Raw genomic sequence first — 72,089 nt, forward strand, 5'->3', positions numbered from 1 at the left:
ATGGGAAATATGCCTATCTCATATATTGTTAAGTTAACAGTAAATTCATTATGCATGGGAAAGCAATGAAATAAAGCATGTTAAAAACCCCTATTATGAAGGTTTACATGATTTATATTTAACACATATTATCGACACTGCATGCGAATTCATGACACTCAATATTAACCTGGCAGTTTACTTAGGATGGAACATTATGGCATAGTGCCCACATCCCCTATATAGAATGCCATCAGGCGAAGCACATAATGTATCTCGAGTTGCCAAGAATTATGAAAATTGCCAGAATAAATGCAGGTGAAATGCTGAGGTTCGCCACCCACGGATGGGAAATCATACCTAGTAGGGCTGATGGAAAACACAGATAGGAAAACTAATGACAATTAGCAGCAATAACTGGTGCAAAGTGGTAAAACCACCCCGGGTTCCCAGTGATATAATATAGGATCTGTAAGGATTCACTCAAAAGAACAGAAGCCTGCCACACTCCTATTATCTTTTAGTTTATAAAAAACAGTGCAGATCCTCCCCTGTATTCATCCCATTAGGGATCCTTGTGTCTAAAAGTAATATATATTTACTTTCCAGTTGCCTCAATGTTTTCTCTCTGTTACCCCCCCCTGATGTTTTTGGGCACTGCATCAATGATAAAATATTTAAGGTCATTTAAATTCTTCTTGTGGACCAATTCAAAGTGGCACGCCACTGGATAATTTTCATCTGAGTTGACAATCGCCCTAAGGTGTTGGAGGATACGGTTGAAAGCCTGCAATTTTGTGTTCTCAATGTACTTGAGCACACAAGTACATTGGAGCACATAGACCACAATATCAGTGCGGCAAGTAAAATGACCCCTAATCTGAATGGGTTCAGGATCAAATGCAGAGTGGTATTCCTTGGTATTCATACCAAACTTGCATGCTCTGCAAGAGATACATTTAAAAAATCAAAATTTGTCTGATAACCAGTTTTTCTTTATTACCACCTCAGGGCTCGATTTAACCAGGGCATCCCTCATAGAGGGTGCTCTTCTGAAAACAATGGATGGTTCATCTGGCAACAGAGGAGCCAAACTGATATCGGTCTTTAATAGCGGCCAATGTTTCTTCAGGATCCCCCTCACCTTTCTCTCTTCACCATCAAAAGTAGTGATAAGACTGATCCTGTCATTGGATTCCTCTATTGGATTTGACAACTTGTGGGTGGAATTCACATTTACAGTAGTGAAATACTCCTCTCTATTGAAGCCGTTAGCCTTAACTTTTGCCTCCTCTAATAGCGAGGCACTGTAGCCTCGCGCTCAAAATCTCATAAATGCTTCATTCTGGCAGCTGTCCAAATCCGACTCAGAACTGCAGATCCTACGCATCCGCAGAAATTCCCCGTAGGGGATACTTCTGACGAGATGACCAGGATGCGAACTCCTAGCGTGCAGAATCGAATTGCCTGCTGTGGGTTTTCTATGCAGTCGGGTCTGCAATTTCCCATCAAAGATATACATTTCTACAACTAAGAACTGGATCTGGGTGGTACTGATTTGGGAGGTGAATCTCAAATTAAGTTGGTTGTCATTGATTTTATCGACAAACCTAGTAGCGGATTCTACCGAACCCCTCCAAACCATACAAATGTCATCAATGAATCGCCAGAAATGCGCTATGGTATTGGGGAATAATTTGGCGAGTGAGCTCATGAGGACATGCTCCTCCCACCACCCTACATGTAAACATGCATAGGTGGGGGAAAAACATGCCCCCATAGCCACTCCTCTCAACTGCTGGTAAATCTCCCTGTTAAACAAAAAATAGTTATTGTTCAAACAAAGTTCCAACATTCTGAGCAGCATAATGCTATGTTGACTAAAAGCAATGCTCCGTTTCCCAAAAAAATATTTAACGGCATTCAGTCCATCCACATGTGCAATGCTGGTATAAAGTGAGTTTATATCTAAAGCTATAAGTACAAACTCACTTTCCCATTCAATACCATTAATTTTGGAGAGGAAATGTCCAGTATCCTTGATAAACGATTGTAGGGCTTCCACATACTCATGTAGAAAATGATCTACATATCTCGAAGTAGATTCCAATAAGCTACCCTGGGCTGAGATGATCGGTCGCCCTGGTACAGGTGAAATCTGCTTATGGATTTTGGGAATAAGGTTGAAAAAAAGGTGTGATCGGGAAGTCATTTTTTAGAAAAGCATGTTCCTGTTTGCTTAACAACCCGTCACGCTTCCACTGATTTAATTCCTTGTGTATGGTGTCCTTAAGGCACTTGATATTATTGAAACTGCCTTTCCTGTAGCACGTCGTGTCTCTCAAATGATTATCCGCTTCTTCCATATAAAGCGTCCGAGGCCAGAAGACAGTATTGCCCCCCTTATCGGCTTTGTTTATTATCAGGTTAGAGTTACTTCTCAGTTTTTTTCATCAGATTTCTGTATAGTTTTTTCATATATCTGATTCGTTTGCTTCTCCGTGTGATTGTATATTGTAGTTCTTTCAAATCCTCCACCACAATATCACCAAAAGCATCTATACTATCCTTAGGCATCATAGGATAAAAAGTTGAAGGCGGTTTGAATTTCGTGGCACAAGGTCGGTTTGTTGCAATACCCATGTTTGATAGATTTTGTTGGGTGGTGCCTATTTCAAACTCTTCGTCAAGAGCCAACTCCTGAGCAACTCTTAAAGCTTTAGCATCTGATATCTGGAACACACTGGAGGGTTGAGAGTTACCAATAATATCAGATGCCCGAACCTAAGCATTAGTTAATTTAAAATGCTTTTTAAGCTTAAACTTGCAGATAAACTTAAACACATACCACTCTGAAGTCGCTGCTGCCACTGTGCGAGCGCAAGCTTTTTCCAGTCTCATTTTAAAACAACCTGATTATGTTTGTAGCGTGACAAGATTTTTAACCTGCCATTGCTTGTTTGCACAATTGTATTTTTTGCACAGAGGACGACAGCGAGTTAGGCTGCTCCTCCTATTTTTAGACTTTCATTGTGTTTCTTGTCTCGCGCTGCTTACTGGCTCATATTCACGAGGAAGTCAGCGAGTTAGGCTGCTCCTCTGATTCATCAGTTACTCTGATCGCCGAATCCCGAGCTTTGTTCCACCACGGCTGGGTGCCGATTGAGTGGAGAGCTCATGGGGAGGTAGGCTGACCAATCAGGGACATTACAGCAAGCCGGAGGGCGGAGACAGGTGACCGCGCCTCCCGCTACCCTTATTTTTTCTATTTATTGGCATGTGCTGGTGGGGGCGCAGCGGGCGGGCGCAGCGGGCGCGCCGAATGCGCGCCGAAGTCGCGCATAAGTCAAGCCCGTCTGCGCCCGTCCGCGCCTGGACCGTGCCCAGTGCCGGTCCGGCTGCCCTTTCTCCCTTAGACATCTTGAGTCCCCTGTCTTATCGTCGCGACACCCTGATCTCCTTGAACCCTGGCTCTCATGTGGATCTGCAGAGGTGTTCGCTGAGCTCCGACACTATATGGGACTGCAAGGTCTGTAATTTCCACCTCCCCTCATGCCTATCTCATTCTTCTCCCAAGAACCAGAGTGAGCATCCTATCAAGGCAGCTCTCATAAACGCCCGTTCTATGGTGAAACATGCAGAGAATGTATTCGAGCTCATTACAGACAATATCCTAGACATTCTGTTCATCACAGAAACGTGGCTAAGCGATTCATGTGCCCCTGTGGTTGCGCTAGCAGTCCCAAGTGGATATCGCCTGGCTAGAGCCGATCGCTCCTCAGGTAGAGGGGGCGGCACTGCTGTTATATTTAGAGAAACATGGGCTTTCTCCTGTGATAAATCGGTGAGTGTGCTGGATGGTGAAGCCCTTGATTTCTCCTTTACTCTCTCTCCCCATTTTACTCTGGGAGGGACCTTGATCTACAGACCGCCGGGGCCGATAGGCTCCTTCCTGAACTCCTTGGGAGACACCTTAACGGACCGTGCATTACGGTTCCCAAAGTTTCTCCTTTTAGGAGATTTTAACATTCATTTAGACTCCATTAGTTCCCCGGACACACTGGGTCTTCAAGACCTGTTGGCCATAACGCACCTAACTCAGTGGGTCTCTAAGCCGACGCACTCACTGGGACACGTGTTGGACTTGGTTTGTTCCAACTTTGCTTTGGTTCTCAAAGATCCCCAGCCTGTTACCTGGTCCGACCATGCTGTGATTATTTTCTCTTGGTTTGTAACACTGTCATCTCACCACCCTCCTACCCAGTCAGGCCCTTTAGCACGAAAAATTAATATTCCTGGACTGGTGGAAGCCCTCACGCACTCCCAAATTGACCGGTCCACCAACCTAGAGAGCCAAGTGGATCTTTTCAACAGCTGGGTCAGTCGGGGGGTTGAGACTGCTTCCAAACCGGCTCGGAACACTTCCCAACGCGGGCTACCTTCCCAACCCTGGTACACGCCAGCATTAAAAGAACTAAAAAGGTCTTGTAAAAAATTTGAACGACTCTGGCGGGTTGCATACTCCCCGCAAACTAAAGCAGACCTTCGTGTAGCCCAAAGAGAGTACTACACAGCAGTCAAGACTGCGAAAGGTGCTTATTTTGCGGCTAGGATCCTAAAAGCAGATAACAATGATAAGGAAATCTTTGCCATAGTTCAAAGTTTTCTTTCACCTATAGCGGAGCATAAAAAGATCCCGGTTTCTGCCGACTGGTGTGAGGAGCTCTCTTCCTTCTTTATTAACAAAATCAGGCTTATTGAGGAGGGATTAGCTATGAGCACTGCTGCCTCACACCCCCCGGAGCTGGCTCCTGGCACCCCTGCTAGTAGCTGCCTTACCAAATTCACTATGGTGGATCAATTGGACATCCTAACGCTTCTAAAATCTTTAAAATCAGGCTCCCCCTCGGATCCTTGCCCTGCAAGAGTTCTGGCGGGAGTAGCAGACTGTGTAGGCTCTGAGGTCACTACTCTGATCAATTGGTCTTTACAATCAGCAGTGGTACCTAAGCAGTGGAAGCAAGCCAAACTCCTGCCTCTCCTGAAGAAGCCTTCGGCAGACCCCGCCACTGCAGCCAACTACCGCCCCATCTCCCTGCTCCCGGCACTGGCGAAGGTCTGCGAAAAGGTTGTCTTTCGGCAGCTGAACGCCTTTGTGGAGGAGTCTGGTGCGCTACATCCAGCCCAGTCGGGCTTTAGGTCATCCTTCAGCACTGAGACAGCTTTGGTGGAGGTGGTGGAAGCCATTAGGGAGTGCACGGACAAGGGTGGCAGAGCGGCGCTAATTTTATTGGACCTCTCTGCCGCCTTTGATACGGTTCCTCACCAACTCCTCCTGGCCCGCCTCACTGAGATAGGCATCACTGGGGCTGTGTGGTCCTGGCTGGAATCCTTTCTGGACTCCCGCTATCAGCAAGTCTGGATGCCCCCGTACTCCTCCTCGGCCAGGCTTGTTCAGACCGGGGTCCCACAGGGCTCTACTTTGAGCCCACTTCTTTTTAACATCTACATGACCCCGCTGATCTACCTGGCCGAGGAGTTGGGTGCAAAAATTATGGCCTACGCCGATGACACCCAGCTCCTGTTTACATGGGGCAACTCGACATTAGAAACTGATGTCGCACAAAAATGCCTGGCAGCCGTTTTCACCTGGTTAGCTCATGCAAAACTCAAATGCAATGAGGGAAAATCAGAGATTTTACTATATGGTCAATTCCCAAGCCAATTCACTGAATTAATTTGGCCACCTGATTTTCCCCGTCCCCTTTCTGAAGGTGGCCCAGCTAAGAACTTGGGCATATGGTTTAACGCAGATCTGAGGTTCGCAGAGCAGATCAAGCGATTGACGGGTGCCTGCTTCGGGACCCTCAGATCTCTGAGTAGATTCTTTCCTCTCTTACCCCAGCCAGCTAAAGAAACGGTCGCTAGGGCCCTTATATTGTCCCGCTTGGACTATGCCAACACTTTGTATCTGGGTTCCCCTTCCTTTCTGGTTAATAAACTTCAGCTTATCCAGAATGCTGCCGCAAGACTCCTGCTGGGTATCTCTAGACGAAACAGCATAAGACATCAATTGGCTACTCTTCACTGGCTGCCGGTGGCTCAAAGAGTCCAATTCAAGGCCCTGGTACTCACGCATCGAGCCCTTCATGATACTGGTCCTGCCTACCTCAGGAAAAGAGTGACTTTTCATGTCCCAAGCCGCCACCTAAGGTCGGCTTCCCAACGAAGGATGGTAGTTCCCCGCTTCCGGCGAACCAGACTGGGCGGTCAATCCTTTTCGGTCAAAGCCGCTGCCCTCTGGAACTCCCTCCCTTTCACTCTCAGGGACACCAGAGAACTTGGTTGCTTTAAGAAGCTCCTTAAAACCCATCTTTTTAACATAGCCTATTAAAAATTGCTTGTTCGGCTGTTCAGCTCTCGATTTCTCTGTGGTTATGTTTCGCGCCAGGATACTCTTGAGTAATTGTGCGCGCAATAAATATCCTTATAACATAACATCAACACGTGTTTGAACATAATTGAAAGAGCTTTTAGGACAATACGATAGACCTAAAGAGAGTAATTGCAACTCAGCCTTTGTGAGAGTAGTATCTGATAGATTTATCACTGTATTTTCATCAGAATTATTTGGTACCAGATCTGTAGCTGTAATAGACATATTCTCATTGTCATTGTAATTTGCAGGTTGGAGAGCAGAGGACGCAGCTGTTACCACTTCTTTCCCCTGCCTCTCTTTGATGACCCTCTGCCTCCTGAGTTTCCTCCTTGCACTACGCTTTTTGTTATCTGCTCTTCGTTTATTTTCTGTCCTCTACGAGAAAACCCAGCTCCTCTGAGGGGGTATACTTCGTGGGTATTGTACCTTGATTCAAAATACCTGCAGCTCCATCATCCGAGTCACAGCTGCTTGCCACCGAACTCAACTCCGTCTCGGATAATTCTGCACTTTGATTGTCTTTGGAAGTATGGACAATGTTTTTAGGTGCTAAGGCTTGCCGCTTTGCATTATCAAATTTGCGAGCGAACGTGAATATTCTTCCCGTTTCATAGTCATTTTTATTGTGCGCAAATTTGTATTGCTTCCTGGTGCTGATAGTTTCTTGATGTTTGACCAGCCTTATATCTATTTCCTCTCTATACTTCTTTACAAAGTCCTTATTATCTTCCTCGTCCAACTCTTTATTCAACTGTTCAATTTCTTTTAAAATTTCATTACGGTCGATTTCAGCATATTTTATCAAAAGACAGATCATATTCATAGAAGCATCCAGGTTCCCAGAAGCCCATTCTTTAAGCATCAGGGGATTGGGGTTCTCAAAAGATGGTGCAATAAGAACCCTCAACCCCCTTGGAACACAACCTACTTCTTTATACTTTTCCAGTGAGCGTTTTTCCCACCATTTGGTAGTTTCGGTTCTCAGCAACTTCTCCAATTTTTTCAATTTGCTTTTCAAATCCATGGCTACATCACCAGGCTTCGCAGTGTCAATTCTCATTTTAAGTGTCGGTAAATTAACAAACATGGCGTCAGCCAAAGCTTCCCGGTTCCTTAAAGTCTCTGTTGGCGTCGACATTGTCTAGGGGCAATAAAACCAATTCCTCCACCAAGAATTACAATAGTGAGATTGCTTGGTTGAACTTCGTAGCACTTAATCCTTTCTCCCGCTTAATGGTGAAAATGCCTAACTGACGGCAAACAAACTTTCGCCGGCTTACCCCAAACGACAATCGAGCGGTACCTCTCCGGCGTCCTCAGACTCCTCCGAAATCCCAGCACCGATGCCTCTGAGTACTCCGGCAGAAAGATTAGTGTTGTACCAGTGCGAGGGGCTGTCTGCTCAATTACTCCTTCCGGGTCAATTGTACAATTGCTTCGGCGTTCGACCGCATAGCTCGGCAGCCCAAAATGAAAGGAGGGTCTGTAAAGGCGGCAACGGCCGTGCACCGCCCAAATGCAATACGTTCCAAACTCCTGCCACTCGGATCTGGATTCCGACACAGAAAATCAGGTACAGACCACACAACAGCGCTATAGATGATTGCAGAGGTGGTTTATTGGCCCCTTGTCTCCAGCATGACGCGTTTTGGCTACGTCACAGTAGCCTTGATCACATGACATTAGGAACCAATAACTGTGATTTAAATACTGTGCACAATCAAATGGATAGGCGTTAACAATCAATAGATATCGAAAACATACTTTTTAAAATGTTCAATCCAAGGATAAATCCAATTTGTCAAAAACACGGTAAATATAAGGTTACACATAAGGTATATGAAAGGCATCTTAATTTTGATATAAAGCCCTGCAGTGTCAACCTCACATGGATAGTATATTAAAACTGAAGCTTTACTGTTTAAAAAAGAATCTACGTACACAACGATCACATCAGTGTATAAACAACCCATACATATTAAAAAAGTGCTAGTGCAACAATCTATATTAAAGTGCAAAACGTGCAAAAGTGCAATTTGAGAGTACAACTGTAACTTAGAGATGGGAAATATGCCTATCTCATATATTGTTAAGTTAACAGTAAATTCATTATGCATAGGAAAGCAATGAAATAAAGCATGTTAAAAACCCCTATTATGAAGGTTTACATGATTTATATTTAACACATATTATCGACACTGCATGCGAATTCATGACACTCAATATTAACCTGGCAGTTTACTTAGGATGGAACATTGAGGGGAAAAGCTCAACCGCGTTGTGTGCCGCTTGATTTTTGGACACCCCTAGGAGCTTGATATATATATATATATATATATATATATATATATATAGAGAGAGAGAGAGAGTTGTGTAGAGAGAGTGATGTAGTGTGTAGAGAGAGTGATGTAGTATGTAGAGAGAGTGAGATAGGGGGAGGGGGGAGGTGTGTATATATAGATAAATAGAGTGAGAGAGAGGTGTGTATAGATATATATTGTTGAGAGAGGAGAGGTAGAAAGAGAGAGAGAGAGAGATAGAGATTTGTATAGAGAGAGAGTGGTGTGTAGAGAGAGTGAGAGGTGTGTAGAGAGATAGAGTTGTGTATATAGAGTGAGTTGTATATATATAGATATATAGATAGATAGATAGATAGATAGATAGATAGAGGTGTGTAGAGAGAGAGGTGTGTAGAGAGAGAGGTGTGTAGAGAGGTTTGTAGAGATTGAGAGAGTCGTTTTGAGAGTGAGAGAGAGAGAGATGTGTAGATCGAGTGAGAGGTGTGTGCATATAGCGATATAGAGAGGGAGAGAGAGAGAGGTGTGTATAGAAGGAATGATGAGAGATGTGTCTAGAGAGAGTGAGTGTGGTGTGTATTTTTAAATATCTATATATATATATATATATATATATATATATATATATATATATATACATATACGCTCCGTGGGGTGACCAAAAGTAAGCAGCACACTGCACGCATCCGCTTTTCCCCGTAAAAGCGTCTTTAATAGTATGAGCAACCCTCTTTTCAGTCTATTACAGCAGGAAACCGCAGCCTGACGCGTTTCGTTTTACACTTCCTCAGAGGCTGTTGCGGTTCAGAGAAGCATGGGCGTGTCCAAATCTCCCTATTTATGCCGTGTATCAGCTGCTCTATGTCAGAGTTCCGTTGGGATTTCTGGGAGATGTAGTTCATTTGAATCCATAGATGGATGCTTCTTGAATATTTTTGCATAATCAAAGGCTCGGGATGAGCCCCCTGGAAACAAGATCGCTCTCAATTCTAGGATGCATGCTCCACCTGGGTAGGCTCCGTGTATCAGAGCTCCGTGGCCCTCCGTGGATACGAGGTGGTGCCAGCTCGGCGACTGGACCGTCGCCTTGAATATACGCTCCGTGGGGTGACCAAAAGTAAGCAGCACACTGCACGCATCCGCTTTTCCCCGTAAAAGCGTCTTTAATAGTATGAGCAACCCTCTTTTCAGTCTATTACAGCAGGAAACCGCAGCCTGACGCGTTTCGTTTTACACTTCCTCAGAGGCTGTTGCGGTTCAGAGAAGCATGGGCGTGTCCAAATCTCCCTATTTATGCCGTGTATCAGCTGCTCTATGTCAGAGTTCCGTTGGTATTTCTGGGAGATGTAGTTCATTTGAATCCATAGATGGATGCTACTTGAATATTTTTGCATAATCAAAGGCTCGGGATGAGCCCCCTGGAAACAAGATCGCTCTCAATCCTAGGATGCATGCTCCACCTGGGTAGGCTCCGTGTATCAGAGCTCCGTGGCCCTCCGTGGATACGAGGTGGTGCCAGCTCGGCGACTGGACCGTCGCCTTGAATATACGCTCTGTGGGGTGACCAAAAGTAAGCAGCACACTGCACGCATCCGCTTTTCCCCGTAAAAGCGTCTTTAATAGTATGAGCAACCCTCTTTTCAGTCTATTACAGCAGGAAACCGCAGCCTGACGCGTTTCGTTTTACACTTCCTCAGAGGCTGTTGCGGTTCAGAGAAGCATGGGCGTGTCCAAATCTCCCTATTTATGCCGTGTATCAGCTGCTCTATGTCAGAGTTCCGTTGGGATTTCTGGGAGATGTAGGTGTGTATATAGAGAGATGGAAAGAGGTGTGTGCTGAGCGACTGAAAGAAATGAGAGAGATAGAGGTGTGTATATATATAGAGAGAAAGAGATGTGTTGAGAGATAGAGAGATGTGTATAGAGAAAGATGTGTGTAGAGTTAGAAGAATAGAGAGTGAATGGATAGTTGTAACTTACTTCAGAAATGGTCCCGCACACTGTCATAAGAGTTTTTTTCAATGTTGCATGCTTAATCTCTTTGATCAGTGAAGCTGGTGGTGCTGGCGGTTGTAATATTTTTTCAGCTTCTTTGACTAACAAATCTGACAATGGCATAGCTGGAAATTTAGTGACTTTGGTTTGTTTTGTTATGAGTATTGATTTGTTTTTGATAAGGAAATTGCGAATGAGTAGTTTACAGTTGTCTTTGGTTTGATGGTATAATTCTTCTTGATAGCAAGTTGCTTTAATTGTTCCAGTTGCATCTGCTAAAGCTAAATGATATAGTACTTTGTTTTCATGTTTAACATTTTTGTAGTTTGTTTTACCTGAACATTTGATGACGTTGACTCTTGTTGGTTTTTGATAAGATTTGTTTTCGTCTGCAGTATTGTTTGTGATTTCTTGAATAGTCAGCATCTGAAATGAAAGAAATGTTAATGCAATGCTAAATAGAAACCCATAAAGCTTTATGATCTCTATAATAGCATTCTAACGTACCATAGTTTTGCAATATTTCATTTGTGTATATGTGATCTAATATCTTTTGGTAGTTAGTTGTGTAACTGTTTATGATTTGTTTGCATTATAATTGTGTTTCAAAAAAAGTAATAAGTTCTGTAGTGTTTGAATTTGTTTGTGCTAACTTTATATTAAAATCTCCCATAATGATATATTTGTAGTTTGGGTAAAAGCTAGTTATGTTTCTGATTGATTGTAATAGCGAAAGCATTAATTTATTTGGTGGTTTGTATACTATAATAATAATGTGATCTGTATTATTAATATGTAATGAAAAATTTAGAATGTCAATCCCTTCTTGTGTTTTATAAATAGGTAGAATAAAAAAATCCTTTTTGTAGTAAAGTATCATCCCATGGTTTGTGTTATGTGTATGGAATTTATCAAAGATAATGTGATGATATTGTTGTATTGTAAAATCGTGTTCTGTTGCCTTTCTTGTAGTGTTTATCTCTGTTAAACAAATAATGTCTGCCTTCAACATGTTTTTATCAGATAACATTGATGTAAAATGTTTCTGAAGTGAGCGTATATTGTGTGCGATGATATTAAAATGTGCACTGTATGTTTCTAATTGTGGAATCGATATTTCTAGTGGCTTATGTGTTCTTAATCTTTGCATTTCCTCGTTAACTTTTGGATGTACTAGAATTTTTTCCTCATTAAAGTATTGAATATATATGTTTTCTATAGATTTTGCTCTGCTTAAAGCTACATAATGTAAATGATGAATTTTACTGTTATTTGAGTGTATATAAAGTGGTTCTATAGTTTCACCTTGTGTCCTATGTATAGTTCGTGCCGATGCTTGGCGTAAAGGAAATTGTTTTCATATAATAGTTATACATTTCCTTGTAAATTGAAAATGTCTTGCTATAGGATGTATTGGTATCCATGTATTTAAAATTTGTGAATGATATAAGTGTTTATATTCCTGGTGTGTTGTTTTGCCAACACTTGGATTATCAAATGTTACCCAACCAATATATGGTGTATTGTTAATTATTTCCACTAATTGTACTAAACCTGAAGCTCCATTTGTTAATCCATCATTAACATTCACATTGCAAGTTAAATCATACCGTAGTTGTAAAGCTATGTGTAATGTGTGCACAAGTCCAATTGTTTTAGTTGGATCTTTTGGCAATTGTTTTAGTATAGTTTTCTTTACGTTTTCAGACACATCTGAACTAACGGTATCGTTAGCTATTGTTATGTAAACGGGATATTGCTCGCTATGTTGTTCCAAAACCTTTCTGTAAATCTCATTAACTTCTACATTAGTTGACATAATATAAGGTATTATTTTTGAAAGACTGTCACTAGGTGGTATTTCTCTTTGCTTAATGTTTAAAATATCTTCCTGTGTATGTTTCCCCTCTCTTAATCTGTTTAGCAATTCAGCAAATTGTAGATCATTTTTTTGGCGCATAATTTTTGTTAGTTCAAATAGTTTGAATAGTTGTTGCCATAAATTAGTACTTAAAAAGGGCCATACAACAGGCTAGCCTCTTCAAAAATATATCTGTCAAAAACAGGTTTTAATTGGTAAAAGTCCCCAATAACTAAAATAGAAATTCCTAGAAGGTTCATTTGATGCTTTTATTTCTTGTAGCCCGTTATGGATAAAAGTGAACATATTCCTTCCTACCATAGAAATGTCATCTATAATAACCACTTTAACATGCATCATTTCAATTTGAAGAGCAGTTCTATGTTCATGAGTTAGTGGCTTATAATTTAAAGTTTGTGACACAGGTATTTTCAAAGTACTATGCAATATTTTCCCATTAATATTATGTGCTGCTTTGCCTGTTGAAGCTGTAAGCAATATATGAATATTATCTGAATTTTCACCTGCCGTAGTATTATAATATCGTACTAATGTTTGATATAGTGCAGTTATTAGAAAACTTTTACCAACACCTGCCCCTCCTGTGCAAAAAGGTATAGCATGGAGTGTTTTTAGTTTTTAACCAGTGCAAATGATGGTAAACATAATTTAATTGCTCCTCGGTTAGATTTTGTATAATATTCTGGTAGAAAGCTGCAGAAAGGGAGAAATATCGAAAGACTGTATTTTTGCCTACAAGCAAAACACACATAATACATTAGGTAAGAGAGAGTGAAATAAGGGCCACGGGTAAACAGACTTTAATTTTGTGCGCCGCTCTGCCCCTTACAGTGCCTGCCAGCTGCTGCTGTTAAAAAAGTCCAAATACTTGAGATGGGCAAATGCTGCTGCTTCGCGGTGCTGTAGATAAAGGGGTCTGGTATTAAGAAATTTCAACAGGAGCTCAACTGATGTTTTCAAGTCTGTGCTTCTGGTACAGTTTTTGGGGGATTATAGAGAGGCCATACTTGTTTGCTTACCTTTTCCTCGAATAGAGTGCCCATATTTTGAAAAAATTGAAGTTCTCTTGTTTGCGTAGGGACGTGTGCGTGTGCAAGCCAACCCCTGTGCTGCGCGCGTGCTTCATACTACTTACGGATGCGCTCCTGCAGAGGAGGAGCACAAAAAGCGCGCCCTTCGGTTTCCATTGGGGAAGAGGCTTACCAAACGCAAGGCTTCTTTAGTTTTTTGCCAATGCTTGTTTGAATAGCATTGGCACAGTTTGGGCTTTGGGTATATGATGTATATCCACGGCCCTGACCTAGCCGAAAGGCAGAGGGCTCTGTGAAACTTTAGTAAATTCAAGTCATTTGAGAGGTAACTGGATTCAGAAGTGACTTACTTTGTGTATTAAGGGTGCTTTAAAGATGCGTATTTAGCTCCTGTGTACGTCTGTGGTCGTTTTGGGTTTTGAACCTTCGTCTTGACTCTAGAGATAAACCTACAATTTTTTTTAACCTTTTTACATTGTCTCGATATTCATACACGGATGCAGTGTGTGAGGGTGCAATGTCTGAGGGCGCACTGTGTGAGGGGGCTGTTTAATGAGGTCGCAGTGTAATGCGAGAGAAGTATACTTATATACTGGATATAACAAACCGGGTACCTAAATGTAATGTGGAAACCAGAATATATAAACAGACACAGCATTAACTTTAAAGTGCCTCACAATCTCTGAAAAACAGGATTAGTGCAAATGCGTTTTGAGACTGCACCATTGACGTGAGGTTTTGTTCCTTGGTAAAAAAAGTAAACAGCATTTATATTTAAACGGCACCAACTCACATTGTCCGAATATAAACAGGATACTGCTGAAGCTTTTTGGGACCGCATTGTTCATGTGATGTTTGTGGCTCGGTAAAACCTTCTAAGTATTTAGTTATGCAGCACAAGCTCCATGGTGCAAACACAGCAACTGTTGCGTGCCAAAGGCGAGACCTATTGGCTATGCCAATGCTTGGTGTGGTTGTGTGTTTAGTTGTGTGTGTGGTTGTGTGCATGGTTGTGTGTGTGGTTGTTTGTGTGTGTGGTTGTGTGTGTGTGTGTGTGTAGTTGTGCGTGTGTGTGGTTGTGTGTGTTTGTATTTGTGGTTTTGTGTGTGTGGTGTTGTGGTTGTGCTTGTGTGTGTGGTTGTGTGTGTTTGGTTGTGTGTGTACTTTAAAAGCGGATTAGGCTAAGCCACACACGTGCATTGTGAGCGAAGTTGACATCAAAAGTAAAATGAACGCGAGAGCTAAATGTAACAGATTTTTTTCCCTTCAAACAACATGCCCTACCCAAGTGTACGGATTCTGTGCGTTTACTTAGACACGTTAACACAAAAATAATGTTATGAAAAGCTGCTGCATAATAAGAGCAAAATGTGCTCTGCCATCACAAATTAAAGTCTCGGAAAGCAGCTGTAACCAGCGCTGTTAATTCGGCTGTTGGTAACCCACAAACATTGGACCAATATTAGTAGCTTCAAATAAAAGCAGAATAAATTAATGAAAATACGCTACCTTTGTTTAAAAAATTGCTTGCACGTTGCTTTTGAAACGCTGTTAATATAATGTTTCAGTGTAAAAAGGCAGCCTGAAAGTCTGCTAAAGTGTAAGTTTCTGTGAAATTCTAATTCCGAAAGGAAACCAGGCCAGGCAAATTAGGCATCAACAAGCCGAGCCAAAAAGATTGTAATCTATTTTCTGCAGCATCTGTAGGATGCTAATCAATGACAGCAGGATGCTAAAGTTGTTAAGCGGATTAGCATAAACCACACACGTGCATAGGGAGGGAAGTTAACTTTGAAAGTAAAACAAGACGACACATATCTTCTTTACAAAGTAAAGGAGGCTCTCCCTATGCAGGCAAAAAACAATATAATTCTGTTTTTAGGTTGAGTTTACTCGAACCTATTACTGCTGAACTAAAGTCTCTCAAACCAGCCGGATTTCCGACAATGCGTGTTAATTGTTCATCCGTGACTTCTCGAGTTCGCGCTTGGCCCGTTCCCTCCCACTCGCTCGCATCCCGCCCCCCCCCCCCCCCCCCCCCCCCCCCCAGGCTCACGCTTCTCCAGCAAGCCGAGAGCATCACTTCAAAGGAATGCGCCCCCCCGCAATGCCGAGAGCATTTTTAGGTCTCGCCTGTCGATGCGCATGCGCATCGAGCAAGCGAGACTATGGGGGCTTATCCACTCTTTATCCAACTTGCAAGGAATCGTGGCGATTCCTTGCAGTGCCCGTGACTTTTAAGCTCAATGCGCATGCGCATTGAGCTTAAAAGCGCGTGCACATGCCCCCAGCCGCCTGCCTTGCCTACTCTCCCGCCCCCTCACTTCTTGATTGCACGGCCGCTAGGCCGTGCCTCCCCTACTCTCCTCCCCTCGCCGTCTGTTCCCGCACTCCTCCCACACCCCCGCCATTTTAGTGATCCTCGTCCGTACAAGATCACTGGGTCTCTTCCTGCCTCGTCTCCCACCAATTCACTCTTCTCATCACCCTATTTTCCTTTACTTTTTCCGTGACCTGCATGTATAGCACACATTTATTTACCTTAATGTGTAGCTTTCTTATTCTACCTGCTCTTGCCTCGTGTCCGAGGACAAGTAAAAGTGATCCCTGTCGATACCCCCCCCCCCCCCTTCCCATGACTACAATGATGGTTGGGGGTTGAAACTTTCACCGTTGCCACTTCCTACCTGTATACGTCGCTCCGACACGGGCCCATTAACGCTGGCCATTTATTTGTAGTACCCGACCTGGCAGCACGTCTTGTGGTAAACAAAAATGATTATGGGTTATGCCTATGCCTGCCAGAGTAGCCCTCCAAGTGGTCGAGCGGATTGTCGCGAATTGATTACGTCACGTGCCGACATGGCCGCCCCCAGCTCGACTCTCATTCTTATTTTCTGATGTAGTAGTTTACACACGTACGTTATGCTGGAAAATACGCATGATGTCACACGTTTGCTGTTTGGGGAGCTGTAAGAGATATCAAATGGCACCTGCGTGCTGAATGTTTACTTTGCATACCATGGAAACCGCCGAACCTTGACCCTGTCTGTCGCCATTTTAAAAACTATGTTGATGTTCCATTTTGTCCAGATATGATCTGTGTTATCAGACCGACTGTGCTGTTTTGAGTAATCAAAGGTATGTACTTTTACTGACATAGGATTTAAAAAACCTCGTTTAGAGAATTCAAGTCGGTGTAAAGTGTTGTCCATGTTTATACCCCCTGGTTGTTGGGTTCTCGTCGACTAGTTTTAAAAGTGGCAAACTTTTGAATACCTTTCCATTCACTTTCAGTATTGGCTTTAGTTTAACGGCTTTCAGGAGGTTCTGAAGAGCACGTTAGTTAGGCTGCTGAAACTTTATTTGACCATAGGAAATCCTCCCGTTTTGTTTTTTTCAGTCGCATGTACTATGCGAGTGACTTTAACGTAGCACATTTTGTACGATGTTTTTTTTTTATTGCGGCAGAGCTCCTGACGGATTTAATTGCGCTTACAGTTTTGACGAAAATCATATGCGGCATCTCAGGAACATCATACTAAACTGATGGGGACTCGGTGATTTAGTTATTCGCGTAAATCATGGTACAGAAATCCGCGCGCTGTTTGCCTGGGGGTGGGTGGGTGAGCCTGGCAGCAGTGACGGGTCCTGGTGTAAGTTTCACAGCGTTCTTTCCTTTCCGGGTGTCCGACAACACACAGTATAGGGCTCGACTGCCTATTTATTACTGAGCCGGGCACTCTGGTAACAACCCCCCCTCCCCAATCATCCGTCTAGGACAGGGTCTTCAGAGCGCATTAAACTCTCTCGCCCCTCTTTCATATTTACATGTCTGCCCGCTCCCCTCACAGTGAGACCAGTAGCAGAAAAGGGCAGGAGGGGGGCAGTATATATTTTTTAAGATTGTGTGTGTATTTCCACATAACTCTTCTCTTTACACAGTTGAGTAGCAGTGAGCTTTACAGATGATTTGTGAAATGGTAATTGTGTGGCTCTGGTAGTTGTGAACAGAGGTTTTTACCAGCTCCAGAGCCGAAAGTGGGTTTGCACCGTGTGAATGTTCTGCTGGACTCCTCTGAGAGCATGACACAAGAGCTCTGCGAGGTGGTGCGTGGTCATACATTTGTGAACGTCCGTTTATTAGTATACTAATAGTACATGTTTTAATTGGGGACATGTTTGCACACCGGCATGACATCAATGTGTTTATGCCTCACTGGTGCAATGTATGAAGCACACGGAAAGATGATAATAGGAGCGAGCTTACTAGTAAACTCCGATTCATGCATTTATTACCAGTGTTTTACCACTTCCTGTGCTCTAACTCTCCTTTAACACCTTTCGCAACTATCGGCATGAATCCATTATCGGCACAGCGTAAAGCATGTGTGCAGGTCCGCAGAGAGGGATATTATTTATTACCATGGGGGGGGGGGGGGGGGGGGTCGTGATCAACTCGTGCCCTCTTCCGAATCAACGTTAAGCTGCACTAGTTTATATAGCGGACATTTTTCCACTGTCCTACATCCACCACCCCCTCACACCCCCTAACCCTCACCCTCACCACCTCACACACCCTCACTCACCCTCACACACCCTCAAACACCCTCAAACACCCTCACACACCCACACCCTCACCCTCACACACCCTCACACACCCACACCCTCACCCTCACACACCCTCACACACCCACTCACCCTCTCACACCTGCTGCACTCTCCTGCTCTCTAGAGATGTGGCCTAACGACCAGAGCTGCCATCTATGTCACGTAAATACAAAACATGTTGCATTCAAAATGCTATAGGTGTCACATTCGCGAAAGTTATAACTATTGGCGTTGTAAATGACAAAGCTATCAATTTAGCTATTTGGAAAACCAACAAATAAATAAAATATTTGTCATTTACAAGACCAATAGCTCCAACTTTTCTAATGCGAGACCTATTGCATTTCCAATGCTTGTTTATCTCTTCCTCTGCATCGCTGGCTCACTCTGCCTCGGTCTTGCTCGCCCCTCCCCCTCCACAAAGCGTGTCTCTCGGCCGCTGCCTCTCTGTCTTGCTCGTTAGTGATGATGTTTTCTTTTCATTGTGATTTGCGTCTATTTCACCCCAGGACATACCCCAACATACTCAGTATGCTTAAATTATGTTTAAAAACACATTTGCCAATAATTGGAATTTGTGTTGCAGGGTGCTGTATCTTGATTACAGAATCTCGCTTGCAGTTTTTTTAAGCCAAACTCGCCCAAAGTAATTGGAGTGCTGTACTTCAGCACATGTTGCATTACACAAGGTCCCATTCTCTCTTTTTTGTTTTTAAAGCACTGGGAGTTTAAGTGCTTTGCCCAGAATTACGGACTATTGAGCCGATGCCGAGACTTGCTATAATGTATTCAGATCTCCTTTTAAAAATGGAACGCGTTCGATCTGCAGTGGCTACTGTCGTTGGCGAAATATGAACTGTCAAAATTCACATTTGCTTTCACGCTAATCCAGCTATGATTGCTTGAGTTTCTATTAAAGAAGTGGATTCTATCGCTTTGAGACTGCTAGATTTATTTGCATATTTGTCCTGCCCGTTTGCACACTGTCATTTATTCGTATTAATTTGAGATGTTACTATGCGCGCTGCTCCTATATACGCCCAGTGTGAGTTAAAGTACACTCATAAGTGTTATTTGTGCCTGAGTGATGCTTTCTTGTTATTATAGCCCCTTGCCTGCTGTGTTGTACATTAATTGGCTCACAGAGGGGAGCAAATGCGAAGTCACCTTGAGTTTCCCTCACCCCTCTTTGTGCAGGAGCGCATGAAGGAGGGACAGGCAGAGTGTTTATTTTAATTATTATTTCACACAAGAACAACTTTTTATTGTGTTTTTTTTCGGATCCACAGAGTGATGCCGTTGACGAAAAAGGCAATGTTGGGATTAAATATTTCTCTGAATTGTTGCATTTTCTAAACGAAGAAAGGGGAGGTGTTCTGCGCGAAGTTAAACATCTATGTAAATGAAATCCAAAAATGTGTAGACGAACATAAGCATTTCTCGCTTATTTTTTTAAAAAAAATTATGTTACTGTGTTTTTATCCATCCTTCGAAAGGCATTGGGTTATTTATCTAATGGTTTTAATTAGTGCGACCATTAGTCATTCAGAGAAATCTGCTCTTTTAACACGGCAATGAATTACTTCACAATAACTCTTAACACAAACAACGGAGTAGCCTCAATAAATAACACTGCGATATGAAGCCTTAATAAATTCGAAATGAAATTAATGCATTCTCTTTCCCTAAACATCGTGTTTTGCCTTGAAATAGGCAGCGCTGTATTTGTACTTGAGTTCGGCACTTCACCAAGCGTGTTCCTGTTGAAAGTGCTCCAGGGGCATTCCGGTCAGTGTAATAAATCAACAACAGTGAGTTTCTGAACCCTGGGGTGGATTCACAAGACTTCTCAGAAAGTCATGGTCTTGCTAGTTTTTGTCCTGAGAGCTCTGCTCCCAACAAAAAAGTGTGAATCTACAAAAACAGCAAATTTGACCACGTTTCCCCTGCCCCGCTAACCCTCCATTAGCTTCCCACTTTCCCAATTCAAAACCGCCTGCATTACCCCTCAGGGCGCTTTACTCCTGTTCACCCCAACATCTTAACGAGAAAGTGAAAATCTCTGGGGCAATAGGGTTCCAGAAATGCCCAATCCCTGCTCCCAGACTCGGCCCCCCCCCTCCCCTTCAGCCGAGAACGGTACATGAGACAATCTTCCTCTGCTAAAGCCACAAGAATTTGGAGCGCTCCCTCCGCCTAATCACCTTTAAAAAGGACTCATATTTGACACACCTTTCTCAACCATACTTAAGTACTCTCTCCACCAGGATCTAAACTACCTCGTTATGTGACTCCTACCATCTAAATCGTGCTTAATCTGTGTACGACCTTTGACCAACTGCTGCAATTGTTTCGTGGTAACTCCTGCTCACAGCTACCGATGGTAAATGCTGTATTTTAATTGCTGTAACTGGAACTCGCTGTAACCCATGTATCCTGCTAGTCTTGTAAAGTGTTCTGATGCCTTTGGGTCATTTCCGCGCTATATAAAATTATCAGAATAAAAAATAGATGGCAAGTCTTTAGAGTAACCTTTCTTTTGTGCCCAGTCTAGGTGAATTTGTGTCTTTTGGGGTGCTGTGTTAAACTTGTTTTAAAAGTAGGCGTGCAGGTGCCCAAAGCTCATGTCAGGAGCCGCGGCTGGTGCAATAAAAAGGTCAGCACACCTAATACCAAGGATGCCGAGCCTTAAAACCCCTGAGGTTTATTAAACTACTACTACACACTTCCTGCCCCTTTGTCTCCCTTGTACATATTCTGGCTTTCTCCTTTGTGAGGGTTCTGTCAATTTCTTCTGCCTTTCTCCTTTGTGTGTGTTCCCGCTCTTTCTCTTGGATAATGTCAGAGTGCGGATGGTCCCCACCAGCATCTTATTGCCGTGGCGCGCCTTTATTTTCATTGCAACTTACTCCTTTCAGTCTTTATTTTTTGTGATAAGGCTACCAGAATATCGAATTGCCTCAATAGCTAGTCAGCCCCTGCACACACGAAGCTTTACTGTCGCCTACGATGAAGATTACAGAACGCATGTTGAAAGGGTGTCACAGCATTTGCTTATTTCAGTACTTGACAACAAATCCTAAAGCCTGAAAGTGAAAGCAAGTGGCTTTGGCACATCAGCTCTCACACAGAACTCGCGCATGCTGACTACGCACATTTTTGATTGCCTGTGTGAAAACACAGATAAGAAGCTTGAGAAGGGCTCGTGGTTTATTGTATCTGGCCGGTGGCAGGAGAACCTACGGCTGTAAATCCTTTGCAGTTTTATTGTCTCCAAGCATCGGGTCATGACTCAACAGCCTTGATGTGCATTTGCTGTAAAGCACTGAACCTTACGAGGCAGGGTTGGTTTCTGAGATTCCTAGTCACCGGGCAATCACCACGTGCTCTTTGGGGACAGGGGGTTTCTAACATGTTAATCAAGCCTTGAACATGCCCTGCCCGCTTCTCATAAGGTAGTCACAAAGCAGGGTCTCTCACATGCACTGGGTTCACTTTATCTGCAGGAAAGGATACAGTGGCTTGTGAAAGTTATGCTTAGGATTTACTGGTGAGCAGAGTTTTTTAATATGTAAAATAATCCAGCTCACAAAGTGATAAACACTATTGGTTCGAATCGATGGGACAGCTAGGTTTGCTCTGCCAAACCACTGCAATTTCCCTTACTGAAAACATCAACAGCTGCTATTGTTTTCAAATGCGCTCAAAAGGTCTAAAATCGCCCTCACTCTGTCTATCGCCCTCACTCTATCTAGCTATCTATCCGTCGCCCTCACTCTATCTATCGCACTCACTCTATCTAGCTATCTATCCGTCGCCCTCACTCTATCTATCGCACTCACTATCTGTCGCCCTCACTCTATCTATTGCCTTCACTCTATCCATCGCCCTCACTCTGTCTATCGCCCTTACTCTATCTAGCTATCTATCTATCACCCTCACTCTATCTATCTATCACCCTCACTCTGTCAATCTATCTTTCTATCTGTCTGTCTATCTATCTATCGATCGCCCTCACTCTATCTATCACCCTCACTCTATCGCCTTCACTCTATCTATCGCCCTCACTCTATCTATCTATCGCCCTCACTCTGTCTATTGCCCTTACTCTATCTATCGCCCTCACTTTGTCTATCGCTCTCACTCTATCTAGCTATCTATCTATCACCCTCACTCTATCTATCTGTCTATCGATGTATCACCCTCACTCTGTCTGTCTATCTATCTATCACCCTCACTCTATCTGTCTATCTCCCTCACTCTGTCTATCTGTTTATCGCCCTCTATCTATCTATTGCTCTCACTCTATCTACCGCTCTCACTCTATCGCTCTCCCTCTATCTATCGCCCTCCCTCTATCTATCTATCGCCCTCCCTCTATCTATCTATCGCCCTCCCTCTATCTATCGCCCTCCCTCTATCTATCTATCGCCCTCCCTCCATCTATCTATCGCCTCCCTCCATCTATCTATCGCCTCCCTCCATCTATCTATCGCCCTCCCTCTATCTATCTATCTATCTACCTATCGCATCACCACAGCATCATTCAGCACCACCACAGCATCACTCAGGGGCACCACAACATCACTATGCGCTACCACAGCATCACTGAATGCCACAGCATCACTCAGCGCCGCCACAGCATCAATCTGGGCAACCATTCAACAACAACTGGTTCAAATATGTTCTCTTAATGTTTCAAGCTTTATTACAAATGTCACAAAAAGATGATGTTAATATTTCACTGCTGTTTTTGGATTTTTGTCACAATAAAATACACTGAACATAATCTTCACAAAAGTTGAAGCTATTGCCATTATAAATTTCAATAACTTATTTAAGTATTAATTATTAAAAAAAATAGTCATTGTTATTTGTAATAGCAATACATCTAAGACGTAAATACAACACATATTGCATTACAAATGCTATAGGTGTCACATTTGCGAGAGTTAAATCTATTGGCATTGTAAATGACAAAGCTATTAATTTCGCTATTTTCAAAACCAACACATAAATAAAAAAATAGTCATTTACATTACCAATAGCTCAAACTTTCCTAATGCGAGACCTACTGCATTGCAAATGCTTGTTAAATAAGTGAAGGAAATGCACGATTGCATTAGCTTTCCCCTATGTGAGATTGTTCAACTTTATCAATGCTTGTATTACTATTATTTTGGAGTATTCCTGGAATACAGGCTTTCTGATTATGTGCGTAGCCGCTTTTGTATTACTTATGCATGCTTTGAGTTGAGGGGTGGGTAATTCAACAGAGAGCCAGTGGCAGAAAATAAGCCCCCACTGACACCGTAGTTTGCAAGTGGGGGAGTTCAAATTTAGTTATGCCACTGCAGGGAGCAGGATGAGGTGGTGTTTTAAAATCAGGGGGGCTTGTTTAAAACCATGTTGGCAAGCTGGTCAGGGGCTTGTGGGTTAACACAACAAATGCATGGCTAAGGTAGAGCTGCTGACCCTGGAACTGGGTTCAACTCCGTGATCCTGGGCAAATCACTTAATCCCCCCAGTGTAATTAAAAGCAAGGTAAAGGAAGCACAATGAAAGAAAGTGAATTAAACATGTGAATATATAAAACAGGGTTGATATGTATTATTTAGACATATCTACAATAAGCCTTAGCAGTTTTCATTATTACATGCCCGCTATTGCCACACGAGCTAGCTTAAATTCTTAAAGCAAAACTGTAAGCCCGCTAAATGTATTAACAAAGCAGCGAAGGTTGCATTTTAAGACTTTATAAAGAAGGCAAAATTGTACCTTTAATACATATTAAACTTTATGAGCGCGTTCACAAGTTAACCATAGTGTTTGTAAGAAGAGAATGCACTAATACCTAAACATTAAGAATGCCAGGGCCAACATAATACAGAGCTGTTATGCTATTTTTTGAAAGGAGGCCTGATAGAATAATGCGATGGGCAGAGTGGTGTAGTCTAATAAGAGTGGTGTTAAAAGTAAAACTAAAGCTACACGTTTGTAGCCTGAGAGGAGTTATACTAACAATAGAGCAGACGGAAATTAATTGTAGTTTGATAGTAGATTAGAGGTGACTAGAGCGGAGAGGCATGGGGTGCTACCTTAATAGAAATGATGACAAGAGTAGAACTGTGAGGCTTAGCATTGCTGTTTTCTGGGAGAGTTGACGGGGGAATAGAGCACACGTCACGGAGCTGTAGTTCAATAGGGAGCATGGCGGAGTAAACTACAGGGTACAGAAGTGTCTTTTTTTAAACAAATTTTGTTTGTCAAATGACCAATATATTGCAGAGCACTGTAACCCAGCAACTCATACATACAGAATGGACAGTGAATTGACTGACAATTTCACCTAGAATAAAGGACAAATAGAGAGCAATACAGTTGAAATTTGTATAGCAAACAAAAAGAACAAGATCAAAGAAACAAACCCAGAACTCACCCCCATCGCACTCACGCCTACCCCACCAAAGTACCAAATATGAATAATCTTGTTCATCTAGACACATTGTACCTGTATCTAAGGAGTGACAATGTATGGCAATCACAGGGGGAGGGTCACCAAGTCCGCGTGCCCGGCCACCGAAACCGGTTCCAACTCCAGGCTGCGATATTCTGCCCTTTGCCTCCAGATTTTGTAATGTTTAAGTGGGCATCCCTTGGCCGTAAAGATGGGAATTTCCAGCCCCATACAGAAATCCATGCTATTTTTCCACACAGACATAGACGGTGCCCTCGGAGCCTTCCAAGCTTTGGCAATATCTCTCTTGGCCAAAGTGAACCCCAATAACATCAAGTGGCGTTTGTATATGTTACCCACTACATCCTCCATGTCATGCAGTAGGACCAATTTTGGGAGGTCCCAGCCGAGAAATTCGGATAAGCACGACAAGACTCCTCGCCAAAATTGTGCCTAGGCAGTACATTGCCAGATTGTGTGGAGCAAGGTACCTTCCTCATGTTGGCATCTAAGACACATCGGGAGGCCACCAGTCCCGCCCTCCAGAGTCTGACCCTGGTAAATCCGACTCGGTGGATATATTTAAATTGGATGAGGTGAAGACGTACGGCGATAGATGACCCCCGCCGGGAAACCAGGGCCTCCACCCAGTCCTCCTCCCCCAGTGGGCCTATGTCTCCCTCCCAAGCCTCCCGAAGTCGCTGTAGTTTGGAGGAACTATGGATGACCAGGGACTGATCAATTTTGGAAATCTTGTGGTCGTGGAGGTCTCTCATGAATACCTTGGCCTCTATGGGACTAAACTCAGCCAGGGACCCCAGCCCCTCAATGTAAGGAGTGATGGCATGTCGCAGCTGCAAATATCTGAAAAATTGAGTTTTGGGCATGTGGAAGTCCTTCTGCAACTCCTGAAAGAACTTTAAAACTGGTCCCCGCATGACGTCCCCAAGAGTGGAGATGCCAATGCGGTCCCAGCTCCGAAAACCGGATAACATCGCCACCTGCGGAAGTTGTCCATTCGACCAGAGGGGAGTCTCCAGAGTCAATCTATTCCACCACCCTGTCCGTCTCAACGCCTGTCGCCATATTTGAAATATCAGCTTCGTAGCCGGTGGTAGGGAGTTACGCAGTGGCGCGGAGTACAATATAGTGTGCAGAGTTTTATCCCCCATACAGCACCTCTCGACCGCATAGGCTGGATCAGCCCTATCGCCATACCACAACTCATTTAGGACTAGGAGATGAGAGTCTAGGTAATAGGATATCAGAGGTTGCAGTCCCCCACAATACGTGGACTGGAAGCAAGTCCGTAGAGCTACCCTTGCCATACCGCCAGCCCATAGAAATTGACTCAAGGCTGTGTTGACCCATCTGAACCAGCCGGGGTAAATCGGGTAGGGATGGTTTTTGTAGCGGATACAGGAGGCGGGGAAGGGACACAATTTTAAAGATGGCCGATCTGCCATATATTGAAAGCGGCATGTGGGACCAAGTTTTAAGATCTTCCCGCACCCGTTCCCATACAGGGGCCAGATTTTGTTCCCAAGAGACGACCGGAGAGTCAGATAAAAACACTCCCAATGAGGTCCCAATTGTAGATAACGTAAAAAAAATTGCATGGGAAGCCATTCGACCCCGGGGCCTTTCCAGGCTGCATCTCACCCAGCGCCGCATCCAGCCCCCCCTTAGTGAGCGGGAGATCCAGCTCCTCACGCACCTCGTCAGAGGGCCTTAGGCGGTAGATCGTCGAGGAATCGACCCACCATCGCCTCGGGGAGGCACTCCCTATAGAGGTCCGCATAGTACGTGGCAAAGCTGTCAGCAATCATAGAGGGGTCAGTGAGAGCGGACCCATCCGGACCCAAAACACCTGGTAGGACCTGGGAGTACAACGACCACTGACACAACCTATGTAACAATTTGCTGGATTTGTCCCCCCATTGATAAATTCTGCTGCAGGTCGCCAGTCATGCCTGTCGGGCTTCATCCAGCAGAATATGCACATATTCCTGTTGCATCAAAAGAAGTTGGCGGTGAGAACTGCGGTCGGCGCCCTCCCTGCTGCGGGATTCCAATGCCAGAAGCTTAGCCTCCACCTGAACAAGAGTCTCCCTACGTAATCTGCGGGCCGCTGCACAATACAATATATCTACCCCTCGAAGCGTGGGTTTCATCGCCTCCCACAGGCAATCAGCCCCCTCCACCATCCCCACATTAAGTGACAAAAATTGATCTATGGCGTCTCTCATATGCTCTCGATAGTCAGCCCCCTCTGAAGGTTCCACACCGAAAGACGCCACCGAAATGGCTGCTGTGTTCGACCCATATTTAATGTAAGATAATCGGTGACTGGTCCGACAGTCCACCCAGGAGAATATCGGCGGCAATTACCCTGTGTCCCATGGCACGGGGGATGAAGATGTAATCAAGGTGAAAAAAGGAGCCATGGACGGCCGACAAATATGTGTAGCCCTGTGTCGTACCAAGCAGGCGACGCCAGGGGTCTATCCAATCCTGACCCGACACTAGTGTATGCAGCTTCGTAGGCCCACCTGTGGCCGACAGGCCCCCAACGATCCCCAACCAGGTCTAATACATTGTTCCAGTCTCCCCCCACAACCATGGGCCCATCCGGTATGTCTGTCAGCAGTGTCATGAGCCTGTCAACCATGCCCCAGGAATGGGGCATAAACATTACCCAGGACTATGGGTTCCGTCCCTATCGTCCCCTGAATGAACAGATACCTGCCCTGTGTATCCCTCCATACTTTCACGTGTGTGTATAAGACCCTTCTATGGATCAGGATTGCAACCCACCGGGATCCCCTTACAAAGCTGGAGTGAAAAACGTGCACGTATCCAAAATGTTGAAAACAGAGTACCTTATTCCCGATCAGATGCGTTCCCTGGAGAATGAGAATGTCGGCGTGTACGCGCTTCGCCTGTTTAAGTATTGCGCTACGCTTGATTTTGTCCAGCACCCCCGAACATTCCAACACATTATGTGAAGGGTCCCCAAGGAAACCTGCCTACCACTAAGGGGGCCTGTCATGAGACGGTGCAGAACATGGGCGTGTACCAGGCAAGACCTTGTGGACTAGACAAGATGACCTTGAGTCGATGTAGGCTAGTGCGATCAAACAACAACACCCCCAACCAAACCAAAAACAAACACCCCCCCCCCCACCAAATACCTCAAAAACAATTAAATACCCGTTGCGGTGAGCGTACGTGCAGACCCCAACAGGGGGTCCCCCCCTTCGCCCACCAATGGATCCCCAACTCACAACCCATTGTCAGCTGGCCCGTTCCCCACCGGCAGATGCGCTACAGGGGTAACGGCCCTCAAACGTGCTTCCCCGGTCAAGGCAAACAGGACAAGAAATCAGTGAATCATAACATTCCCCATGAGTTAGTTCAGAGTGGTAGGTAGATGCTGCGCCGATGCCGCCCGGGACGAGGCGTCACCTGACAACGATCTTCGCCTGGACCGGGAGCGCCTGTTCCCTTTCCTCTTCTGCGCAGGTTGTTTGCGCAGCATCTCACTTGATGAAGAATCTGAATCCACGCGAAGCTGGGTGTGTGGACGCACAGTCTCATCGGTCTATTGAAAGACCTCCTCTGGTGTATCGAACAAATGGGCGCAGGAGCGATAAACCACCCGCAGTCTGGCAGGATATAGCAGGGCATATGGGAGCTTGAGCTGTCGAGGACAGGCCTTTTCTGCCATAAAGGATTGCCGAACCAGCTTAGTAAAGTCTGGGAATATCAGGATACAAGCATTATTAAACAGCAATGGTTCCTTGGCCCTAGCCTGTTTCAGGATAATGTCTCTATCGTGATAGTTCAGTAACTTTGCAATGACAGGTCTTGGTCGAGCCCCAGGAGGGGGCTTCTGGGTCAGAGCCCAATGGGCGCGCTCCACCACAAAGCATGCAGACAAGGACCCCAGAGGGAGCCAACTCTCGAGCCACTGGGTGAGGAACCGCTCCATGCCCCCCTCCTCACATCCCTCCGGGAATCCAACAGAGTGTAGATTGTTGCGGCGGGCCCTCCCTTCCGCGTCTTCCACTCGGGATGCCAGCCTACGCTGGACCGTCTCCAGGGAGGCCACTCGCTTCTGTAGGGTCTCCACCACATCCTCCAGTCCAGAGACCCTCGTTTCCGTTATCCGTGCCACAGCATTGCGTAAATCCTGGCGTAACAGCATGACGTCTGACCCCACTGCTCCAATTTTGGCATCTAAGGCATCCCTCGACTGGGTGATGGCGGCCATGAGGTCAGCATTATCAGGCACATCACTAGACGCCCCCCCAGACGCCATAGCGGAGGACCCAGTGCCGGTAAACGTATCTATTGTGCTTTGCTTGGAGGACCCCCCCACCCAGCCGGTCCCTCATCATGGCAAACGCTAAAGGGCCCTGTGGACTAGAGAGTGTTGCGTCCGCCCTTTGTGCGACTCAGTCCAGAGAAGATGGGTCCCCAGAATGTCATGGGGGAGTAAGGAGTCGCAACATTCTAATAAAGTGTCCATTGACCCACCTCACAGGCCCAGCGTCCGACCAGGGAGGTCCTCTCCAGTCAACGTGGCCAGGTCACCAAGCACCAGGTGGACAGCAGAGCGAGACGTGGGGGTGCGCCGGAACTCCACACCACTAAGGGACACAGCTGTGCAGCTCACACAAAGCACTCCGGGCACCCCACCCAGCCAGAGGTACAAGGCAGCCTCACCACAGCACCTCCAAGATCCTCGCAGCTGGTATCCTTGCCGTTACTCCAGCATCCAACGACACCTGCGGCAGACCGACGTGGTCCGATTGACCACCAAGGTGAGCCCGCCACTCGGCCAGCGAAGGGGGGCGAAGTATGCAGCCGGTAAGCCCCCACCGGAACCCAATACCACACTCGGCCCTATTCCTGCCCGCCTAGCGTAGATCAGGCCTCCATCAGCGGCACGGGGCAGGCCCAGCAGACCCCACATCAGGCGCAGCAGGGCCCAGGAGCTCTGTGCCAAAGGTATGGCTATCACAGCCCCGCCCGCGGCCCGACAAGGCCACCGATCCAGGCACAGGAGGCTCCAGGGGGCAAAGGGTGGTGAAGGAGCACTTCCAGCAATCCAGGGCATGACGCCAGGCGCAAGTTAAACATGTGCTGTTTTAACAGTGGATGCTAGCGCGTCTTTATGAGCGCGTTCACAAGTTAACCTAGTTGATGTGGGAAGGTAGCGCACTAATTCTTTAACTTTAAGAATGCCAATGCCAACATAATACAGAGATGTTACGCTATTGTTTGATGGCAAGCCTAGTAAAAGGAATATGAAGGACACAATGTTGTAATTTGATAGTAGTATTGTTCAAAGTAAAATAAAAAGCACAGAGTTGTAGTCTGATAGGACTTATACTAAGAGTAGAGCAGAGGGAATTGTACTTTTATAGTAGAATTGACGTGACTTAAACGAAGAGGCACGAGGTGGTAGCTTAATAGGAATGATAACAAGGGTACAACTGTGAGGCTTGGTGTTGTAGTTTTATGGGAGGGTTGGTGGGGGTAGAGCAGACTGCACGATTTTGTACTTTAATAGGACGCTTGGCGGGGGTGCAGCACACGGGCACGGAACTGTAGTTTGATGAGCGGCTTTACAGGGGTAGAAGAAACAGGTACAGAGTTGTAGTTTATGCACACAATTTCCATAAAGGTCTGTTAGCAGTGATGTGTACTGACTTAACAATGCTTTTAAATGCAGCACAATATATATGGTGCTAAACCAGCAGTGTTAGTAGGGCGGGAGCGCACGAAGTGGTAGACATATTTATATCAGTTCAAACATGAATTTAAGATTAATGAGAGTTTCGATGTGAGTAGAGCAAAGGGCATGGGATAGTATTTTAATAGGAGGCTTGGTAACAGTAAAGCTGAGGGCATATGGTTGCAGCATGAGAAAAGTGTTGTTGAGAGGTAAGCGGAGGGCACAGGGCTGTAGGGACAAACTCTGGCATTGCACGGAGGGGGGCAGGGAGCAGATTCCTTTGAAGTGTAAACCAGCATGAGTGCGGAGAGAGGCTCACAGGCTGACAAATGGTGCGCGATGTGCACGCGCCCCGCACACATGCACTGTAGGCAATCCTCCTATCAGAGCCTTTGGGTGCATTTTTTAAAGGCCCTACATAATATCTCGCCAAGCATTGCTAACGCAATTGCTTAGGCGACACCTAAAAACAACGATTGATGGACAGAATGTTGAACAATGTCAATCATTCACCCCAGTACAGAGATCTGGGCCTAAATTCATCCTTTTTTTGCTATCATGCCATTCCAGTTAAAACCCAGCCATATGCAAATCAGTCTTGCCCCTGCTCTCCAGGGGAACAGTCCAGCCTGAACTGCCAGGCCAGGTCTTCCCTGGACTGGAAACAAGCATTATGGGACCAGTTTTAGGGTTTCTCTTGACTGGGTGTGAATGTTTGATTCATTCAGCATTCCGTCCATCATTTGTTGCTGCAGCACTTTTTGCCTTAAGTGGGATGGGTATGCCCAGATGTGGGTCCCTTGCTCTCTCTGCTATTGGATTCAAGCTAGCCTGGCTGATGAGGGTCGTCACCCCGAAACCGGACCCGGCTTGGCAGTGTGGGCTGGACTGTTCCCATGAGGAACAGGGTAAAACCGATTTGCATATAGCTGGGTCCAAACTGGGGTGGGGTAGAGAGCAAAAGAATGATGGATTTAACCCAGATCTCGACCTCTTGACTGGAGGGGAATGCTTGATTCATTCAGCATCCCATCCATCATTTGTTGCCGCAGCACTGAGCTCTGGTTCAGCCACCATTATTGATGCTACCCACCCAGATCTGTCACCGAACAGACAACAACAAACAAGGACAGTTTGCGTAATGTACCCGGTCCTCAGACAGAATGATCTTTGGTATGATAATGTGCCTACGAAGAAAAGTATTCGTAGACAACCCTTTTCTGGGTACACTATCTCATTCAGGCGCGCCAGTAAATATGTGGTAAACGTCCTTGTCTAAAAAGATATCAACTTTAAACATGAACATGTAAAAAAAAAAAAAAAAAATTGGAAGCGTTTGCGCACAGGGCCTATTAACCTCATGACGATGGCACTTTATGTAATATAACCACGGGTGTTTAAACTCAGTGTATATTAAAAGGGGAAATCTACTCTGTCACTTTTATTTTACTGACTGGCAGGTTTCTTTCAATATAGTTAAATGGGGAAATCTTGGAAAAATTAAGACATAAGTATATAGAAACAGAGGCATCAACCAAATATGCAGCGAAATATGCTATTTAATACTATAGTTTTGAGTGTGGAGAGGGGTTCATGCCTCGCAAAAGATGACACATTAACCACTCGCCCACCTCCACACAGGAATAAAAATAAATGTTCTAATACGCTCAGTGGGTTTGCATGCATGGCTTCGTTTATTTTATTTTATTGTGTAGCAACTATTTAGAAGAAAAAAAGTTAGCCAACAGTCGAACAAAGGGTTAACTGTGCAGTGCTGTAAACGCCTTTAATGTATGGTCCCAGTTTTCCTCTGTAATGTTATCCTAGAATGAAGCTGAGGCAATAGAGATGGTTTTCTCAAGTCCGCAGTGCTCTATCTACTGTGTGAATATTAAGGAAAACTTGTGAATCCGTTCTTAACAGTACCCTCCTCTCAACCGGTTATCGTGACACATCCATCTTCACTGGCGTGTCATAAATATAACTCTCATTTCCACGTATAAGAAATCTCCATGAAAAATACAAAAGGCCAACACGCTGACAGCGTTTACTCTAGTCCCAACATCTCCGGGGTCTGCAGGTTTCAGACAAGGCGGAGCTCAGCGCCGGGACCGAGATAAAAATATGGAAAGATGGTTTCGGTGAAAGCGGCACCTGTAAACGTGTAAAGGTGCTCCTTGGTGTCGGCTTTGTACAGGGACACCCGCCCCTCTTCGTAATCCAGGTAGATCCCCAGCACCCTGGGGCTCCCCCGCAGGGGCAGCGGGGTGGCAGGAGAGGTGAGAGCCGTGTAGTGACCGTGATACCCCTCCACAGCCCAGACCCCCTGCTCGGGTGACTTTGAGTCTGCGGCGCCCCTGTTCACGGACCCTAGTGCAACGCCCACACACCACTCACCACCCTCCAGCAGCAGCTGCAGCTCCCAGTAGTGCCTCCCTGCGCGGACACCCTCCTTCCCCAGCACACAGGGATACTGAAAACACGTGGGATAATTGTATGAGTAGCCAGACGGCACAACCTGGAGGAGCCCTCTCACACGTCTCTTATTCTCAGACAGCTTCAGCAGACTTCCATGAGCGGTGTCCCCATCCAGAGTCACAGCCAATTTATACTGCTTCATCGTCCCCATTTCCGGTTCGAAAACTTGTACATGGCTTAAAATACCTTCCTTTCTCTTGTCCTCATTGGTCGTTTTTTCCTGTTCTTGAAATGTTTCATGTTCACACTTGCTCAGGGTGCTCCTGACGTCCTTCAGCAGCTCCTCTGTCGGCTGCGCACACTTCGAATTTACCTCTCTGATCAGGGCATCGAGGGAGGCAATTTGCTGGAGTCGTTGAATTGTGTTCGCTTTTTCCGTCCTGTTGATTTTGTTCTGAATCTCCTCCAGTCTCGCGAGAGCGGCATCTTCCTGTTCTTGCAGGACCTGGCGCAGGTGTTGAAATTCTGTCAGAGTTTTCGTCTTCTCAGCTTCCAAGTTATCCTTCAAGGCTTTAAGTTCCTGCTCTTCTTGCGCCTTGGACGCCACAAGCAGCTCCTTCTTGGCTCTCAGAGGGGGCAGCCAGCCCGCCAGGGTATCCTTGTACTCCAGGGCGGCCTCTCGGATGGGCACCGCGGCGTGCTCTCGGTGCTCAGCCGACAGGCTGCACACCACACAGATGGCCGCCTCCTCCACCTTGCAGAACAGTTTGAGCTTCTCCTCGTGTTGTTGGCATAGGCCCTGCGCCCCCTCTGTTCGTTGGCACATCTGCTTGGCGAGCTCCACAATGTTTAGCAGCTGCGTGTTGGCCTTGAGGTCTCTGGGGTCGCACTGCACTCTGCACTGCGGGCAGGGGAAGACTCTGCCCTTAGGTGTGCACAGGCGGCAGAAGCTGTGCCCGCACTCGGTGTTCACAGGGTTTTGGTAGTACCCCGAGCAGACACAGCACATGGCCTCCTCCAGCAGGCTCCGGACAGGGTTAGCAGCAGCCATGGCACCGATGGCTGGGACGGAAAGTGAGCACCTGGGAACACGTGAGGGGAGGGACAGTTCTGTAACCATTAAGTAAAGAGACTGATTCAGGGAGTGGTCGAAGTGGGGGGAAAAAAACAGTAGGGGAACTGTGGGCGGAGAATCAGTGGACGGGAATTACACGTGGATTGGGGTCAGTGGGTGGAGTCAGAGGTGCGGCCTGAAAGAGCAAAAATCCCAATTTTTATTAGTATTTGTTTAGCATTTCACTGACCAGTTAAAGCTTCCATGCGTCATTTAAATCAACCAATGGATACACATGTTTATTAAAGGTAAGATTTAATATGAGTTATTGACATTAAAATACACTCACAAAGTGGGATACGTTCCCAATCACAGAATGTCCCAAATACGCTTAAAAGTGGAATGACAAGCCATTTGTCTCGGAGCCAAGGAGTTTCTGTCATCAGCACTTATCCCTTTTTCCACAAGTCATAATACTTTTTTTAAATTTAATTAAAAATCATAAAAGGGTATACAAACTACCATAATACATTATAAATTACATTTAAGAAATTTTTGACAATGCTAGAAGTACGTGCATAACGCAATCAGGTGCCTGAGCAGTCGACAAGTGATAGTTTTAAAAGTATCTGATTGTGAAATAAAATATTATTCTAAAAATTTACTAACAGTAAAATGCAAGATGGCGGTGCTTTTTGCAAATTGAGCGGGCCATTCAGTTCTGGACTGCTCCAGTTAGTTCATTTGCTTTTTTTTTATCCAGTTCCTTTGCCGCCATTTGCCAGAAGGTTATGGCTCTGCAAGATAGTTGAATTGACGAGCCTCCAAGACATTGTATGATTGCCCCTCTACATGTCATTAATTGTGCCTTCCTCATTAACTCATGGAGCAATGTTTTTCTGATTTCTAATAATGAGGGGCAAATACATAGAAGGTGTAGCAGTGACTCTTCTCCTTGTCCGCAGAGGCGGCATTCTTTGGTCGGCCAGCTACATATCCATTTCGGAGTTAAGTCTTTCATAGAAAAAGAGCCCAGCCGCAGCAGCGTCAACAAGCATTTACAATGCAATGGTTTCGCCTTTGTTAAAGTTTGTGCTTTTGGTATTGCTTTTGACAAATGGTCTTTTCTAACTTCTTTGAATTATGTGTAAAACGTTGATGTGTTTTACTTTACACAGAAATATGGAGTGCCTCTCTGGAAAACACCCTCTCTGCACACGCCCTCTTTACACATGCCTTATCTTCACTTGCCCTCTCTACACACAGCCCTGTGCAGAGAGATCATATGGAGAGAGGCATGTGCATAGAGGCCGTGTGTTGAGAGGCTGTGTGCAGTGATAGCGCATGTTGAGAAGGCATATGCAAAGAAGAGTGGGGAGGATACAGAGGTAGGGTAGGAAGGCGAAAATGCAAGGAGTGGGAGGTCAGAAAATAGGGGGAGAGCAAGAGAGGACAGAAGGGAAAGGGAGGGCATGTAGGAGGGCAGGAGTAAGAAGGAAGAGAGGTCAAAAGGAAGAGAGGGCAGGAGAGAGAGGGAAGGCAAGAAGGAAAATAGGCAGAAGGGAGAGGGAGGGCAAGAAGGAGTGGGAGGACAGGAGGGAAGGTAGGAGTGTGTGAGAGAGGGCAGAAAGGAGAGGGCGGCAGGTAGGAGAGGGAGGGCGGGAAGGAGAAGGAGGGCTAGAGGAGGAGAGGACAGGAAAGAGAGAACAGGAGAGAGATGGAGGACAAGAAGGTGAAAGAGAGCAGAAGAGAGAGGTGGAAAGGGAGGGCAGGAGGGAGTAAGAAGGCAAAAAAGAGAGGGATGGCAGGAGAGAGAGAGCAGGAAGGAGGAGAAAACCCAGTCCACTACCAATGAAGGAAGCACTGAAATCCCAAAACGTCAAAGTGCAAAAAAATACACGCCTACTAAAGAACCTTGGGGCCATATTTATGAAGGCCTTGCGCCACCGCCCATTCGTTGTATTTTTTTTGGCCTACAAGTAAAGACCACGTGACTGCTATGATTTTCACCACTGGTCAAATACACAAACTTGTCAACATACAAGTAAACACTGGCGCAGCCCTTGCAGGATTGTACATCACACCAAGAAAGGACCAACCTAAACAGATAAAATATAAAGCGCCCACAAATCACTCCTGACACATCTGTTCAGACGTTGGTGAAACTATGTCCTTTATATTAAACAACTAAGCATTCTGCCTGAATGCAAAGAGGTGCAGTGTTAATTATAGAAATGCATATCTTAAGAGAGAGGCCCCTGTTGACACACGGCTATTGCATCAAATACTACTAAAAAAATACTTCATGCACGTTATGGACCCATTTTCCCGCTGCATGACACAAAAGCATGCACATATTACTACAACTTAGAAACATAAAAGTAAACCCCTCCCCCCCGAAGAAGCAGGGGGGATCCAGACCGCTCAAAATTCATAAATAATGACACTTTCCAGGGAAATACACTGGAACGGAGAGATATTTTGAGGAAGACAGCAGGCCGCTTATGAATAAAAATGGGAATGGGTCTAAATGAGAGAGTGTCTGGGTCACATAGAAGAGGTTGACAGACCGTCTCTTCCATTCCGTGTTCCAAGCAGTCCCCTTCCCGTTCTGCCACAGGGCCTCAGCCCTTGCTCCCACACCCCCTGGCCACCATCACGCCCACTCACCTGCAGCAGGCAGGCCGCTCTGTCCCAGCTGACAGTTGTGGTTTTGAGAGGAAACAGGCTCCTGGAGGCTTTCTGGAGGGGGCGGCTCTCGCCACAGGGAAGGGGTCGGCGAGGGGGGGGCGCGGCCTCCTCCTCGGTATCGCGCCGCCCTTAGGCCCGGGGCCGCTACCCGGAAGGGCACGCTCTCCCTCCGCCCTGCGGTCCGTCCGCTGCTGGAGGGCTGGAAAGAGGTACCAGGAGGGCTGGCGTACCCCGTTTGAACCTGCTGCCAGCCCCGCCTCGGACCCCTCCAGTAAGGGATGCACGTAGGAGACGCGTCCCCGGGGATTACACAGTAAATTTCGCAATTCCAAGGCCGAGCTGGGCCGCGTGAATCATGCGCTCACTCACGGCGAGGCTTACTTTCACTGGCGCAGGCAGGAGTCAAAACCACAGCGGAAGGTTACATTTCACCATTAATCTCCCGCCTCAATATAAAGCTTCCCATTATACGTCGCGGCCATTGATCTCTGACCACTTCCTTTGTACGCCAATTTAATTAAATCCCAATAAAAATGCTCTCGTCATCGGCCTGTGTCCCAGCATGTGGAGCTGGTATTTTCATTATCCGCTTTACAGGCCTGCCCAGCACTGAAGGAGGCCTATAGCGCGAAAGTCGGAGTTCACAGGAACCTTTGAGGACGTCACACTCGAACTTTAGGCTTCGTACCCCGAGAGTGCACTAGACAGGGTGCATGCTCCATGCAACACGAAACAACACTAGACATGCTGCTGACATACCATAAAGGCTGCTGCCGGGCGCCACATCCCGCGAGAAAGTGCGCCCAACAACGCAGTGAGGGAAATTGAAATTATTCACTAGGGAAACATATTGAAGGACTGGGGCGATATAGCGAAGGGAGCGATTTAAAGTTGCATCGAGACCCCAAGGAGTATTTATACGTACACACTAGTTACCTAGCTGTTTTACAGATTTGCACAGAAAGTGACCAAATGCCCCAGAAGCGTAACAATGGGAACGGAATTGCCCCCGGGGTGACTCAAGGCAGCAGTGCCCCCTCCCGTGGCAGCATCGCGCCTACTTCTAGGGCCACTGTAAAGAGAACTCCTCGGACTCTTTCTTACCTTCGTGGTGGAAGCTGCGGACGGTGTTAGCGCGGCTGGCGGAGCGCTCCTGCCGCAGGTCCAGGCCCTGGCCCCGGTAGAGGTCCCGCATGTAGGGCGGGATGGGGGCGCCCGCGCTGGGGTTCGGCCGCCGCTTCAGGCCGAACATGTGCAGTAGGCGCAGCTCGAACTCGCGCAGTAGGTCCTCCGAGTGAGCTTGCTGCTGCGGGCCCGCGCTGGCCGGGCCCCGGCTCGACTCAGCGAACCGCCGCCGGCCCAGCTCGGGGACGAGCCCCACCGAGCCTCCCAGCAACACCTGGTAGAGGCTGGGCCGCCGTCTTCCTTCTTCCCCCGGGCGGCGGGGGGGGGGGGCACTTCCGGCCGGCCGCGCTAGGATTGGCCGGCCGGCTGAAGAAACCCCCGGGCGGGGATCGAGCAGGGAGGGAGGGAGGGAGGGGGGGGGGAGGGAGGGAGGGGGAGAAAGGGAGGGAGGGGGAAGGTCACTCACCTGCAGACTTGGGCATAATAAGGAGACCCGTCCCGAGCAGCAAGGGAGGTGCCGGCAATGCCGGAACAGACTCGGGGGCGTTCCCGGCGTCGCGTGACGTCGGCAAAAGCCAAAGAATCTTGGGAACGCCCCCGTGTCTGGTCCGGCATTGATGGACAGGCCCCTCGTCCAATGGCTAGGCTCCATTTATGGAGCTAGCCAATGGGACGGGGGGCGTGTTCCATAGTGCCTTACTGTACTCAATAGATTTCTCTGGAGGAGGAGCCTAACGGCTCCGCCCCCCAGCGAAACCTAAAAAGTGCTTTTTGTGGTGTGAGAAGTGTTCAGATAGGTACGCTTGAGGCTTCAGCGACTGATATGTTTGTATCACGGCCCATGTGTGGCTTTTCATGGCGAAGGTAGTTCTGTCCATTAGCAAAGAGACCTGTTCAATTGCGTTATTCGCTGCTGTTTTGAATCCGGAGTATGTGATGATTGTGAGCCATGCTTCCTCGAGTTGAAGGGCCAGGAGGGACTCTTTAGGATGGTAAAGATTGAATTCTTTAGCCTGGCTTGCTTTTCTATCTCTTCCCAACAGAAGTGGGCCAGAGTATTATCTTCGGCTTCCCTCATCCGCCAATAATATTTGGCAATTGCCCCTTGTCTAGCAGGTATCTGGTTTTTGAGTCCGTATTCCAATCGAATTTGAGCCTGAGAGATATATTGGGGAATTGAAAACAGCCTCTTGAAGAGACTGGTCTGTGCTAGATTTAGGACAGTGGCATCTTTTGTTTTCAAATTTTCTGACCCGTAGGATATGGAGGGGAGGAATTTAGCAGCGATTACTTTGAGGAGATGGCCTGTTGAGCAGCCTGTTAGCTTCTTCTGAACAGTTTTAAAGGCGAAGGGGAGTTGTTTCACTTCAGTTTTGCCTTGTTCCAGTTGTGGCTATAAATTGAGATTGTGATCAAGATGAAACCCCAAGTATTTATACGAATCCTCCTGGGATATTGAGTTTGCATCTAAATTTCAGGTAAATGTACCTTTTTTCCTGTTTTTGCAGTGTTTTGAAAAGCATAGCACCTTTGTTTTTTGATGATTAATTGAAAGTTGGGCAGAAGTAATGTAGGCCCCTAATTGAGATATTGATCTCTGTAGGCCTATAGGTGTTTGGGCTAGGAGGACTATGTCATCCACGTATTGAAGACTAGGTATCAATGTTTTTCTCAGTTTTGGGGGGTCAGTTTGTGCAAGTAAGAGGTACTTCTCAAGGTCTGCAGTACAGATGTTAACTAGGCAGGGAGCCAGAATGCAACCCTGTTTTAGTCCATTTGATGTATGAATCTTTTTTGTTAAAGTGCGCCCGTCGCCTATCTTTATTTGGACCCCTGTGTGCGAGTACAAGTTGATTATGGCTTCCAGTAGTTTTGTGGGCGCCCCCCAACCTTGCATGTTGGCCCATAATTTTGCCCTCGGAACGTTATCAAATGCTGCTTTGAGATCGCTGAACCATGCATACAAGGTGCAGGATTTTGCATAGGCTTGATTGGCTAGAAGAGTTACAGCCAAGATGTTTGTGAGTGTGCCCATTCCTGCCCGAAATCCCGGTTGCGTATTTGGCATCGAGTTTATATGATCCACCAAATCCTCTAGATCTAGCAACACATTTGATGCATATATCTTAACCTCAACGTCGATTAATGCAATCATTCTATAATTGGAAGGGTCAGAACGAGGACCTGATTTGTATATGGGATTTATAATGCTTCCTCGCCATGAGTCTGGGATTGAGCCTGTTGCTAGAGCGTGTGTAAAAAGCGGGGTCAGAATACCGCTCCAGAACAATGGGTCCTGCAGAAATAGGACGGTTGGCAGACCATTTGGTCCTGCTGCTGCCTCAGACCTTAGATTTGTTATGATCTTATGGACCTGGTCTTGTGAGAACTGGCTAACAAATTCCTGTGAGCGTGGCTTAGGTGATTCAGTGACTATTCCTGCTTGGGGGTCCCCATTCTCAGATTGCATCCCGTGAGTTATTAGAACTGGGGTGGAGGTTGCATTATATGTTTGATCAATATGGGCGCTCCAAGTGTCCTCCATTGTATCTGAGTTGAAGTGTCGGTTCTGGCCATTTGACAGCTGGTTGATTGTACCCCAGAAGAGTCTGGAGTCTCCTTTCTTGCTGGCGTGGCGGAGTTTTGCCCATGTGAGTTCTCTGTGTTCTCGCTTGGCTACCTTGATGTTCATTTTGAATTCCTTTCTAGTTTCTCCTATTAAGCTTAGGGTCTCTTGGGTAGATTCTTGACTACAGGTTCTTGGACGTCTTAGATATGTATTCATTTTTTGTTTTTGTTTCCTTAAGCTGTTTGTGAACCATGCTGCCCCAGATGAACCTCTTGCTTTCTTCGCATTGCCCTGCCTTGGGAGTTCTTTGTCTAGTTTGAAAACAAAGGATTCCCAGGCCTCTATGCACGATGATTCATTTTCGATGCTCTCCAAGAGGGTGGAACATACGCCCATTATATCACCAATAGTTTCCTTTTTCCAGGTAAGGCGCTTTAGGTTAAACAGTGAAATTGTGAAGACATCACCTTATTTGTTATTGGTCTTGGTGGATTTGAGAGTAGTTTGAAGGTTTGTGGTAAGTGTTCACTTTCTGCTCTATCTTGTATTTGAAAATACGAGATGTATGGTAGAATATTGTAGTCCGTAAAAGTGTAGTTGATGATCGAGCCTGTTTTTTGTGTGACCCTTGTGCAGGCTGGAGGGTTGTTGAGCAGACCTCTTGTGTTCAGCATGTGCATTGAGAGTTCTTCCAAAAGAGCCGCACATCTATTACCGTAGTAATTTCGTAGTTTGCTGGTATGTGGGTGGCCAATTTTGCTTTTTCCCCTCCATGAAGTAGGTACATATTGAAGTCTCCCGACAGTATGATGTTAGAATGCGGGTGAGCGAGTTTGAGGGTGGCTAATGTGGAACGTAATTTCTCAACTGGTTCATGTGAATGGAGGTACCCAGTGAGGGTAGGAGGTTTCATGAATGTCAGGTCCGCCATTGACACTTTGGGTGATTTTAGGCATCCAGAGAGGGAAGTGGTGCTTAGCAGTGTTTAAAGTGGGGGTGCTTCCTTCAATGTTACATCACTGAAGTTATATGGATTGTGAAAAATCCAAGCACCACACAAAAAACAAAAGTAGCTAATGAACTTCTTCGTTCAGGAGAAAAAGGTGTGTGGTATGTAACTGGTGGTGCATTTTGTAGTACATGGTCGCAAATATATTAGTAAATCATGGTATGGTAGGGCAGACGGCATGTTTTTTAAAAATCACAATGTCTATTAAATGTGTAAAGATAAGCAGTTTTACTGATAAAACTATACAGCGACCAAGCGATAATGTTTGTTGAAATTGGGTTTAACTGAATAGTGATAATTTGTGCTTCAGCATGTGTTGTGATTTGTTTTGATCATTGTTTTCATCACACGTCAGAATTACAAAAAGAATATGCTTCATGTGTGCTTTCATTTCTGCTGGTATATTTTGAAATATTTGTACAGTTCATTTACAGAATTTTTATTTTTTTTATTTTTTACTTTCACCCGTCAGCAGGATAAAGAGGGACTAGGACCAATTAACTTAAAGACCCGAGGCCTCCACATAGAGGACAGCATTTGAAATAGTTGAGACACCGTAATGGATGGTCTAGAAGGGAACAAGAGGACTTAATCCGCAGATAGGGCAGTCCTTTCCTACATCCCGCCCGTGTCAAACCCCTACAGCCGGGCATCGCATGTAGTCCATATCACAAGTGGCTCCATTGCAAGGCCAAACAGGAGGGGGATCTGTGGACATCCCTGTCTGGTGCCTCTGCAGATCAGAGAAGGGGCAGAAGAAGTGCAGTTCACTTGGACTTGCAGATAAGCGTATAGGCTCCAATTGTAAGACCTGAATCATGGGCAAAGCTTATCCTCATTACCACCTCCACTAAGAAACTGCTGCAGTCTAGGGAGTCAAATCCATTCCCAAATTCGATTAGCATGAGGGCAGTGGGATACTTTAGATGATGCAGCCATGCAAGAGCCATATGTGCTCTACGTATGCAATGAAGCATACTGCGATGGGGAATAAAGCCACATTGCTCTGGTTGAACCAAATGTGTTAAGACCCGGAGCAGTCTATTTGTGGGACTTAACATAGAGTTGGATCTCATCATTTATGAGAAAGATTGGCTGATTCGAGGCACAGTGGTCCAGCTGTCACACTTATTTGTGAATGACCACAATGGTCAATCTCCTGGTCAGACGGGAAGTGTCACGCCTCCAAATACATCTCTAATAGGGGAGGCAGGAGAAAACATTGGAACTTTTGATTATATTATATATATATATTATATATAGCTTTGTTGCTGGGTCATTTACAGGTATTTACATTTTGTTGTGTGTTAGAAAATAATGAGATCCACCAGTCTTTCATTTCATACTTTCTATACCCAACAATATTGTCACATAGTTCACTTAAACAATGCTCACTTTTCTGTCAGAGAAAGAAAAGTAAACACCAATCTACTTGTTAAAAGAATAAATAGCAATTTGTCAGAAGGCATAGCCTGACATTTGACCTCTGTCTTTAAGCACACAGCAAATGTAACAAGATAAAAACAAAATTTAAAGGCATCTTTCTTGCTCATTCACCTTCCAAACTCCAGCTTGGATATTTTTGAGGTGCTACAGCATTCCTGCATCACTATGAGGCAAAGACAGGGAAGAGTTGGACCTCCTCCATGTCATCTGAGGCACCTACGCGAGAAAGCCCCCAAAAAACACTCATACCCCGTAGATCCAGTTGATCGCTTGACACAGCTGGCATTAGTAAGAACGGTCGAGACCATTTTACAGCTGACACTAATGTAAGAAAACGGGCCATTATTTGGTGGCCTCCACATTTGACCATCACTGGGAACCAGACACCCAATTGTAGCTCTCAAATCTCTCAGGGTAGCGAAGCAGAGCAGCTACTCAAGGGAGGTGGTGTGGCCTTATAATTTCCATTCACAGATACACAGTAATAACACTCAATAAATGATTAACCAGTCTGTGCTTTTTTTTTGGAAAAAGGAAAAAGTACATTTATTACACACACACTGCTCAATACTATGCAGCAATTTACAAATATACATAAGTGGAAAGAAATACTTCTTGATGACATTGCGTAATCACTCCTACTTCTCCCCAGGGGAGTGCTAGATCAACAAATTACATGCTAAAGCATTCACTTGTATTAAAATGCAATAATTGAATATAACTTCGAAGGCCCGCACTTAGTATTTGCAATAAAGCATGATACCTTTGAACAGGAGTGGTTGTCAGTGTCATTTCGTCTTTAAAATATTCACATGTCTAGGCATGTGTGGATGATTTGTGTACTGAGCATTACTTTTAGCATGAATAACACATTTAAAACATAGCCACTAAGGGGCATTACATTATTAATCAAAACATGTGCAATTACAACCATTCATCCGTAGATGATGTTTGCAGCATACACTTGTAATACTTTTTGACATTAAATACTGCAATTTAAACAAAGCCACTAAAGGGCATCACATTCATAATTATATTATGTGCAATTACAACCTTACTCCTCCAGAGGGTGTTTACACAGAATAAAACCTCATATTAAAAATCTTCAGACCACAGATACTGCAGCCATGCACTTTGCCCCTAAAAAGCAACTGTCTCCAACCAGTCGTTTGCAAGTTACCAGTACCTCTCAGACACCTTCAGAGTAGCTCACAGCCTTGAGTTCATTTTTAAGTAAGCACTGGGTCACGTTTTACTTTTAAAGTTAAAGGATGGCTGTCATTATTTTACATTATCATAGCCAGGCTGCAGGTAGCAGGGCCTGATACCCAGCAGTGCTCAGTCAGATGTATGTGCCAGGCTGGGGCACAGAGGTGAAGGACTGAAGTATTTAACTCTTAAAGTCCTTGTCGACTCAATACAATGTTTCTGAATGCTTTTAAATGGGAGAACATTAAAATGAAAAGTTACCTTTATGATTGACTCTATTCTAATTTTCTCCCATTTGAAAGTGTCGCATTTACAAGCAGCAGGCCTTTTGCTCCCAGTGGCGAGTAGACACTGTGCCATATTTATAACTGAAAAATAGTAATTTTTTTCAAATGTGAGAAATTTAAAGTGAAGAAACCTTTTTTCTATGATACATTTAGTATTAATGTTTTTCTCCACTTTCAACTAAGCCAATTACATCATAATGTTTTATGAAGCATGTTTCTTCACTTAAAATTCCTCCCATTAAACACATGTATTTTTCAGTTCTAAAAATACCACCATGTCTACAGGCCACGGGAGCAAGATGCTTGGTGTTTATAAATGTGACACTTGGAAATGGGAGAAAATTTAAATGATGAGTTTTATGGAATCCATATAAACAAAGTTAACTCTTCAGTTTAAATTTTCTTGTCACAGTGTCATATTTATAAGTGAAAAATACAGCTATTATTTTAAGTGGGAGAAATTTAAAGTGCAGAAAAATGTTCCATATTCTGAACAATTTCGCAGAACATTTGTCTGCACTATAAATCTCTCCCATTTGTGTTATACGTGTAACTGTGCCACATTTAGCGAAAGATATGTCCTGTGTCACAAGTACATACGACACAGTCTCTCAGTCACCCGTACACATTTCCCATTCATACGCCCACATTCTCATACATCCGCAAATATCACTCTCACTGAAACACATGGCAACCCCATCATAGTGCCTGTGGTCAAATTATTTTGTTCAAACCATAGTATCTGGCTGTATGGACATTAGGCTTGAAGTCAATTAAACTGGGCGTAGATTGTCTGGTAACAATGCGGGAGTTGCTCAGCCTTCAGTAGCTCACTATGGATTTTCAATGATAAGAAGTAGCTCTCTCTACCGAAAAGTTTGGAGACCCCTGCTATAGTGCTAATCTGTTCATGTCCATAATTACTGCTGCTCCGCAGAGTCCTCTTACATCCCTGTTTGTTTCAGATTAGCAGCTCGTACAGCCAAAAGCACACTTTATGAATGCCTGCAGGGTACAGACTACGGACTAATTGGTAGACTAACTACATTTTTAGGTCGAGCAGACCTAAAAAGCAGGCGAAGCCTGCTTTGTCTGCGAGACATCTTTTGCTGGCGTGTCTGGAGGAATGTGAGACAGCGATCGCCCACGCGCCTCGCTGTCTCAGATTCCTCCTCGAGGGCGCGCACGTCGCTGTGCCTGCCATTCACTCTCAATCACACACAGCCACACTCACGCATGCGCGCACACACACATACACCCACGCAGGCACAATGCATTGGGACACACACACACACACGCAGGCATACGCACGCACACTGCATACACACATGTGCACACAGACACACATTCCGCCGCCGCCCCCCACCCCACCCCACCCCGCCCCACTTACCGCGTCAGCGGCCTCAGCCGCCACTCCTGACTTCTGCTGTGCGTCACGACTGCTCCTGGGCCATCCACTCCGTGGGCGCGTTCGCGGAAGACGGAAGTCCCGCCCCAGGACAGGCGTGAAGCTCCCGAACTTCCGGTTTCGGGATGCGCACGCTGAGGGCTCGTTCTGTAATGCTTTCATGGCACTCAGGGCAGAATGTCATTAATCACGCACTGATAATGTTAAATTCAGGCCCTATTGTGTATTACTCTGAGTGCTTTCCACTTTTATAGTGTCTTAAATGCTCCTAATGCTCCGCACCGGTGTTTGTTTACTGGTGTGTCTTCCTGCCATTACGTCATCTCGCCTCAATGCGGAACACGGACGCGTCTTCCCTGCCTCTCACTCCAGTCTCCTTCTTAAAGTGGCCACATCATAGATTCGGTTTTAAAGAGGCAATGGTCTTATTTGTAATGGAAAGTGGGGCCCCCATGTTCTGACTCCTTCGTATAAAAGCCTCTATCTAACTCTTTATGTTTAAAGTGACTCCCAAGTAATGTGTAGAGAGTGAAGCTTTACTAATTACTTCCCACTGCCACGATTATATCCTACTCTAAGCCCAAGTGTGCGCCCACCGTGTGCACACGCAGTAATGCACACTGTGGTGGCAGCGGTTAGACAACGGAGTGACAGGTCAGCGCATGTTTCCTAATATACTATCTAACGAGGAAGAGGGACATGGCAGGCATTCCATCTTTATATATAGAGCACATTGCACATGAAAGATGAATGCTCTGCATTCTCTGTCTGTGTGACAGATGTATGTGGTGGCTGTGGCCTGGCAACGGAAATGCAAATAAATACCCTGCCTGAAATGAATTTACTTTTGGAAGTCAAAATAATTAGTGATATTGTTGTAACCAATTTATTTATATTTCTGAAAAAACTATAAATGGTTTTGTTGCTCTTGGTTGGAACAGCACCGGTTGTAGCAGTGTTAAAGGTTTTCATTTATTCTGTGCTGTGCTTTTTACATATTGTGACGTTTGTTATTTCAAAGAGGGCATCAACGCGTGTCGATTTGCAGGTTGTAAAGCTGGGCTTTCCCTTCTGTGTAAGCATGTGACCCTGAAATGATATACCAGCTAAAGTGTAGCTCCATTGTTAGAGTATGCAATGCACATTTTCACATACATATTATATTGTTGGGAATGTGTATTCATATTTGCGATCCGTGAAAGCGTGCACTCCTCTCAGTATGATTATGGTGACAAAAAATGACTTCTTATTACATTTTTTGTTGTTACTAAGTTGCTGAGTTTATTCTTGAAAATGTGTACATTTAGAAATTGTTTAGTTATGAAGACTAGACGTAGGTATATCAGGCATGCATCATATTCACACAACTTCCTGTTTTAAAATACTGTGGGAGGTCAAGCGAGCTAATGCTGTTTGCTTTAAAGTGAGAACCCACATCAGTCTGCTTATTCCCACCTCTGTGCCATCCAATGATTTATAATAATTGTACCAGCTCAGTTTCCGCTGGTGGTTGATTTCGGGAGTTCAGTCCGTGAAATGTATATGGATGATTCAGTGTGGTGTGTATGATAACGGTTGCATCGTTTGGTACTGTACTTAGCAGTAATTGTTGATTTTTATTTTCCACTGACTTGCCCTATATGTTTTGGTTGTTTGGAGCGTATTTCTCATCAAAGGAATATAGGAGGCACTGGCTAAGTTCTGGACGGTGCATTGACTCATTCATTCTCTAAGGTACCAGAGATGGACGTGGGTGCCTCGCACGTACGGAAGGTATTTGCTCCGGTTTCTTCTGGTTGCATTTACCAGCTGCTGAGGTGCGGGTCATTGGTGAACAGCTCACGGCTCATTCTCGTTACATTGCACTGGACAAATGGAAAGCTAGTGATTCTGGTTCTCCTGGTACTGTTGGGCATGGCATGGCTGTACTTTTGAGTGCTTTATTCCTGCACAAAGGTCTGACTTTCGCTTCTTCCTTCTATCCTATAAATCCACTTGTGATCTCAATAAGCCTTTAGGAAGCGGCAAACTAATTTAAGCTGTGGTTGGGGAAAATTAACGTTTCTCTAGCTCTGTGGTATGAAGGAACATCCCTCCTTCCTCTAGGTTCTGAGTTTTCCCTGCCCTACTTTCGTCTTGCCATTTATTGTTCTTGGGGGGGGAGGAGGGAGGGGGATGCAGCTTCCATCTTAGAATAGGTCGAGTAATTTATTACTCGAAACTATTGTGATGAAACCAACTCTTAAAACCAAGGGCTTTGGGAGACGGATAACGCACAGTGCATATGCCCGTGCACACGCTTTTCTCCCGAGCCTAAGCATCACACTTCAAAGGAATTCCTTCCGCTCCTTATCTCCTCAGGCACTTAGCGTCTACGTGTGTCTCCCAGGCTCCTCACAGTGCCATATGTCGTCAGGGCATCACACTTCTAACGTGAACGACCGTCTGCTCCTTGGAATGCTGGCATGGTTGCCCAGTGCTGCCTGATCTTCTTCAAAGGCAGCTTGTAACCCGAGCTGCCCTCTGCCTTTGCATTCTGAACTCTTTCTTGGATTTCACACACAGTCCATAGCGCTTCCTTCTACCTTTCACCAGGCACACACACACACCACAAGCCATCAGTGCACGCTTTCACCAGGCACACACACACACACACCACCAGCCATCAGTGCACGCTTTCACCAGGCACACACACACACACACACACCACCAGCCATCAGTGCACGCATTCACCAGGCATACACACCACCAGCCGTCAGTGCACACTCTCACCAGGCACAGACACCATCAGCCATCAGTGCACGCATTCACCAGGCATACACATCACCGGCCATCAGAGGCACACACACCACCAGCCATCAGTGGATGCTTTCACCAGGCACACACACATCACCAGCCATCAGTGCACGCTTTCACCAGGCACATACACACACCACCAGACATCAGTGCACGCTTTCACCAGGCATAACCACACACCACCAGCCATCAATGCAACCTTTCACACCACTGGCCGTCAGTGCACACTCTCACCAGGCACAGACACCATCAGCCATCAGTGCACGCATTCACCAGGCATACACACCATCGGCCATCAGAGGCACACACACACCACCAGCCATCAGTGCATGCTTTCACCAGGCACACACACATCACTAGCCATCAGTGCACGCTTTCACCAGGCACATACACACACCACCAGAGAACTGTGCACGCTTTCACCAGGCATACCCACACACCACCAGCCATCAGTGCACCCTTTCACCAGACACACACACACACCACACACACACACACACCACCAGCCATCAGTGCACGCTTTAACCAGGCACACACACACACCACCAGCCATCAGTGCACGCTTTCACCGGGCACAAACACCACCAGCAGTCAGTGCACACTTTCACCAGGCACAAACACCAGCAGCCGCCAGTGCACGCTTTAAGTGGGCGCACACACCACCAGCCGTCAGTGCGCGCTTTCACCAGACACACACCACCAGCCATCAGTGCATGCTTCCACCAGGCACACACAGCACCAGCCGGCCATGCACACACACAGCAACAGCCATCAGTGCATGCTTTCAAAAGGCACACACACACCACCAGCCATCAGTGCACGTTTTCACCAGGCATACACACCACCGGACGTCAGTGCACACTTTCACCGGGCACAGACACCATCAGTCGTCAGGGCACGCTTACACCAGGCACACACCACCAGCTGTCAGTGCACGCTTTCACCAGGCACACACACACCGCCAGCCATCAGTGCACGCTTTCACCAGGCACACACACCACCAGCCGTCAGTGTACAATTTCACCAGGCACACACACCACCAGCCATCAGTGCACGCTTTCACCAGGCACACACACCACCAGCCATCAGTGCACATTTATACAGGCACACACACCACCAGCCATCAGTGCACACATCAATTGTTAACGCATCCACAATTAACTATTATAGCAATCGCAGTATGGCACACTTTACTTTTAAACATATTAATCTAAAGCGCAGCATGCCACCATTCCCTCACACTCAGCACCCTCACACACTCTGCAATGGAACATACACTCCAAATACCACTCAGTGCCACATAATTGCACGCCACATAATTCCACTGCACTCAATGCAACATACATTCCAAATACCACGCAGTGCCACATAATTACACGCCACATAATTACACTGCACTCAATGCAACATACTTTCCAAATACCACTCAGTACCACCTAATTACACGCCACATATTTACACTGCACACAATGCAACATACACTCCAAATACCACTCAGTGCCCCATAATTACACACCACATAATTACACTCTACTGAATGCAACAGACACTCCACACAATACCACTCAGTGCTACATAATTATATGCTGCATAATTACACTGCACTCATGCAACATACACTCCAAACAATACCACCCAGTTCCACATAATTACACGCCACACAATTACACTCTACTGAATACAACATGCACTCCCCACACAATACCACTCTGTGCCACATAATTATATGCTTCATAATTACACTGCGCTCACCGCAACATACACTCTAAATACCACTCAGTGCCACATAATTACACGCCACATAATTACACTGCACTCAATGCAACATACTCTTCAAATACCACTCAATGCCACATAATTTCACTCCACATAATTACACTGCACTCAATGCAATATTCATTCCAAATACCACTCAGTGCCACATAATTACACGCCACATAATTACACTGCACTCAATGCAACATACTTTCCAAATACCATTCAGTACCACCTAATTACACGCCAAATATTTATACAGCACTCAATGCAAAATACACTCCAAATACCACTCAGTACCACATAATTACAGGCCTCATAATTAGACTCTACTGAATGCAACACACACTCCACACAATACCACTCAGTGCCACATGATTATATGCTACATAATTACACTGCACTCAATGCAACATACACTCCAAATACCACTCAGTGCCACATAGTTACACGCCACATAATTACACTGCACTCAATGCAACATACACTCCAAATACCTCTCAGTGTCACATAGTTATTTGCAACATAATTACACTCTACACAATGCAACATACACTCCAAATACCACTCAGTACCACATAATTACAGGCCTCATAATTAGACTCTACTGAATGCAACACACACTCCACACAATACCACTCAGTGCCACATGATTATATGCTACATAATTACACTGCACTCAATGCAACATACACTCCAAATACCACTCAGTGCCACATAATTACACGCCACATAATTACACCGCACTCAATGCAACAGACACTCCACACAATACCACTCAATGCCACATAATTATATGCATCATAATTACACTGCGCTCAGCGCAACATACACTCCAAATACCACTCAGTGCCACATAACTACACGCCACATAATTACACTGCACTCAATGCAACATGCACCCCAAATAACACTCAGTGCCACATAATTACACAGCACTCAATGCAACATACAATCCAAATACCACTCAGTGCCACATAATTACACGCCACATAGTTACACTGCACTCAATGCCACATACACTCCAAATACCACTCAGTGCCACATAATTAAACTCCACATAATTACTCTGCACTCAATGCAACGTGCATTCCAAATACCACTCAGTGGCACGTAATTACACGCCACATATTTACACTGCACTCAAGGCAACATACACTCCAAATACCAATCAGTGCCACATAATTACACACCACATAATTACACTGCACTCAATGCAACAGACACTCCACACAATACCACTCAGTGCCACATAATTATATGCTTCATAATTACACTGCGCTCAACGCAACAAACACTCCAAATACCACTCAGTGCCACATAATTACACGCCACATAATTACGCTGCACTCAATGCAACATACACTCCAAATAACACTCAGTGCCACATAATTACACGGCACTCAATGCAACATACACTCCAAATACCACTCAGTGCCACATAATTACACGCCACATAATTACACTGCACTCAATGCCACATACACTCCAATTACCACTCAGTGCCACATAATGACACAGCACTCAATGCAACATACACTCCAAATACCACTCAGTGCCACATAGTTATATGCAGAAAGGTATAGGTGCCTTCAAGGGGATTTGTTTAACAAAATATAATTAAACGTGATTCAACTAACTCTTTAGGACAAGTCAATGGTCCTTTCAAGAATAAGGACCATTGACCTGTCCTAAAGAGTTAGTTGAATCACGTTTAATTATATTTTGTTAAACAAATCCCCTTGAAGGCACCTATACCTTTCTACTTACTCACCCAAGCCCTCAAGGGTATTTCTGGTTGCTCACTGTTCCTTAATCACATAGTTATTACACACCACATAATTACACTCTACTGAATGCAACACACACTCCACACAATACCACTCAGTGCCACATAATTATATCCTTCATAATTACACTGCACTCAATGCAACATACACTCCAAATACCACTCAGTGCCACATCATTACATGCCACATAATTACACCGCACTCAATGCAACAGACACTCCACACAATACCACTCAATACCACATAATTATATGCTTCATAATTACACTGCGCTCAGCGCAACATACACTCCAAATACCACTCAGTGCCACATAATTACACACCACATAATTGCACTCTACTGAATGCAACACACACTCCCCATATTACCACTCAGTGCCACATAATTACACGCTACATAATTACACTGCACTTAATGCAACATACACTCCAAATACCACTCAGTGCCACATAATTACACGGCACACAATTACACTCTACTGAATTCAATATACACTCCCCATATTACCACTCAGTGCCATATTAATACATGCCTCATACTTACACTCTACTCAATGCAACATAAATACACTTTATCTATCTGTCTATCTATCTATCACCCTTCTATCTGTCTATCTCTCTATCACCCTCACTCTATCTATCTATCTATCTATCTATCTATCTATCTATCTATCTATCTATCTATCTATCTATCTATCTATCTATCGCCCTCACTCTACCTATCGCCCTCACTCTACCTATCGCCCTCACTCTATCTATCTATCGCCCTCACTCTATCTATCTATCTATCTATCTATCTATCTATCTATCTATCTATCTATCTATCTATCTATCTATCCATCTATCTATCTCACTCACTCTATCTATCTATCTATCGCATCACCACAGCATCACTCAGCACCACCAGAGCATCACTCAGGGGTCCCACAACATCACTATGCGCTACCACAGCATCACTGAACACCACAGCATCACTTGTCGCCACCACAACATCACTCCGCGCCACCACAGCATCAATCTTTGCAACCATTCAACAACTGGTTCAAATATGTTCTCTCAATTTTTCAAGCTTCATTACAAATGTCACAAAAATATGTTAATAGTTCACTTCTGTTCTTGGATTTTCATCACAATAAAATACAATGAACATAATCTTCACAAAAGTTATTTACAAAAGCTTTTGCCATTATAAATTACAATAACTTAAGTATTAATTATTAAAAAAATAAAAGCCATTTTTATTTGTAATATCAATACATCTAAGTCACGTAAATACAACACATATTTCATTACAAATGCTATAGGTGTCCCATTTGCGAAAGTTAAAACTATTGGCATTGTAAATGACAAAGCTATTCAATTCACTATTTTCCAAACCAACACATAAATAAAAATTTGTCATTTACAATACCAATAGCTCAAACTTTCCTAATGCGAGACCTATTGCATTGCAAATGCTTGTTAAGTATAGTACTTGGATAGCTGGATAAGAATGAAAGCTGTTTGCACTTTGTGAACTGCCCAGAGAGATGATTTAAAGGTGTAGGTTGATTTTAGTAATCCATTGTTCAAATACAAACTCTGCTGCTTTCCCTTTCTTGCTGCTCTGTAAAGTGCTTTGCATTTTTTTAAAACTTGTTTTTATTCAATATTTGCACAGGTATTACATTACATGTTGGCTTATCAGGCTCCGAAACAATGAAAAAAAGAACCACATGTTCCCTTATACGCCTGATGGGCAGTTCAGGATATCACAGCGGCCTAAATATTTGCCAATATGCTCTGCTCACAAGCGTCATTTATGAACATACATCGTCATGTGTGACATACAGGACAACTCCCAGAGAAAGAAATTATGCACAAAAGAAAAACCAGTGTAACAATTAAAAACCATAATAGGAACTTGACGGCTGCAGGCAGTTGGGCTAGATTTTTCTCAAAAAGGAGTAACTAAAAAACTCTTGAGCCACAGGCAGAGAAACAGGTACAGACTTGTGTAAAAACCCCCAGTTCCCTAGAAGCATTGCAGTATTGCATCTGAGTTGGTGGGGGGTGAGGGCAAGCTAAATGCATGTCCAGGTATGTAAGGACAGGTCCTCTTCCATCCCCCTGAGCTCACACTCCAGATCATGGCCTATCCCGCAGTCTGATCAATCTTCAGCGCTCCTACCCACACATCACACACAGCCATAGACTGCACACCAGCTCAATCAGCCAAGCGAGGGGTCATCCTCTGAGGTCAGCACGGGAGTAGTGAGATCTACTGTCTACGGAGAGGCCACAGCCCCGTCACCCAGACTCTCATCCACCAGTAGGCCCTCCAACATATCTCTCCACGGCTCCAATTCACATTTCACATTCTCCTCAGTGCAAATGGATCATAGTCTGCACTCGTCAGCCTTTTCCCCATTCACAAAGGCCCGCCCTCCATTTATCCAGCTGGAGAGGAGTGTATGCCAATGCAGTGTTGGCTACTACAAGTCCCAGGAGAGTAAATTTATATCGCAAATGAGCTCCCGTCTTGGGAATTGGGACAACGCCTAGGGCACCTGTGGCTATTCATAGCAAACACAGCACCTCTTACCAATATACTTGAAGTTGGGTGCAATCCCAAGTCATATGCAGAAATGTTGCAGGACCCACACCACACCAGGGACACATCGAAGGGCATTATATGTGTTCGATGCAAGTAAAAGAACTGGGTGAGCTTAAAACATGCATTACTAGCCATCTCCCGGACCAGAAGAAGAAATTGAAGAAGAAATGGGGTATCCCATACTGATAAACCTCACCCTTCAGAGCCAAAATCTTCAAATAGCAGCACCACGTCTCTCATCATCCCCAAAAATGTTCTCTCTGCAAACTTCAGAAATTGAAGGGCAACTGGGAAATGAAAGTCAGAGCCCAAGTTTTGTCTGGGAGGCTGCACCCGACCAAGTTCTGCAGCATCTAAATGGCCACAAAAATATAACCTAGCAGGACGTTGTAAGAACTGGAAGTCAAGCTACCTCGGAAAGAAACAATCCACAGGACTCGGACCTTTCCGCAACACCCACATCCTCCATGATGGACTTACTATTGATGTTACAGAAAACATTGCAAGGAATCCTAGAAGTAACATTAGTGAACAATGGAGTTCTAAAAGCACAAAAATTGTTCTTAAAAATGATTGAAAAGGAGTTGGTGGGAATTAAGAGCCAAATGCCAAATATGTTAAGACCAGTAGCTACCCCCCAGCCCACAGAACAAAGTATAGCGAGTGAATCTGCTGAGGCATTAGATAATGTATATATCTCCAAACACCCAATGCTGATAAAAAGGCGCTGTGAACATGTAAGGGTCCTCACTAAAAGTAGGGTAGGCAAGAAACGGGTCCCTAACACAACAATAAAGAGAAAAGGGAAGAAACCGGAGGGCGAGGTACAGTCAAGCCTAAATGCCTCTGCCCAGACCTATGTACCGATTAGACCCCAGCAATCAGAGATTAAAACAAAAAAACACTCCAAAGGTACCAAGGAAGAGCCAGAGTAGTAAGGGTTTAAACGAGAAACCCCCAAAAATCCACTTTGTAAATCAGAGAGTAAATGCATCCCCAGTGGAACAACCCCAAATTCACCAAAGATTTGATAGCTCACAACTCCAAGATCTAGTAGGAGTGGAAAGTAAAACAAGGCCCCCAGGGAGGTCAAAGGGTAGTCAGATAAAACCCGAAACCGCCAAGAAATTATTAGAGGTGGATAACAATAAATGGGTGTACCTTGAATCGGTGCAAGCGGGTCAAAGGGGAAAGAAATTGAGGAAAATGAACCCACTAAATAGGGCACAGATTCTGACTTCCTTTGCCAAATGCAGAAGCCTGAGTGGGATTGGCACAAAAGATCTGAGGCAGGTGGGCTTCATAGAGAATAAAAATGGCAAGGAAATAACAAAAGTACTACTTCACTTGGACCTGGTATAAAATGTCAATTATAAAAGCTACTAGTCAGATAACTCAAGTGGGAATAAGGGTAATACCAGAGAGGGAAGTAAATGGCCTCTCAGGAAGTAGTTTCCTAAAGTGCCATGCAGGTCTAGGGAGGAGACAAGTGAAGTTACTAAGAGATAACGAAGAAGATGGTAGCCGCCTGAAGATACTGGTAAATAATACAGGAAAGGATGACTCATGGGATAACTGGAGCCAAAGAAGTTACGTGGGAGAACCCTCCGAGAGATACATGGAGGAAAGGGCTGAAGATGGTGGCCTAAGTGAGGTAGAATAGGATGGGGCGTGTCGCACAGTCTAAGTCTCTTGACATGGAATGTAAATGGCTTAGGCAATGAGATAAAACAAGAGCATATAATGGAAGTAGTAAATAAAGTGGAAATTGCCTGCCTACAAGAGACTTGGATATGCGACGAAACCCCATTCATCGAGGGTTACCTACAATTAAATCGACCGGCCAAGAGAAAAAGATTTGGTCGCCCATCGGGGGGGATAATGACCCTTGTTTCAAAAAAAGTACTAATAGAAGTAACATCGTAAAAAATGAAATGTAAATGGCTATTGGCTTGTAGACTAGAACTACTGACCTTGGAAAATAAATATAAAATGTTGATTGTTATAAATGTATACATACAGTGGGATAATGCGGCAGAGCATGCTATTGAGGTGGGGAATTTTAAAGAGGACATTGACTCCTTATTAGAAAAATATGTCTCAGATGTACTGATAATCATGGGGGATTTTAACCATAAGCTATGCCCAAAGAAGGCCGATCTCTGGAATAGAGAATTGTTGGATGTTTATGGAATAAATTATGCTAGTTTCCCAGTATGTGATCCTTCGAAACAGGATATGGAATTAGTAAATTTTCTAGGAGGAAGGGGTCTTCTCTGAATAAATGGCAGAGTTAAATCAGACTGCCCGGCAGGTAAGGCCTTCAAAATAGGTTCACAGAATTGTCCAATTGATTACATGTTTATGTTAGCCTGGAACTTCCCTCTAGTACGGGAATTCAAGATACATCAAAGTGAAATCAGTGACCATAATTCACTGCATCTAACGTTACTTGGGGGAAGGAAGGTGCCCAGAGACAAAGTGATTCCACAAGAAGTTGATTATCCCAAACGTGTGACAACAAGATTAACTGAGGAGTATCAGGAAAAACTAAAGGCCTTTCAACTTCAGTTGAACCAGAAGACCTCGGGAGTAAAAACTTGGAATGGTTTATAGAGAAGGTAGCCCAAGTAGTACAGTGCCTAAGGTTAGAACTAAAAAAGATAAAAGAAATAGTACAAATATCCCGGTTAGCCGAGTGAAATGGTTTTCTATCGACTGCCAATCTAAAAAAAGTGAGATATGGGCAGTACTAAGAAGTCAAAGGAAAAATTTCAACCAAGAGAGACAAAAATACTTAAATAAGCTGAAAGCTGAATTTAAAAAGAGGGTTACTGATGCAAAAAGGTCATACAAAGAGAAATGTTGGTTAAACTTGTTAGAATCAATTGAAGATAAAAACCTAAGACAATTCTGGAAAATGGTAAAAGTAGCGTCTGGTCCAACTGACGGAGAAATGAAATGTGTCGTTAGTGAGGCAGCCTGGGGGGAGTACTTATGGGAATTGTATGAGGCACAAGATCCCCAAGGATACATAGAGTCCCAACCTTGGCAGGAAATATCGGAAGATCTCAAATTAGATTTCAACGAACAGCAAGTAGAAAACATAATAAGAGAACTGAAGCTAACTCATGCGGCAGGCCCTGATAATCTCCCCGCAATGATATTAAAGTCAGAGCTAAAGTGGTGGGCAAGACTCTTCGCCCAGATGTTCCGTTTAATACTATCAGAAGGGCGCTGTAATCAGGCCAATCAATAAAAAAGGTAGCATGGACGCACCACAAAATTATAGACTGATTAACCTTCTAGATGTAGGAGAGAAGGTATTGTCAAAAATTGTGTTAAATCGACTAAATGCATGGGTCGAGGAGTTCTCAATCGTACCCACTGAACAGGGAGGATTCAGAGAAGGGCACTCCACGATAGATCACTGCTTTGCACTGTGGGCAATGGCAAGGAAGTCAACGGAAGAAAACGGCAAGCTTTGCTGTTGTTTCGTTGACTTCCGAGCAGCGTTCGACTCAGTAGATCGGTACTGCTTATGGGAAACTCTCACGAAGAAAAATATCCCCAAAGACCTACTGACTATAATAAAAGAACTACACCGAGGTAATTGGGCCCAAGTAATTAGGGATACTGAAGGGTCATTAACACAAAAAATACCTATTGCAAATGGCCTGAGACAGGGCTGCGTTTTGGCCCCACAGTTATTCTCTATATTCCTGTCAGATCTACCCGCCTGTCTAGAGGTCGAGGGTAGTGCAAGCCCCAGAATGGACGGAGAAAAGGTGCCCTGCCTTTTATATGCAGACGACCTAGTAATAGTAGACCAGACTGAGACAGGCCTCCAAAGAAAGTTGAAATCTTTTAATGAATATTGTGCTAGGAAATTTTTAATTGTAAACTTAGACAAGACAAAAATGTTATGCTTTGGTAAAAAGGCAATTAAGTATAATTGGTTCTTAGGCGATCTTAAACTGGAAACGGTTAACGAATATCGTTACCTCGGGATGTGGTTCGATAAGACATTAAACTGGCAGACTCATCTGGAAGCCCAAAAAGCAAAAGCACACACATCAATCTTTGGTCTAAAAATGTTTAACCAGGATTATGGGGATATGTCACACCGTCAATTACTAAAAGCTTTTAGTGCAATGATACCCCCGCAAGTCCTCTACGGCACAGAAATCCTTTATTTGAGCGGTAAGGGAGTCTGGGACCTGGAGGAAGGGAAATGCCTAAAAAACATTTTATCCCTCCCCCAATCATCAATGGCCCAAGCAATAAGAACGGAAATAGGAGCAAAGTCTTGGAGGTACAAGTACAAACAGCGGTAATCAGATTTTGAAAACGATTGGAAAATATAAAAGGCCAAAAAGTCGCACAATGGTGTAGGAAAGAGATCCAAATGAGTAACCTAAAATGGGCAAAAGATTGTAGGGAAAGAATGGTGCAGGCCTGTGAGGGGCTAAAGGTGGAGATGTGCCAAGAAACCCAACAAATAGTCTGTACTAAGAGTGATCTGAAATTTAACGGGCAAGAAGTATCTAGAACAGAGGTCTTCAAACTTTTGTAGGCTGAGCCCCCCCAGCTGCTTTTTTTAAAATGTCGGGCCCCCCCACCACCTGACAGAAATTTCTGGAATCTCGTACACCACATAACCAACGGTAACCAACGGCCACCTTCATATCCCGGCCATATCTGGTAAATAATGTCCAACACAATAAGTGGGTTTACTTAACTGCAGGTTTGTGAGTGGGTGTAGTTAGATGACAGAGGCTTATTACACAACTCAAAACTCAATCTTCCAGCAGGTACATTAGTCACCAGACCCTGGTGAACCACACCTGAATATTAGTGATGCCGCTTTTATTGTTGCCTAAAAATGCTGGATATACAAGGAACTTTGCAATGTCAGCCCCAGTAACAAACCCGCCCCCACCTTTCCAGCCTCTCAGGGAAACGCCTGATACTCGGTGCGGCCAGTCAGCCTTGCTACCACCCTCCAATGGCGCCCCTCATATTCGCATAGACCGTCCCTCATGTGTATTTGATTTCTTTTATAGTGCTACTCATCCCTAGTATGTACGGCAGGTTGTCGGAGTGCTTTACATCACACACATATTATATAAAGACAATGACTCATGTAAATGTGAAAGTCAATGTTCTGAGGGCTACAGGGTGTAATCATTCTTTCATCAATCATTCAGTCTTTCACCATTCATCCATGGCCACACATATTCCACCATTTGCAAACCTATTCATCATATATCCTTCAATCCATCATTTCACTCATCCATCCCTCCATCCATCCACCCTTTCACCCTATCCATCTGTATACTCATCCATCCATCCAGCCATTTACCCTTTCACCCATTCATCCTTTTAGCCACCCATCCGTCCTCCCTTTCTCTCGCCATCCCCCTTTCTCTTAAGCATCATCCAGCTTTCTATCCACCCATCTACTCATCCACTCATGAATCAATCCATTGATCCTATCACTCATCCATCCACCCTTTCGCTCCTTCACTCACCTACCCATCCTTTTGTCCATCTACCCTCCCTTTCACTCACTTATCCACCCTTTCCTTCGTCCATCCACCCTTTCACTTATCAACCCATCCATCATTTCACTCATCCATCCACCCATACATCCATCTATTTACCTTTTCTCTCATCCATCCTCCCACTCACCCATCCATCCTGTCTCTCATTATCCGTCCATTCACCCTTTAATTCACCCTTTCACTAAACCACTCTGCCATCCACTCATCCCTTCACTTACTCACTCACTCACCATTTCACATTAATTATGAGCTGAGCTTTCGTCTGCTGGTCTGAGGGCTTAGTTTTCTCTGGGACAAAAAATGTTCTGGGTTTTTTCAAACACCTGCAGGATAGTTGCACCAGCATTTTCCTCACATACCCCCCAAGAGCACTTGTCGAAGTCGACTGTCCTGATCCTGAGGTCACTGTAAACAATTGCCTGAAAGTACGTAACTGCCATAAAAGTAGTCATGACACAGAACATCCCTTTGGAAACACAGTTTCCCCTTGTTCCAGCCCTTCAACTACACCTGCTGAGTGAACCAGAACAAGGCAAAGGTGGAATGTATGCTGCACTTGGCTGTTTCAGCAGCAGCAGCGTCAGCTTCACTGCATCCCCAGTACCCGAGGAAGGTTCATGTATTTCACTGTTCAGTTTTGCTGGCAGATGTACTCATTCATTCATTGAGTGATTGTGCTTCAGGCCAGGATAGGGTGTCAGTCAGCCTGTATGAACACTTTCTTCTTTTGACCACCACCTTAAGGGGCGAAATGATTAACTCACTCACCAAGCAGACATCAAAATGTCCTTCGGCAGACCTTTAGGCATTTCCTTCCTCATTTTCTTTCTAACTGTATCTTGCAAATCCTTTGACCATCTCAGCTTTCATGAACGCACTTTGGAAGTTAGCTAAACTCCAATTCTTCCCATTCCTACCCAGCAAATGGAACAGTCCCTACCTACAATATACACCCAGACTAAGCAGCTTAACTTTGTACTAAATAGTACTATAGCAGCTTAACACCAAGCCTGGGGCGCAAAACACGCCCCTGCAACTCCTGCGGCACAAGGGGCCCCTCATCCATTCAGGTGGCGGCCCATTCAGCCCAAGACCAATAGGTATATGTGAAACTCTGGGGCCTCGCCACACATTCTTCAGGGCGGGGGGGGGGGGGGGGGGCACCTTTTTGTGTGATGCCACTTCACCAAGCACTTAGAAACTGGGACAGACAGTCATTTCCACTGCAATGGGAGGCAGGGAGTCTCCTCTGCCATGAAACAACACACAAAGTAATAGTCCACTGTAGACTGTTAGTTTGCTCTCGGTTTCATAGCAGAGGAGACTCCCTGCCTCCCACTGCAGCTCTATCAATTAACCCATTCCCGGGACGGTTCCCAGAAGGGAGGCAAAGTTTCCCTTGAAATAAAAAAGCATGGGCTCGTCGTGACCCATACATTTCCCCTCCAACCCTCCGTGACCGCTGAACCCCCTCCATGTCCCCCCACTCCCCTCCTCCCACGGACTTCGAAAACTGAGCAGCACTAAATGGCCCAGCACTATATTAGTGCGCAATTCCATTACAAAAGCCCATTCCACGTACCTGTTGGAGATCTTCGAAGGTGACTGTCAAGGCCACCACATACCAGTTCCAGGCTGAGGGATGATCCAGCAGCAGCCACTGTGTCGAACCCCGGTCACATCCTCCCATCCTTAGCCACTGCACACATGCAAGCACACACTCAGACACACAGCTGCCATGCCCTGTCACGCAACAATGCAACCAATAGATAGAAAAAAGGAGAGAAGGGGAGTAGTATGGGGGATGATAAAAAGGAAGAAACAATGAGAAGAAACTAACAGAAGGAGAGGCGCCCTCCGGTTACATACCAGCGCCCATCCCAGTCGCACCCTACGTAATCCGGAATTCTAGTTACCAATGCTGCACTATGCAGCAGCCGCCGCAGCTCTCCACCACCAGAGTCAGGCATATGGCCTTCTCCATCAGCAATTAATACCAGACACATGCAACCCACTGTTCCTTCATCTATTCAGGGGTCCTTAGGTTGAGGGGTCTCCACCATCACATCCCCCATACTAGTATCTGAGTTAGAGGCAGTGACTTACTCCACTAGGGCTCTCGCAGCCTCATGTTCAGCCTGCTGCAGCAATGGGCCCCTTTTAAGCAGTTGTCATCCCTCGATGTCTGAGCCTGGCTGCTCCAAATCCAGAGAGCCATCATAGCATACCATCACACCTGCCCCACCTACCTTGTCTGCCAGCCTTCTGTGTCTGCCTAGTAGCAGAGTTTCATACATCCATACCCTGCTGGGCCAGAGACGTCCCCTCACCTCGCACCTCCAGCCAATCCCATGCGAGTTACAGGGTGGTAAAAAAATCTGTCTCCATGGGTATCTTCAGATTAGCAGGATAGAGAAGCATATACTGCAGGTTTATTGCTCTCAATTTCTGTTTCACTCCTCTCAAAGGATGTTCTCTGCTGTTTAACCATAGGCATGTAGTCCGGGGAAATTTGTATTGTGTGGTTATCGAAAGTGGGGTCACTGTCTTGACGAGCGGCCTTAAGGATGCAGCCGTGGGGGGCGTGGCTAGCAGGCCAAGATGGCGGTCGGAGTCTGCTAGAGCTCCGATGCCGCCGGGGGAATAAAACCCTGCAAGCCGTGCCTGGGGGACGATACAAGCCACCACTGACCGGAACCTGCCTCTGCAGAGTCTCTACACGACTCGACCAAACTCCGGAGGTCCAGCGAGCCCGGAACACCGAGCGGACGACGGGGTGCTGGTTGAGGTCTACTTCCGAGCTACGAGCCGGGCCCTTGCGTGGTGGCCGAAGCACGAAACGCCGCCCGGCGCGGCGGTCCACGGCTGAAAGGGGTAGGATGCCTACAATGTGACCCGCGACACTGCTGATGATTGCGGAGGACGTAGGAGTGCCCACCTGTGTGCCTGCGAGGGGCTCGGACTGCTCTGCGGGCCGAAACCAGAGAGGAAGCCCCGACTTTGGCGGTGAGCCCGATCCGGGAGGGGTCTGACTGCGGCGCCGGCTCCGCGGAGCGAGGGTGCCGGTGAGGACAAGCCCGGTCTCTTTCCTGCCTTCCCCCCGTGATGCGGCGTGAGATGAATGCGGCCATAGACTGAGAATGAAGAAGGCAGCGGCCTAAGTAAAGACCCAAAAGCGCGGGAGGCCATCACTGGCGTTTTGCGCCACTGAGGGAAAGCTGTCGGCGCTCCCGCGCTGCGGGGGTGGAGTGGGACGACCATCATTGTACCCAGGGGGTCAATCTCCTGGGCTCCTGCGAAGCATCGTACGCTGAGAAATGCCTGTGAGGCCCTGTAGGCAGATCTGAACGGCCCTGCTCTGAGACAGGCTTGGCTGCCGAGAATACGACAGAGCGTGGAGCTGAGTCAGGGGCTGGTGCGGAGACGACAAAGAGACACGGAGTGGAGAATCCGAGGTGGCGGGCACTCACCCTGCATCATAGTCCCGGACACCGTGTTGGCCTACAGACGAGAATCATGGTCCGAAAAGGAACGAGAGTTGTGGACGGCAAGGAGGGGACATCTGCGGGACCTACGCTGGATACAGGCCCGGGAGGACCCGCACCACTAACACTGAACTCTACCCTCTCTGAGGACCAACCAATGGACAAACTGGATCTGATACTCAAGGAAATCAGGGACTCCAGGACGGCGATGGAGGCGCAGATGGGCACCCTTACCACTAACCTCTCACTGTTAAAAGCCGACCACGACAAACTGGTGGACAAAGTTAAGGATCAAGGGTCGGCTTTGACGGACCTCGCCTCGACGGTGGCGGAACACACTGACTCCATCCAACAAATTCAACTTCAAGTAAAATCTCTTGTGGAACGGGTGGAGGATGCCGAAGGCCAAAATCGACGCAACAACATCCGTGTCATAGGCCTTCCGGAACGCTGTGAGGGGACCCACACGACGGAATTCATGGAGCAGTGGTTCCGGGACAACGTAGCCACGGAGGGCCTATCACCGTTCTTCTGTGTGGAGAGAGCACACAGGATCCCCACTGGCCGACCGAGACCGGGACAAGCACCAGGCCGCTGATTGTTAAAATTCTCAACTACCGAGACAGAGACGTGCTACTTCGAGAGGCCCGAGTAAAGTCCCTCATAGAATACGAAAATAAACGTATCTCGCCACACCCAGACTATACCAACCTGGTGCAGAAACAAAGGTCCTCCTATTACGAGGTAAAAAAAAGACTAGAGAAAGCTAAACTCCGCTAGGCCCTGTTATTTCCTGCCCGCCTCAAGGTGATACATGACAATAAAACTCACTTCTTTGAGAGCCCCACGGATGTAGAGGAGTGGCTGGAAGTGATGGACATGAAATGAAATGAAATGAAATGAATGAAACTTATATAGCGCACAACTTACCCTGGGGCATCTCAGCGCTTGCTTAGGGAACCCGAGAACCCGGAACCGACCCAAGGATCATCGGTCAACGGATCCAAGGACGGATCAGAGCACGCGGGAGACATGTCCAGTGCACGGAGCACGGAACTGAAACGGCGTAAACCTACTGTCTATCAGCAGAAGAAAGGACAGGAAGACGCTGTCGCAATGGTGGGCTCCTTCAGAGACGAACGAGAGACAATTAATACAGACACTGAGGACAGCACAGTGCACTCGGACTCGGAACACAGCATGGTATTGTTCCCGACTGTAACACCTAGAGCGGCAGATGAAATTCTAGACAATGCCCAAGAATAACTCCTAAAATGGAAGAAACCTGAGACTTCAAGACACACTAGTATCCTTTCTATTATGTACTGAATGCACAGCTGGGGCACAGAGGGGGAAGAGGGACCTACAACAGGGGTAAATGAATATGGTTTAAATATTGACATGATGAAGCTCGATGTCACTAAGTTAGGTTTGTTGTATACTGATTGAGAGTGAGGGACCTTACGCCCCGCACTCCTGTGAGACGCAGAAGTACAAATTTGTGCGGGCGAAGAAACGCCCCCCCCCCCGAAAGGCTAACAGCAACTGCTGCATATATAATGACTCCCCCGGTGGCGCCGTTGAGCCGGCAGCGCAGACAAGTATGGCTCTCTGGAAACGGCCTATGCTTAGCAGACCCCCCAAAAGCGTATGCACGATAGAGTTTTTGGTTACCTTTTGCATTTCTTTGTTCGGCACAGCCATGTTCCGAGGCCGCGCCTCTAGAGTTTGGGTTTGGGTAAGGGTGGGAACCGTCTCCTGGCCAACACTGATGATACACACATTACAACATGTAAAGAGACCCAATGTACCACCTGTATTTGGTTATGGCTGACAAGACAGGGAAATATAGGCTGGTTACCTGGAATGTACGCGGGTTAGGGGCAGTACAAAAAAGACACAGAATACACGCCTTTTTGATTCGCCAACAAGCGCACATAGTATTCTTGCAGGAATCTCACCTAACACAGGCCGAAGCACACACACTGCGAAAAAAATGGAGAGGAACTGTATATTCCACGACGTACTCCGCCTTCTCCAGAGGAGCCACAATATGGGTGCGATATGGTACCCCTTTCGTGGAACTGGAGAGGAGGGTAGACGAACAGGGACAATATATCCTGTTGAGGGGCACACTAGACGGAATAATGATAGTCCTGGGTAGCGTCTACGCCCAAACTTTGATCAAGACAGGTTCCTGGCAAACGTGGGACGGGCCCTGACAGACTGGATAGACGTCCCCTGGATACTGGGGGGAGATTGGAACATGATACTGGATATGGACCTAGATAGATCGCACCCTCCCCTCCAGGCGACAGGGGTGCACAAGATGTCCGACTCGTTTGGGATGTGGCTTCAGGGATGGGGAGTGACAGATGTATGGCGAGCACTACATCCAACACACAAAGGTGTACTCGTACTATTCCCCAGTGCATAACTTACACACCCGCCTGGACAGATTCATTTGTACTAACTCCTTAACGGCCAAGCGCACTTCCTCAGACTATCTCGCAAAAAAAATTTCGGATCATAGACCCCTAACACTTGACCTACATTGGGGAAAGGTACCCTCACCAGTGCCCACCTGGAGGCTCAAACCCTCACTACTAAAGGATGCCCCGTTCCGCACACACCTTTCTGACACGCTGAATAATTATTTCAGGGAGAACTGGGACTCCACATCCTCGAACCTGGTGGTGTGGGATGCTATGAAGGCTGTGGTAAGGGGAGAGGCAATTGGCAGACTGGTAGGGGCCCGAAAAGAAATACATGGAAAACTATGCGAGGTGGAGAACCGCCTGAGGGAACTAGAGTCGGAGGCGGGAATAGACCCTAGGCGCAAAGGAGACTTACAATCATGCAATATAGAACAAGCGGCACTCCTGGAAACCTTGAGGGTTATGGATTATGGGGACTATCTGAGATGCCAGCAGGCGGAAGCGGATAGATCCAGAGCCCTACTAGCTAGACTGATCCGGGATACTCCTGATATCCCCGTGAATACGAGCATCCGAGATGAAACAGGCAGGGAGGTAAATACGCAACTGGGAATTAACACTGTGTTTAAAGTTCACCCGGAGCGGTTATATGCCCCCCCCTGAAGGTGCTGGAGATGATATGGTGGAATTTCTGAAGGGACGGACAAACTCAACCCTGACCCAGGAGGTCCAGACTGTCTTAGCTGGACCCATAACGCAGCAGGAAATAAAAGTAGCTATCCACTCACTTAACCGGGGCAAGACTCCTGGTATGGACGGACTACCCAGGGAATTTTATCAAACCTACTCTGAAACGCTAGCACCCGTCTTAGAGAAAATATACAAAACCGCTTATGAAGTCGGGCATCTGCCAGCCACGACCATACAGGCTTTGGTAATATCTATTCCGAAACTCGGCAGGGACACCCTCGATGTAAGTAATATAGACCCCTCTCCATGTACTCCACGGAGTACATAATCCTTAGCAAAGCTATCGCCCTGCGTATACAAGGCCATCTTCCTGGTTTGATCCATACAGACCAATGTGGCTTTCTCCCAGAGAGGAGCACTTCCCAGAATACAAGACGACTCCACGCCCTCATGTCGGCCACACCACAGGATCTACCGCGAGCCGGATGCATTGCCCTACACCTCCGGCAAGCATTTGACTCCCTGACATGGGACTTTATGTTTGAAGCCCTAGGGCGCTTCGGCTTCCCTGATACCCTGGTGAAATGGATTTGTTTGCTGTACACGAGTCCAACGGCTAGAGCGCGCACGGGCAGGTATACCTCGGACAGCTATGACGTCTGCAGAGGCACCCGACAGGGCTGCCCGCTGTCGCCGTTAATGTTCGTGCTCACACTTGAACCCTTGGCAATCGCACTCCGAACTACAGCGGCGGAGACGGGCATAACGGTGGGGGGGACCCATAACTTGATCTCCATCTATGCCGACGATATATTGGTGTTCCTCTGTGATCTACATGGAAACCATTCCCACTTAGCAGATATATTTGAACGATTTCAGAAAATCTCTGGCCTGGCCATAAACCTGGTGAAATCCCTAGGCTTCTACTTCCGGGAAGGACAACGACTTTCCCAGATACAGTTTGGTACCTATGAGATCCAAATAGCACCGACCACATTTAAATACCTGGGCATTAACGTATACCGGAGTCAGGAAGACCAGATTGAAGGTAACGTACGGAGGGCGATCAACGGTCTTCGAGGTAGCGTGAATTTCTGGACATCCCTGCCCCTGTCTGTTATGGGAAGGGTGGCGATTTCAAAGATGGTCTTACTTCCACGGATACTGTATTATTTTGTAAACTTACCGGTCCTACTTCCACAGCAAATTTGTATCACACTGAATACGTTATTAACCACCCTCATATGGGGCTCGGGGAGACGTTGAATAAGCCTCAAGAAACTACAGTTGAATACCAGACAGGGAGGCCTAGGCGTGCCAGACTTACGAGGTTATTATTACGCCAGCCAACTCCAATGGCTGACACGATGGGTGGCGGGGAGGGATCTACACGAGATCGCCTTCACACCGGACAGGCTGGCGCGCGGAGAATTACATTCGCTTCTGCTCCCCGCTGCCAAGATCCCCAGAGACTGCCACCCCCTGCTGCTCACGGCTTTACGGTGCTGGCGGAAGGAATTGGCATACACAGCAAGGACCACTCCCTATGCAGGCAACATTCCCCTTTTAGGGATCCCAACACCGCAGGGAAGGCTGACACAATGCAGATTACAACCCTGGACGAATGCAGGGGTGGATAGAGTAGGCGACCTTTTTGGGGACGACACTTTGATGGATCATGTCTCCTTTGCACAACTCACGGGAGCCCCACAACGAATGTACCTCCTACACGCCTCGGTAACCCACTATATAAGACGCACATGGGCTCCACAACGCACCCAGCCAGAGCAACATGAATTGGTACATCTCCTTCACTATATGGGGATGGGGGGACACCTAGTAAAATGGCTCTATGTGGGCATTAGGGAACACGCAGCTCTTCCCCTCGCCACACTTAGGGAGGCCTGGACCATGGACACAGGGGAGACCATAACGGACGGGGACTGGAAGATTATCCTAGGACATCACAGGAGAGTGTCCAGAAACGTTAAATTTAAATTCATACAGGCCATGATCTTACATAGGGCGTATCTCACCCCACACAGGCTCCACAAGATGTTCCCTGCCTCCCCCCACAGCTGCCCCAGATGTCAGACGGATGGCGCTGGCATCCTCCATATGTTGTGGACATGCCCGAGAATACGCACCTATTGGGGGACGATCAGAAACACGCTACACACTCTCACAGACATGCAGATCCCAGAAGGGGCACTACCCTGCCTGATAGGACACAGGAGGAGACCTAAGTCCTGCAGAGCGCAACTGAAACTATTAGACTTGGCCCTATTGTTAGCACTAAGGGCTATAACTATGAGGTGGAAATCGGCCAGACCCCGAATGTAGAGGTGTGGCGCTCTGACTTACTAAAATGGGGTAAAGCGGAAACTGCGGCCCTGCGTAGGGAAGAGGAGAAGGGACTCCGTAAATATCCTATAGCGCAAGAATGGGAAAGAATGCTGATAGAACTGGAAGATATAGACCTAGAACTGCCACAAGGAGACAATACATGAATGCATGCATGGTAGGCAGAATAATAATGAATGTAGAGGCAACTGCAAGATGTACAGGATAACCAAGCCAAACAACGAAATATTCTCTGTAAAGAATAAAGTCAATATACCAAGAATGCAGAATGTACACAGGGGAATGGCCAGGAGACAGGGATGGGGGAGGGAAAAGGGACCGGGAATGTTCAATACACAGGCGAAATTGCAATTTGAATGCAAAAGATAAATGTTATGACAGAATGATTATTTGGAAGATATAAGACACGATGGAAGGAGAAAACCATGAATGTTAATACGCCGACAGTTATAGTTAAGAAAAAGAGAAAAGACTGATAAAATGTAAAATGATTGATTATAACATGTAATAACTGATACAGTCACGAATAAAGAGTTAGAAAAAAAAAAAAGGATGCAGCCGTGATCCTTGTAGATTAGGACCTTCACAATGAGTTTGTGAGGCGAGGCTCCCGCCGAGGGTGGCTGCATAACGGCATGGTGTGCACATTCAATCACAAAGATAGAGGACAATTCTACGATAGGGAGTGCAATTTTGATCCACTTTTCAAGAAAGTTTTCCAGGTCCCTGCCCTCCGCCCCTTCTGGAAATCCAACAGACAAAGATTACATCTCTGGGATCGGCCCTCCGCGTCCTCTGTTCTGCGCCCCAGAGCCGCTGATTTAGCGGACAAATCAGTGAGACTTGCCTTCAGGGCGGGCTCACCCTGCAATTCAGTCACAGTCTGTTCAGTGGCAAGTGACCTCTCTGCCACTGTGCAGAGGTCAACCAGCCGGAGACCAAAATCCAGAGACACTGCGTCCATTTTTCCTTGCACAGCTGCATTTGAGTCCTCTATAGCTGTGAGTATTTGAGCTCCCGAGGGATCTGAATGCGATTTCTCTCTCTCTGGGGGACTCACATGGGGGATCTGCCCTCAGCGTGCGCCTTTAGGACGTATATTGATCCATCTTTGTTGTGGCCCCCTCTGCGGTCTATCTTTGCCGATGGCAGTGTACCCCGGATCACGGTGCAAACATTTTTATAATAGGTAGGCTGCGTGTGGAGTACTGTCATTCCTACATCACTCCGTGGTGAAGAGGGAGGCCTTGCATCAAGGTAGCCAACCGCAAGTAAGTAAACCAGGGCCTAGCACAGACCGCTGCAACGAACCACTGAGGAGCAGTTTGTATCCCTCCAAAATCCACTGGGGACACCGCCAGGCAAGTATGGGTTTAAACTCTTTTGCAGTTGAGTGCAGTTGTAGTTAACCAATAGCACCCAAAGAGTGTCTAGGAGGGAGGGGGGAGCAGTCCAACCAGGGTCCAATCAAGACTGGGGCAGCAACAGTCAGTTAATGGTCCCAGCAGGTTCTCAGCACTATTCACACCTTATGTGGACCACACAGGTCACCAGGTGAGAAACCAAGGGCCCCCACCGTCAGCAGGTAGAGCCCCCTCACAGACACAATCACCTTCAGGGCGCAAAAGAGGGATCCTGGCGACCCCTAGAGTAAGTTCATGGCGCCCATCAGGGTACCTCCGCACACGCAGGCAAGTAGGCCGCCTGCATCAGATCCAGAACAGCAGAGAAGTTCAGTGGGACTGGGGCTCCCTCCCCAGGTGAAGGCTGCTCCATGCTGTGCTCCATACCTCGTGGTCAGCAGGTGTTCCAGGCTGGTGTGGTAGAATCAAAAGAGGCAGTTGCCCCACCTCCGTTGGGTCTCATGCTCACCGCTCAGGCCGAGGACTCCAAGCGCAGCTCTGCTGCGCCCCCTCTGTAGCCGGTCCCAGTGGTCCCTGCAGGCAGCGTTCTGCAGCTCAGCGCTTCTGGCGTCCGACCTGCAGGGGAAAAAACAGCCCTTAACGCGGGCCACATCAAGGTCCTATTCTCTCCCTCAGCCCTCGAGGTGTTAGATATGACCAGCGGGGGGTCAGCTCTGCCAAAAGCACTGCAGCATCTGGGAGAAGGGCCTCTCAGCCGCGTCCTTCCCTCAGTTCAGGCCGGCCAAACACAATCAGCATGTGTTGAGCCACGATTAGGCCACCACACCGGCACAGTGGGGGTCTGAGGTATCTGCTGCAGTTCACACCCCCACATGGCCCCCACCCGTGACGAGAGCCAGGGGTGTCAGTGCAGGTGCGAAAACAACAAGATGAGCAGGAGACATAGCGGATTCCGGACAGGCAGTCTACGGAGCTTTTCAAGCTGCGGCTGCCATCTTGGCCACGCCCCCCTTCTGCTCTGTATTTTGTTAATTTGTTATTTTATTTATATTCATTTATTTATTAAGTTTTATATAGTGCTGGCCTGACCGGAGGGAATCGGAGCGCTTTACATCAGTTGCATTGCAGAAAATATCACATTACATTAATAGTATGGATCATGGACGGAGAGCTCAGATTCGTAGAGTAGCCACGAGGCGCTGAGGTCTTGGAAAGTCTTAAAGGAAAGTTATTGTTCTGAGAGCTCCACTTTCGGGGAAGGGTGACGAGAACGGGATCAGGGGCGAAGCGGGGGTAGAAGTCTTGAGGACACAGAGTCGAAGCGGTGCGAAGTGTCTGCTTCAGCTTTCTGGCTGTTCTTATCGGTTCACTAGGGAACGGTCGAGGAACAAGACTTAGAGGTGACTTTTGAATTTTGCAAAAGATGGAATAGTTCTGATGTGAGGGGGAATAGAGTTCCAGAAGGACCAGGCCGTAATTGTCAGATCTAGTGCAGTAGAAGGTGTTGTGTGCTTGCTACAAGTAAAATGATCTAGTGTGCCCTCTCAAACCACGCATGCGTATCCGGGGCAAGTTGGTCAGAGTCTCTAAA

General features: G+C 46.0%; 1 protein-coding gene across 1 annotated transcript; it reads right to left on the bottom strand.

Moving 5' to 3' along the window:
- Positions 1-32,108: 32,108 nt before the first annotated feature.
- On the bottom strand, positions 32,109-33,909 carry LOC147665733 (E3 ubiquitin-protein ligase TRIM39-like). Its single transcript, XM_086949556.1, has one exon. It carries the CDS (start codon positions 33,904-33,906, stop codon positions 32,521-32,523), a length of 1,386 nt encoding a protein of 461 aa, XP_086805682.1. The 5' UTR covers positions 33,907-33,909; the 3' UTR covers positions 32,109-32,520.
- Positions 33,910-72,089: the final 38,180 nt, after the last annotated feature.

Source organism: Lissotriton vulgaris, unplaced genomic scaffold, assembly GCF_964263255.1.
Source record: "Lissotriton vulgaris unplaced genomic scaffold, aLisVul1.2 SCAFFOLD_4472, whole genome shotgun sequence".
Lineage (NCBI taxonomy): Eukaryota > Metazoa > Chordata > Amphibia > Caudata > Salamandridae > Lissotriton > Lissotriton vulgaris.

Bases quoted from the DNA above. Each gene is read 5' to 3' on its own strand.
- LOC147665733 (XM_086949556.1), bottom strand. From the start codon at position 33,906: ATGGCTGCTGCTAACCCTGTCCGGAGCCTGCTGGAGGAGGCCATGTGC.